Genomic DNA, 66296 nt, shown 5'->3' with positions numbered 1-66296 from the left:
TTATCGGGCAGACTCATTGTTCAGGGAGTTGCACTCCCTTTATACTGTGCAATTGTTGTTCTCTTTTATAATTGCTGATGATAATGAACGAGTATGGGTGTTCATTAGTATAAAGGATGGACATAATATTGCTTGGTTGTGAAACACAAACTAAGTAAGGAAAAAGTGTAATAGGCGTAGTTCACGAACATCAGTGTTGGTGAAAAGAAAGTGTTCGGTGGTGCCGCACCTCGCTATAAGCGGTTGGAAGACTACCGCAGGTGTAGGGGCATGACAGGTGGTATCAGAGCTTCGGTTTGAAGCTGGTGAGCAGGGTTGCTCGTGACAGTGGAAAGGGTACTTGCAGGTGAAGGAAGTCGTTTCACACAAGTGGAACAAGGGTTGGTTCAGGTTGCAGGTGACTTGGTGAAGCTGTTGAATGGTCGAAACTAGATTGCAGAAGAAGAAGAAGCTATTAGAGATGGCGGCTGAATCTCAGGCTGGGTCTAGTCATGGACAAGATGCTACTTTAACACTTATGGAAAAGATGTTGTTGAGGATGGAGGTTATGGAAACTTCCTGGGATAAGAAGATGGACTTGTTCGCTAAGGAGCAAGAGGCCAACTCGAAGATGAAGGAAGAGTTTGATGAACTCCGGACACAGCATGAGTACACTGATCTTATGTGTACACAACTTGAAATAATGGTCAAGGAGGTTGAAGAAGCAAGGGATCAGGGTCTTGCAGAGATCGTGAACTTGAAGAAATCTCTTAACGAACCCAAAGATGAGATCGCGGTGTTGAAGAAGGCCATGAGGCATAACTCAGGTGGGGGAGTGCCTCATGTGAAGGTCAAGGAACCGGAATCTTATGATGGCATAAGGAATGCAAAAACTCTTGGCAACTTTCTATGGGACATGGAGCAATACTTGGAATGGTTGGGTCTATCTGATGAGGAGACAAAGGTCAAGGTAGCTGCTCAGTTCTTAAACAAGGATGCTAAGATGTGGTGGCGAAGGAGGCTGGACCAGATTGCCAATGGCAGTGCTGATGACATTACTTCGTGGGATGAAATGAAGAAGGCTTTGCAGACCCATTTCAGTCCTCGGGATGAAACGTGGGGAGCAAGGACAAAGATTAAATACATAAAGCAGACCGGGAGCCTACAAGCATATCAGCGAGAGTTTGCAAGTGCAGTTCTGGAACTTCCTGACATGGCGGAGAGGGACAAGGTGTTCAACTTCATTATTGGGTTGAAGCCTTGGGCACGCAATGAAGTGAAGAGGCAGAAGATTAGGACACTTGAGGAAGCTTTTGCTGCTGTTGACAGGTTGGTGGAGCATTATGATGAGACTTCTGATGAGAAGAAGAAGTCCGATAAACCGAAAGAGAAGAAGAAGGATGATGCTTCAAAATCGGATGATAGTTCGAAGACGAAGAAAGCCTTGAAGTGTTGGATATGTGCAGGATCACACATGGTGAAGAATTGTCCTTCTAGACCAAAGGTGGTTGCTATTGCACAATCTGATGCGAAGAATGAAGATGCTTCTGTGGGGATGATGCAGATACTTGGTGCTTCTGCTACTACAGAGGTGGTCCCTAAGAGGAATCCTGAGAGAAACAAATTGGAGTATGTTCAAATGAAGGTTGGAGGTGCTGATGTACTCACTATGGTGGATAGTGGGGCTTCTCACAACTTCATGGGCGAGGATACTGCGAGAAGAATTGGGCTTAAATTTGTATCGGCAAAGGCACAAATGAAGACAGTGAATTCTCCTCCTATTGAAATTCTTGGTATAGCTGAAAGGGTGGACACTACACTTGGTGAATGGACAGGGAAGGTTGACTTCACTATAGTGCGGATTGATGACTATGAAGCTGTATTGGGGATGGAATTCATGAAACAATTTGATGCTATGATTGTTCCACATTTGAAGAAGCTCTACATTTATGATGGAAAGGAAGATGTACCCATTGGTGTGCCAACCATTGGTGTGACAAGGCCTGATTGTAAATTGGGAGTAATGCAAATGGAGGATGAGAAGAGAATGGGAGACATGAGTAAGCGGTTGTCTACTGTTGAGGCAAAGCTTACCGAGAAGTCATTAGTCATCAGGTCACTTTCAGATAACATCTTGGATTTGTCAAGAAGGCTAGAGTTGGTTGAGGATGATGATGATGAGGAGGTGTATGTGAGGCCGGATGCCCAGAAGGAAGACCGAGTTGCTTATCTACAAAGGATGGATATTGAGGATCCTGATAGATGGATCGAATTGATTAGTAAGGGAGAGCCTTCAGGCTCTACTCCCTCTACATCTTCTTAGATGAGCAAGAAGATGGGGCTCATTGTTAGCTGCTCATGGCAGTGAGTCCTTAAACATGTTGAGTAGGTATGATTGATGGTGCAGGGATGGCTTGGCATCAAGCATCATGACATGTTGCAGATGAGATGGATGGAGTTCCATGGACCTGAGCATGGATTGTAGAGATAGATTCTTGATGAGTCAAGAATGTGGCAGGATGTTTTGAGGAACAACTGATGATGACATGAGGATGTTCACTCTCATGGTTTGAGCGTGACAGTTGGATTAGCTACCCAACTAGTTCAGACATGGGGTCGCGAAGTGTGCAGAAATATGTTAGCATTGTGTTGGAGTATCATGACAGAGGTTCACATGGGGACACATGATGAGGTCGACACGAGATGTTGCAGTGAAGATTGTGGCAGAGGGGTCGATGATCATGGATCGAGATGATATCTGATGGAGGACATACCGTTGAAGTGCATACCTTGGTATGGTGAGCTTGGTGGCAGTTGGTCACTAAGTTGGAGACATGATGGAAATGGAGTTCTACATATGTTGTAGGGATGTTTGCCTTATGTGGAGGAGTTGACATCATGGATAGTGATGATCTTGGTGGATGGCTACCAAGATGGTATGTTGTCGAGGACGACAACGATTTCAGGTGGAGGAGGATGTAAGGTCCTCGGGTTGATGACTCGGTTGGGCGCCGGGTGGACCGGGCGCGGGCGGGCGCACGGGTGAGCGCACACGCGGGGCGCGGTGCGAGCGCACACGGCGGGCGCGCGGGTGACAACACACGGCGGGCGCGCGGGCAGGCGGACGCACACGGGAATGCGACGTTTCAGCGAGCTGAGTGCGACGAAAGACTGAACGACATTTTACGACACTTGGAAGTTTATACCCAAACGAAGCGTGGGTGAAGTAGATGGAGGCCGACTCATGTTGGAGGGCTGGCCGACATGACAAGACGCTTAAAGGGGTGTGTAAACTTGTATTTGGGGGTCGGCTGGGCAAGCCACCACCCACTCCAAACAGGCATATATATTGGAGCGTTTTGGAGCTCATTTGCATTCAACAAGTTCGATCAACACATCTTCTACGATCTTGGAGATAAGTGCGCAGTTTAGAAGGAGGCTTGAGCGCATAGCTCATGCGCACTCCTTGAGGATGCACTTGTGAAGATTGCTCACGGTGAGAGGTGAAGGTGTTGGGCAAGACGTGCCCGGGTTGGTTGTACGGTTGTGATATTGTGCCAGGACTTGGCGAGGGTGTCTTGGTGGCTCGGGTGAGCACCCGCCCATCGTGCAAGGTGTGCACAAGGTTGTAAAAGGCAGGTTTGCCTCTGATTGTAAAATTGGTTAAGTATGAGACTTGGTCTTGCCAAGACATACTTGTGAATTGATATTCTTAATATATTATCGGGCAGACTCATTGTTCAGGGAGTTGCCCCTCCCTTTATACTGTGCAATTGTTGTTCTCTTTTATAATTGCTGATGATAATGAATGAGTATGGGTGTTCATTAGTATAAAGGATAAACATAATATTGCTTGGTTGTGAAACACAAACTAAGTAAGGAAAAAGTGTAATAGGCGTAGTCCACGAACATCAGTATTGGTGAAAAGAAAGTGTTCGGTGGTGCCGCACCTCGCTATAAGCGGTTGGAAGACTACCGCAAGTGTAGGGGCGTGACAGGTGTGGTCTTGACAAAGTATGATCCCCAGGTGCAGAATGTGATCCCAGGTATATTTTTTATGAGAGTAGTTTATGTGTTTATGTTTTGGTTAGAAGGGAAAGGAAATTTAGATATTATAAGGAGGTGACCAACACAAATTTGGAGAATCAAAAGTATATATTTGTCTTAACTAGTGTAACGAAAAAAATAAACATGGTTAAAATAAGAATGAATTTTCATGAGCTTCATAGTGAAATTGGACAGTTGGTCAATTCCTAAATCCCTTAGGATGAAAAAGAATCCCTTAAGACGAAAAATTTTGTCCCCTCTGTAACATTAAGGGGTTGAAAATGCAAAACATTCTTTTGTTACATTGTCCATTATATACTCAAATTAATTCTAAATTTCAAAATATTTACCACACTACCAACTTCTTAACCTTCTAACGCAACTAAACTATAGTGATCTTGGAACACTTGTCTTACTGTTTTTGAAATATAAAAATAAAACTTCTTAAAATTCCAATAATTATTTTACCTTCTCCAAATTTCATAAACCATTTTTTTATATAAAAAATATTAATCATAATCATCATTATTACTAATTTATATATTATAATACTAAATCATTTATTCATCATTACTGTTTTTTTTAATTTTTATTTATTTTTATATTTATTTTATCACCCGTATCAATGAATATAAATTAATCTCATAATATATATTTTATTTATTTATTTATTATTTATCATGTGTTTTAATATTTCCTTAAAAATTACCGCAATTTTAAATTAATACATTAACTTCTTACATTTCCCATAGATTATTAAAAAACAGTTTTGCATCTCGTCACATTCAAAGGATATCCTAATACATTGAAAATTTTCTCTTAATTATTTGTGACCTTTTATTTTTTTTCTGCGTAAATACTAATTCTATTAAAAAAGAGAAAATTTATGTACAATGAGGTCAAGACCTCAGAGGAGGCCGATGCCATTCCTCAGCCAGATATTCAGAGATATTACATTTCATGCTTTCTGCTGATTTTACATTGCAGACTTCAAAAGATTTTGTTTGGACCATGACCCCCTGAGAAATTTTACTGAGACGCATACTGTCATGCCCGCCATTAATCAAAAGCCAAAAAGGTACCCATCAAACCCACAGTTGCAACAGTAAACAGAGAGCAGGTTGGCTAGTGCCACAAGCTTGAACAAGAACATAAACCAGACATAGGACCATAGACTTGGAAACGAAGACACGTAGTCAAAATTACACAGAGCAGAGGCAAGAATGCCACCCGTCGGTGAAGAGCCGGCTTTAGTCTGCATGCTGCGGAGAGTCAGGCGTGTCCCTATCCACCTCGCTGGAAGAATCTACCCAAGTGACGAAGCCATTGTCATCATTTCCTTCAATGCCGCCTTCAGGAGTAGTCACCAGATTGAGAATGCAACCTGCACGCTGAGACGGCCCACAGGCCAGAATCTCGTTCTGAGTTGGGTCGACCGGATGCTGAGGCTCTTCAGAAACAGGGGTGTCCTCCTGCATATTGTCCGCGTTAGACACCACCCCAGCCATTTCCCCTTGAAGGACGCTGTCTTCCTGAGATTGAGAGGAAGTGGCTTGAGCCGAGCTGATATGATTATTCTCTTCCTCAACGAGAATAATTGTGATGCTTGCCGTCAATACGGGCCTGTTGAGCCTACTGTGGAATGTGAACCTGGTAGTCTGAAAAGAATTGTGCGGAAGAGACCCAGCTTGACGAGGGCGGAGAAGAAGGGGACGCTGAGGCAATGGGAATGACGTTCTGTGGAGCAGGACGAGAGGTTCTGCCTCTATTTCCAGTGTTGCTTCCTCTACGCGGGATTCCTCGACGGCGAGGCATGCTTAGGATAACAGGCTGACTGAGAAAGGGGTTGAGGCGGAGCAGACGGGTGAGAATTTGAGCGCAGAGGAGCCCAATAACATCAAAAGACCAGGCGAGCTTCCAAATACGATGAACCAGGCAAGGGTGCGGGAAGAATTCCGCGCGGAGGTGAAATAAACCAGTGACAATGGCGTGAATTAAAAACGGAGCCATACATAAAATCTTACCTGAATGCTCTTGAACTAGGCGCTCATAAATGCCAAACTGTGAGACCATCATTCCGTTCTGCAGCGGAGTTACTTCGCGTGCCTTTGAAGGTGTCTGCCAGCCCAAGGCGCATGCAATGAGGGCCGTCCGCCAGCCAGGTGCAAGGCCAGCTGCCTGCTCTGTGCGGCTTCTCATTAATGTCATTGAATGCTACCCGCATCCGGATTATTTGTGACCTTTTATTACTTCAAGTTCTCCTATCATTTCCTTTTATATGATTTGAAATCACATTTTCAAATCACCTAATGACAATTATGGAAAACTGACTCGAAAAATATTTTACATTTTCTCTTTACATTTAAAGGATATTATACGCATTTTTCTCATAATTAATTGTGGCCTTTTATTACTTCACGTTCTCCTATCTCTTAGCATTTCATTTTTACATGATTTGAAATCAGAGTTTCAAACCACCCCATGGCAATTAGGGAAAACCTACTTTCACACCGCTTATGAGTGAATCGATTGTGGGTAATGCCCGACTTCTCCAACTGAGTTTGGAAATCTATGTGCACACTTTGGAGGTGGATGGTAAATTAGAAACAATATTAATAGGAAACTTTGTTTAATTTGGATGTGAGTGAGAAAAATTAAAGTGAATTGAATGTGCATTTTCATTGTAAAAAATTATAATAATATAATAACAAAGATTTTTAAAACTATTATAATTAAAATTAATATATTCTTAATGAAAATTATAATCATAAATAACAAAGATTTTAAAACTATTATAATTAAAATTAATATATATCTTAAAACTATGGTTTCTTATTATTCCAATTTTTCAATAAAATTTTAAAATAAAACATTTCAAATTTTCACTTTATTATTATATATCTTTTACTCTCATAAAAATAATTGAAATACTTTTTACTCCTTTAAAAATAATTAAAAAATAATTAATTGTTCAATATTTATTTAAGGCTTTGGATTTGTTGTTTTTGTTTTTGTTTTTTACCCATCATTAGGACTTTTCAGTGGGTCACCCAGATCCCTCTCGTTTAAGTACATTTAACTGTGGAGTTTTTTCCACAATCAAGTGCACTTAACTTGCTACCCCATTTGCAAAAGCTTAGCAAGTATTGTGCCTCATGAACAATTCTTAAAATACTTTTTACTCCTTTAAAAATAATTAAAAAATAATTAATTGTTCAATATTTATTTAAGGCTTTGGATTTGTTGTTTTTGTTTTTGTTTTTTACCTATCATTAGGACTTTTCAGTGGGTCACCCATATCCCAGATCCCTCTCGATTAAGTACATTTAACTGTGGAGTTTTTTCCACAATCAAGTGCACTTAACTTGCTACCCTATTTGCAAAAGCTTAGCAAGTATTGTGCCTCGTGAACAATTCAAGTAGAGCTCCCTTCACTCTTTTGTGTTTAAGTATCTAGGGGTTTTCACAATGCATTATATTAGATATTATTTTTTAGGAATCAAGTGTGTTAAGTAAATCATATTATATTTTAAATATTTACTTTATTTCATTTTGTTTTACTGAGCTATTAGCAATAGCTACAAGAAGGTTCTAGAGTATGTCTTAACTTTTTTTGCTTAGCAGCTCGTCCTTTTTTGGACATAAAGAATCAGGTTAATAGCCCAAGACTTAAAGACATATTGCAGGAGTGAAAGTCTAACAGATCATTACAAGTGGCATGGTCCATCTTAAATAACATACATTTACAAGTTACAAACAATAATAAAATTTGACAACTAAATTATAATAAATTTCCACCCCTCGGAACCAACCCAAACTGTAAACACTGGGATACTTTGTTTTAGCCTTTAAAAAATAAAAAAGCAAACCTCCTCTTCCCTGTTGTGAAACGGTTCAAGATATTCCCGGTTGTGAAACGATTCATGACACACGCCAATGTGAGATTCAATTTGATTCAAACATGCATAAAATTGGCAGTTGACAAGGCCATGTTGTAATTAATTGGCCTTCCCTGAAGTGCTGTGCCGTGTGTTAATAGGCCATGTTGTAATTAATTGGCCTTCCTTGAAGCGCTGTGCCGTGTGTTGTGAATTAACAAGGTGTATCTAGAACATTCAAATTGTAAAAGGAAAGGGGGTAGTTTACAGGGAATTAACCGTACCCAAAGCAGCCTTGTCAATCGGGAAGAGACAGGAGGGGTTTCTTTGTCAACCGAAAAAAAAGAAGCTGTATTTACATGCTCCAATCCATCGTTCTAACATCCTGTATAAACATCCTGATCAGGTTCACCAATCTACACCGCATTAAAATGGCACTTCCTGATCACCAATCTACACCGCATTAAAATGGCACTTCTTCTTTGGGAGCAGAAGTTATCTCTTGGAAAACTCTTAATCGATTCCGTTTGCGATGCACCTCAACTGCTGCCGCATCCCACTCTTCTTCTTGTGATCCTCCATGTTCACAACACCAAACCCACTCCAAATCTTCAAGACGCGAGGCCGCTGATTGACATTCTTCCCTAGTCCTTACCTCTCTCTTCGAATCCCCGATTTCCTTCAACAACGCTTCGACACGATCCAACGACTTCGATTTTCCTCCCTTGTTGTTGTTCAGCACCCCTGTAGAAGACCCAAGGCCTCCTCTACCTTCCCCTGCCTCATCACACAGACGCTTAGATTACAGGCCTTGTTGTCATCTTGCTCCAATGCCTGTGCTTTCCTGCTTGCAATTATTCATTTAACACACCACATTATTCCAGTTTCTAAACAGAAAGTTAATCATTAAACTTCAATTGAAATCCACCTGTAAACGATTTCTGCAGAACAGTAGTCATGTTGCATCATATACGCCCATCCCAAATTACCCTGCCAACAACCATTACATTCTCTTTCAACCACTGTTACACAGAAATACTAAAAGAACAGGAGAAGGTTATCAATGCTATGTACCAGAACCCGAGTGGTCTCTTGCTTTACGGAAGCCTGAAACTTCCTTCCATGTGACCGTGCAGTTTTGGTCGATTTGCCATTGAATGCAGCTCCTTGTTGAATTAAGCAGAGCTTATGCTTCAATAGACTAACCTGCTCAGCAAATCTCCCACATTTCTGCATTATAAACACAGGACGTAGAATGTTACAGAGCAGAGTACATGCTGTGTACTGCTTATAAATAAGGGATTTGTTTGAGATTATACCTTAAAGAGATCAATTAGCACATTATCAAGAGGCTCTTGTGCTTGCTTGGAGCAAAGGTGTCTAAAGGACTTTATGGCCTCGATGGCTTCCAATGGCTGGTTCTGCTGGTTCATCACGACGGCCATATCCTTCAATGCGCTGTCAACACGGTCTCCGGCATTAATAGCTTCCCTGAACCATAAGATGGCACCAGCGGGATCCTTTTCCCTAAGCTGTATCCCCAAAATTCCAATTACTTTGACTTTTCACACAGAAATCATGAATAAAATAGCTTGCAGTATCCCAAAATTCCAATTACTTCGATTTTTCACACAGAAATCATGAATAAAATAGCTTGTTATAAGAATATGGGACAAAATAGTTCACCTGAAGCTGCTTGGCTCTGCCGTAGGGGGTGTCTCCCAGCGGAACCCTGTACAAACGATGAAATGCATCCGTTTTTTCCTGTGTTTTCAAAAGGCCTATCGGCTTTTCCTGAGCAGAAGCAGGGAACGTGTTGTTCTGCTCATAGCACGAGATAGCACGAGTCTTTCTTAAAAAAAATGGCGAAGACTCGGCCCCGATTGTCATTTCCTTTGTTTTTACAGTCTATGTCACCGAAACGTGCAAAATGATTCCTGTGCTAGAAGTTCTATGCGCAGTAAACGCTGGTTCGCCTTACAATCTTTGTATCAGTCGGCCATTAGAAATCAAACACCTTATCCTCTGCGTTTCCAGGCCAGAGAACATCAATTCCCAACTAATTATTCAGGAAACCGTCTGATATTTGAAACACTAAAGAATATGAACTTAAACGCCTTAAGATTCCGGTATTTAAGAATTCTCTTACAGGCTTCAGCTCAGAAAGATTCATAGAATAAACAGAAATTTCGAACATACCTTCGACCGCTCGGTTCCTAGGCTGAAAACTTCGGAAATCTAGATCTGAGGCGAATTCTGCACTAGAAGCATTCCCAGCGAAGCGCAGAGAAGCAGCAGTCGTTCTTGTGAAGATTTGTGCGATCTCGAAGCGCAGAGAAGCGGCAGTCGTTCTTGTGAAGATTTGTGCGTCCTCGAGTGAAAGGATTTTCCTGAGGAAAAGACATTGCCCCAAAATGCAAAAAGGAAGAGGCGACTGAAGATGCAATGAACCTGGACCTAATTTCGTGCATATGCATTGCTTACCAAATGAATCTTCCTCTCGTCCACCTTTCAAACAGCACACATGGGCAAGCTTGCCATGTCATTTTCCATACTGGACAGTGCCAGGTCAACAGACTTGTGACAAAATCTTCTCAAATTGGTTAGCATAAACCAATCAAATAAAGCTCACACGATTTAAATCAATATAAATGAATATTAAATAATATTTTTTTTATTAATTTAGGTAAATGAGCATGATGGTATTTTTATATGGATTAATTTTGGCAAGTAGTTTTTAATTGTAACTTTTAGAATTTTTAGTGTATCTCGTGAAAAAAATTGTGGGTAAATCTTGATTCAACACCCTCAAAAAATTATGGAGCACTTTGATTTTGAAGAGTTCACGTGTCAAATTTGTGATTTCAATGAATCCCGAACAGATTTTAGACAAATTAAATAGGAAAATAAACCAAAAACTCTCCAAACACATTCGCACTTAAAGACTACTCTAATTAGGCCGATAGGCCTTCCCTTTGAAAGAGACTTTCGTCGTCCCTTTCAATTTCAGGTTGACACCTGGCATCCATATTCGGCGGGCTTCGTCGTCCCTTTCATTCGGTTGACCTGGCATCCATATTCGGCGGGCTGTTTATTCTCTGTGCCGAGAACTTCCGGGTTTTCGTTTATTCGGCGGGTTTCTGTTTATTCGCGCCGAGAACTTCTTGCTTTCTCTGAGGTTCGTTGCCGCAGCTCCTCTTTTCTTCCTCTCTTGATTTTCTTGTTTGCCGACATCGACATTTCTTGTTATTCTTCAGCAGAGATGGCCTTCTCGTCTGTCTCCGTGACGGTGTTGATGCTCTCTGTCGCCTTCCTGTTGATTAATCTCTTCGCACCTTCTGCCAATGCAGAGGCTCCCGCTCCTGCTCCCTCGTCCGACGGTAAGATCTCGGCCTTTTATTCTTTCTTTTTTTTTGCTTTTTCCGACATTAAAGTTCTGTTCGGTTCGGTTCATTAGGGGATTCGTCACGGGATTTATAACAGGATTGAAGGAATGTATCTTCATGTTGCAGGCACCGCCATCGACCAAGGGATAGCATAAGTGCTCATGTTCCTGGCGCTGGCTTTGACCTACCTCATCCATCCCCTGGACGCCTTCCCTTACAATCTTTTCTGAGCTGCTGGAGATCCGTTATCCGTTTCTTGACAGAGACTATCAGTTTCTTGACAGAGACGAAAGAAAGGGCCTGGATTTGTATAATAGATGGAATTTGAGCATCGGATTCTGTGTTAGATGATTGTTCCATTCTCGTACATCGCTAAGCTTTAAGTCACAGCAAAATCATTACATTTAGAATTTGCTATTTTCTGTACGAACACCTTCGAAGCTGGAGGCTCTATTCAAAATTGTGAGAGTTGCTATTGCCACGAGGAAAGGACTGAAAATTGAAATGGACTGATGAGCGAAGCCAAGTCGAAGTGAGGCCACTGGGATTCGACCCCTGCCATTGCTGTTCGCGCATCTGTTGATATTCATTCATTCATTGAGCCATGCTACCAACGGTCTCCAGGGGCCGCCCGCCCTCGACATTTCGGCACAGTCCCCTCTTTCCTCAGTACCTTCGCAGAATCATCAAGGTTAGTACAAATTCCCCATGTATACATTTTTTGGCTATTTCTATTTATTTCAATTCGCCGTTGCCCAAGAATTTGGATCCTACTTTTTTAGGTTATAGATCCGTTCAGGATTCACCAGGGATGATTCAGTCACTTGATGAATAATCTCTGTAAATATTTAGAGAAGGGGGTTTGAATTTTAACTCAACTGCACCGCCCAACCGAGCGATTTAATAGTGAGTAAACGCAGTGCGATGATGTTATGTTTTGTCCTGTGGGTTTCAGTCAGTTTATTCTGTAGCGCAGGTCGCTGGTTCAATTCCCACTACTTCTATTATATTGCTGGGTTTTTTAATTCCTCGATCCAACGGCGGAGGCCATAATTCTTTTCTCATTGCAGATGATTACTAAAGCCTGGGAAGAGTTAAAATCAAATCAAAATCAAAGCAGTTTTTGCTGTTTCATTTGGTTCCCATCTCGACAGCCATGCTCTGTGAGAGATCTGGGTCGCCTGTGGGTTGGGGACTTAAGACTGAAGACCCTCCTATTCTGTAGGTGTGAAGTTGCAAAATTCTCCGTGAAGGGGTCTTTTTTGTGCAATTTAGAAGTGGCAGGTGGAGAGGATGGATATGGCAGTTGGTGAATTTGAGGAAATGGTGCAGTAAGGGGTGTAATGGGCCCAATCTACCAACTCTCTCTCCCAGACTATGCACAGCCGTATGCAGTATACTTGTTAGAAAATAAATGATGTACCCTACCTTAGATGTTTATCGAACATTCAGACAGCGTGAGAACCAGATTACAGATGCAAGGGGGAATATGTATATTCATTTGTTTTCTTAATAAACATATTACATGAGTAGACTTCAGTCTGCACCTCAGCGCTTCACTAAACAGAATACATGCATAGGATTCATTCTTACGCCTCAGTGCTCTACTCTAGGCTCTACAATTGAATACAAACAACACTACTGACTTTCTAATAATTGGTGAACTTGAACCCGGTGGTTGCCATCGTATTTTATTTTAGACTAACTGACTATTCATATATTCTTCTATAACTCTTTACGTTGCTCAGATCCCTCCTCCAACTCCCTAGCTTCCTCTAGCACCTGATATCTGTGTAATATCCCTAGGGAATTTTTGCCCTTAGGGTTAGGAAAGAGCCGCTAAACAAGTTTGTATGCCAACAATGTACTTCAGTTTGACAATCAGATACAATATTGAAAAGCAATGAAGATGGATAAGCATATAATTATATTCAAGAATTCATACTCCTGAAATCAATTCAACAGTACAGTAAATAGTTTAGATCCACAATCCTTTCAAATGCAATTGAATTACACAACATGTGCTATCACATCAACCAAACCCTACTGCTTTAATACCCTAACTCTGACCTTCCCTCTATCTCCAGTCCTTTGTACCACCTACTGCTGCGTATCTGCACTGTTCCAACTGCCTGAGATTGTTTGAAGCCTTTGTTGTACCAATCTGGGTTTCTGCTACCTCCAATCCCTCACCACAGTATCCCACTACCAAGAGGAATCTTGTTGCAGACCTTCTTTGTTGCCACAAGAGTAAGCCGCTATCCAACAGGACCTTAGGATATAGTCGGTGGCTACCTTCAATGCCCTAAATCTGTCCACAGCTATAGTTGGAAGCTTGTAATCCTTGCTGCCACAGATCTGCTGTCCAAACTCTACCCTCAAATTCTTACGATGTCTTAGATCACTGGATGGAAGGGTGCTGCTGTCATAGATGTAGACATGAGGGGGTGTTTTACTGCTCCATGTGATTGGCCGCAACCCTAATTGGCCCTCAGGGCCCCTGCTATTACAGGCTGTTTACTGTCTTCAATGCTCTGCATTATCACAGCCAAGCCCTAGAGAGTGCCCCTGTCACAGGAGGTGACCTAGAAGTGCCTCACTTCTCCCAAAATTGCTTCTAAAGGGGGCCACTGCTTCAGACACAGCTCTAGAAGGACTCCACTAACTTAGATGGAGGTATGTTACTCCAAATAGCCTCCAAAACTGCCTCGCTGCCCAAGAAATTAGTCACCAAGATCAAGGATTGTTTCTTCAAGCCAAAAACCCAAGAAAGTCTCCCTTGCTTGCCAAAAACCAGATGAGAAGTGCCTCAGAAAATTATGCCAAACAGATGAGAGAAAAGAGGGGATTGACTAGGGTGGTATATGCGTGAATATAATTGTAATTTAGCCGTTCAAAGCTTTGACTAAGAAGAATTTGTTAAACACAATGGGCATTAATACTAAAAAAAAAATTCTATTATTCTTCATCCTACAGTATTAGATGAGAAACCCAGCTTGTGTTAGACTGAGGTGCCATAAATGGACAAGTTCCTCATTCTCATGTTATCCATGATGATGAACCAGCCCATAGATGGATAAATTTTACATTATCTTGGAGTTTCAAGTTACCAGCTGCTTGTGTGCAGTGTCTCAAGTATTGTAATTTCTTTTATTACACTAAAATATGGAATGTATTGTAATTTCTTTTATTACACTAAAATATGGACTGCTTTTGCTCCATTCTTGTTTAATATGATTGGGTGATTTTACTAATCCGCTAAATGTGGCGGTTATTTCATTTCCTTTTTCTTTTTCTCACTAAACTGGATCTGCTATGCTGAAGTGCACTTCTGTAATCTAATGTTTAATTGTTAGCGAAAGAGATTAGTAAGCTTAACACTGTGGTTCTGCAAAATTAACTGTAAATCAATTGAACTGGAGGGTTAGTAAAGGGTTATTGTTGCATCAGATACACTAACTAAACTGTGAGTTAAATGCATTAAGTTTTAAAGGTTTCAACTTACTTTCAAGTGTTTTCTAAATTAAATTTTGATTATTTTAAACTTGTCTAACCTCCCTGGAATGTTACCATGCTCATCTCTAAACACCCCTGCCCGCAAAGCCTATATTTCCCTTGGATCTCCTATCAAAACAGAATTTACTCAATGCAGAGCGACTCCAAGTCTGGATGTAGCCTGCCATTTATGCAAAAACTACTTTCCTGAATTGTAGAAGATTTTATAAGTAATTTTGAGATGATAATATATTAAGTTTGACTGAAGAAATGAAATAATTGACCTCGTTGACAATGTATAGTGTTTTACAAAGTGGGCATGTCAATTGCGAGGACTTTTGCTCGTGTACTGTTAATAATTATAAAATCTATAGTGTTTTACAAAGTGGGCATGTCAATTACGAGGACTTTTGCTCGCTGTACTATAATAATTATAAAATCATTCATAATGGTTTCTTTGACTGGAATTGTTGTGTAAAATTCTTCTCTGTTGTGGAATCAGGGATGGGTGCTACTTTGAACGCAGGCAAACCCAAGAAGGGTTCGATAGTAGCAGTATTTGGCCTGGGGGCTGTTGGGCTTGCTGTAAGTACTAATAACAAGTGCCCTCTTTATGTTCCACTGTATGCATATTAGTATATGTTGCAATTTTAAAGTCCTCAAACCTTTTTCTAGGGACTATTCTGTTCACTTCCCCTACCTGCATTTTCATTGGGACCAATATGATGGGGTAGAGTTTAATTATATGTTAGCCTTCTGACCCGAGTTTAACTACACAGGCTTGTGAAGGTGCAAGAATTGCAGGAGCTGCTCGAATAATTGGAATCGATTTCAATAATGAGAGATATGAACGAGGTAATTGTATATTTCCCACTCCCATTATTGGAAAATCTGTGTACATATGTTGATATGTTGACTTGTAGAATTGCCTTTTTAACCCTTTCTTGTAATCTTTCCTTTCTCAGCAAAACAATTTGGAGTAACGGAATTTATAAACCCTAAAGAGTACGAAAAACCTATTCAGCAGGTACGTTGAGCTGCCCAAAATGATCATCAAACTCTCTCCCAGATTTCGCATGGAGTGCACTCATTCACCATCCATTCAAAGCAGTGTAGACTCTTAATTTCCAAACACTTATAAAAAATGTTTACAGGTAATTGCGGAAAAAACTGATGGAGGGGTGGACTGAAGCGTCGAATGCACAGGGAGTATTGAGGCCATGGTTCAAGCTTTGGAATGCTGCCATGATGTACTAGCTCTTGGTTTCCTTTGGTTTAAGATACATCAATCATTTCAATTCTAAGCTGTAGCTTTAAAGTTTAAACTGATTGCTTCGATTTAATTAAGAAAATGCAGGCACTGCATATGTTTGATATCGAGTTCTGTTTTTGCAGGGTTGGGGTGTAGCCGTTTTAACAGGGGTCCCTCGTTCAGACGCAGTCTTTTAAAACGAATCCTGTAAACTTTCTGAGCGAGAGAAAACGTTGAAAGGAACCTTCTTTGGAAATTATAAGCCTCGTACTGATTTGCCAGGCCTTGTAGAGATGTATTTGAATGGGGTAAGACTTCATAACATAGTTGTAACAGCGTATTCAAACCATAATTGTAGATAATACTGTGTGGTCATATTTCCCAGTTGTTTTTTTTTGGTCCGTACCATGACGGGAGCAATCTATGCTTATCATATCTAATTAGAGTTATAATTACGGTTTTAACTTGCAGGAGCTTGAACTGGATAAATTTGTTACAGACAGGTTTCTTTTGCTGACATCAACAAGGCATTTGATCACATGCTTAAAGGAGAGGGTCTGAGAACTGTAATTAAAGTCATCCAGGATTAGTGACAAATATGAACACAGTTGGAATATCTCCAATGTTATGAAGCATGCTGAACTATTTCAAACTGTTATGTGATTAATGTCGTGGCTTTTATGTGTAACTATGGTATGCAATTAAAGTCCTGGAAAGCATGTAAACAGTTATAATAATTTTTAGGGTAAGTATGATGTTTAAGTTTTGACACTGCTTCCAAAACAGCCATCCAAAAGGTCATTACTATAATAGCTTGATTAGAAATAGATTGAATGAAAAGGTCCAGATGGGGTATTCAATCATCTCCATCCATTTGTTCTGCATCCTCAGTGCTTACTTGAACAATATATCAGCCTTCATATTTATCCCTTGCAGACATGCTGAAAAGATAATGACATGGAATTTTTCCTTGCTTCTCTGATTCCGTCTAATGATGGGCCAGCTGCAAATTTTCCTGATTGAAATTTCCATTTGACCTCTCTGCAATGTGTTTGGAATCTCTTATCACCTGTAGACAATTTAAACCTTTCTCTATTGCTATTTTCAGAATCTACCAAAAAGCATAAAGTTTTGCTCTGTTGTTTGATCCATCTCCTACAGCTCTGCTTTGAAACTGATCTCGTAATTGTCTCTTAAAGTAATGCCTCATGATCCACAATAGCTGGGATTACCTTGACAAGCCTTGTTGAAATAACTCCACACTATTGTTATATATATATCTGGGGATCTTAGTATTATTTGTTTCTTTTCCTTTAAAGGGGGCTGTGTCCCTTAATATGCATATCTATTCTTGTGTCAAACTTGATTAGGAATAACATCTTTGTTTTGAATTCTTTTCATTTCTTGCTAGCCAAATAGCTTAAGTCACTATACAAGGACAGTCTGATGCCCACATGTAGTTAATACAGAATGTATTTTGAAAACTAGGATTTAGCTTTGTAGTGCTTGAATCATCATTTCATGTTGGTTTTCATTTGTTAGTAGCCAGATCATTTCTCTTACAATATGATTGTAATATCTTTTGTTTCTCTTACAAAATGATTGTAATATCTTTTGTTTCTCTTCTGTGGGAAATTTTGTACAGGAGTTCAAACAATGTATATAAATAGAAAGATGCAGAAAATGACAGTCAAATTTTGTACTCAGAATTATGACAAGAAAGCCCCTGCTGGGTTTGTGAGGAAAGAGAGCTTCAACACCAGTTCTGTCTCCAACCGCCAAGATGATCAGTACGCTACTAACATGTTTAGTGAAGAATTTCTGCTATTCTCTTGTAATCTATAGGCCCCCAAAGCTCCTCATAGATGAAAATATTTGCAGGATGTTAATATTGTTGTAAGTTTGTAGTAGTTGTGGAATGACTTACTTTTGTGCTGCTTCTCATCTTCAACAACAAGAGTTTCTGTGGTGAATAAGCAGAATCCATGTCCTGCCTTGTGAAGCAGCTCTCCACTGTGATAGCGTTCTTTGTAATGTCTCTGATAAATCCTTTAGACTTCTATTTCATTCTGTAATATGATGGGATTCACTCTACAAGATTAGGGGATTCACTCTACAGAGTCCATGTCATACCTTCTGAAACAGCTCTCCACTTATGTTAATTTTCTCTGTAATGACCCTAATAAATCCTATATAATGAAATTTCATTTTGTAATATGATGGGATTTCACTCTACAAGATTGGTTTCAGTTTTACTTGTATTGTGGTATATGAAATTTCTCAGTTTTACTTGTAATAGGATGGGATTTCATTCTGTAATATCATGGAATTTCTCTCAGCAATATTTGCTACTAAATTTTACAATTCCAAATTAATAATCCTATCGGCCTCTCTTTGTACCTTTTGGGACAATTGCTAATATATATATATATAACTTGGTCAAGAGGATGAACCACATTAGAGGTTCTAAACATCTACCAGCAAATATGGATAATGTGATTAATCTAAAGGCCAATTTCAAAGAAACAATATGAATTACAAAATTTTGAAATTTTAATTCTATATTAAGAAAGATAAAGAAGAAATTTTGACTTTTTATTTAATTACTTTATTTAATATTAAAAATGATTAATTTAATTTAACATAATTTTTATTAATGTTATTTTTTCTCATTAATTAATAATATTATAATAGTTAATCATATTTACATAATTAATAAAAATAAATAAATATTTAAAAAAAATCTTACTTTTAAAAAATGTAGACATACTTTATAAGTGGGACTTTTCAAAATGTTTTCAAATTTATTTTCTAATCTAATTTATTCTTCATAATAAAAATGCCCCAAAATTTGTTGATAATACTAAAATCATATATACAATAAAAACAAATTTAAACCATACAAATTAAAATTTCACCATAAAATTTTCAATTCCCAAAAAATCAAAAAATAAAATAAAATAAATAAATAAATAATATTACATATAAACAACTCCAATTCTTATCTTAATAACTTTTAAAAAAATTCTTCATACCAATATGACAGTGATTCAAGCTAATTATTAAGGTTTGACCATAGAAAATACTCTAAACTAAAAACTCCATACACTTATGAGAGTGATTCAAGCTAATTATTAAGGTTTGACCATAGTAAATACTCTAAAACTAAAAACTCCATACACTTAAGTCTTGTGGCAAAGATCGTACAAATAATAATTATGTTTTTTTTTTTAAACGAGTGAAATGTTTATTTGTAATGTTGTGTTTTTCAAGGGTCAATGGATTATTAAATTAATAAATGAAAATTTTTGAGGTCAAAATTTAGTTATATTAGTTTAATGACATTTTCAAAAAAATCCATTTTAGGTTGGAAATTTACTGAAAGTGCAAATCATAATAGTCTAATGACATTTTCAAAAACTCTAGTTGATGTTGAAAATTTTTTAAACTACTAATTATGTTATTATTAATTTTAATTTTAATTCTTCATTCTCGTGAGTAATAGATGTTAAGAATAGATGTCAGGAATATCATTTAAATTTAGAATAATAGATGCTAAACATATTATTTAATTGGAAAGTAAAATTATTATTAGATATTAATTTGAGATGAGCCATAATGGATGACTTGGGATGATTTTTATATTTTTGTATGCTATAATGTTTTAGGTCACAAAATAGTATTTATAAAAATTTATATGTAAATGGAGAAAAAAAAGTTAAAGATAAGAATATTCATGTTCAAAATTTTAAAAATTATTAATAAATAATATCAATGTGAAACAAAATACAAACTCATAGATATATTCAAATTTAAGGATAAATTGTGGGATGATAAGGAGCTAGAGGGGAAAGGAAGCTAAGGTATTATAAGGAGGCGATCAATTCCATTCTAATTAACTAGAATTATCTCTGTGTCTTAACCAGTGCTAAGAAGAAAATGAACATTGAAAATATAAGAACTAATTCTCATGAGTTTCTAGGGTTTGGTCTACTCCCAACACACCTTGGGATGAAATAATTTGTCAACTATGTTATACTAAGAGGGTTGAAGATGAAAAGTGCTTCTCTTGGATTGCTCTTGCTCACATCCATTCTCATTTCCAAAATATTTGCCACACTATCAACCTTCTTGACTTGTTTAGTCACTAAAACTGTAGTGATTTCTCTAACTGGCATCCATTCTCATTTCCAAAACATTTGCCACACTGTCAACTTTCTTGGCTTCTTTAGTCAACAAAACTATAGCAATCTAGGAACCCTTCTTTCCCTCCTCTTTAATCATAAAAATAAAATATTAAAAACTCTCAATTAATCTCTTACTTTCTTAAGGTCTAGACTCGAAACGTCGACAAATAAGAATGATGAACACTGTGGAATATCCGAATTCAATCTCTCAGAAACCACTCCACAGAAATCTACAAACCAATAACTCTCAATTAATCTCTTACTTTCTTAAGGTCCGATCTCATTGGTCTCAATGGATGTTAACATTAATATTCTTCATTATTATAGAAAAATAATATATAATCTACATAAATAATAACAAACAAGGATGTATAACACCAATGCAAAACAAAATCTTTGGAAAACCGTGGAAATAAAATTTATGGAAATAGATGAAATCCCAAAAATTGGAAAATCCATTATAGTCAAAATAGAGTAGGTTAAACCCATTATACTCAAATAGAGTAGGTTAATAAGTGGAAAAATTCATCCATGTTATAATAAAAACAAAATTTTGTTAGAAATTTTGACTATGAAATTTTGCTTTAACATTTGTGTACATTTTAAGACAATTTAACTTATTACAATTTGCTATAAATAAATTTGTTGAAAAAATTTGTATTTTCCAACTTATTAGTTCATTCATAAGAAAATATCACATAGATAACGATCGTAAACCAAAAACAATGTTAAACTCATGAGACCAAAATCATTGATAATATTGAATAATATACTAAAAAAAGCATGTGATCCCCTCAATATTTAAATTAACAAATCCCAAAAGCAATGTTAAACACATGACACCAAAATCATTAATGATGTTGAATAATATACTAAGAAAGCATGTGATCACATCAATCTTAAAACTTACACCTAATCTTAATATTTAAATTAGCAAAACTTTTCGGGTAGATAAAACCTTGTAATTATCCAACACTTAGACTTATTTACCATCCTTAAAAAAATAAATTATTTGGATATTTAGATTAACCATGGTAGTTTTGTAAAGATGTCTATGTTGTAGGTCCATAATGTTATTAATTAAACAAATCTTAATTATATATTTTTTAAATGTTTTAACTATTTTTTATTTATTTAATTGAAAATAAATATTTAATTATTTTTTTAAAAAAATCAAATTAATTTTTAAAATAATAAAATTAAATAAAAAAAATTATATTTAAAATTTTGTTTTTTGTCAAATGTTATTAGCAAAACTTTTTGAGGATGGGTCTCTATTGCAAGGGGACTCAAGATCAAATCTCACAGGGGTGTTTGTGCCCTTTCTTAGGGGAGAAGACATGCTAAAAAATCCAGTCAATTAAGGGTTGATGTAGCCCAGGGCGGGTGCGATCCTGAGTGACTTTAACGAATTAGGAGACATGCTAAAAAATCCAATTAGTTAAGGGCTTGTGTGGCTTGGGCCGAGTGCGATCCCGAGTGACTTTAACGAATTAGATGCCCCTCTATGGCAGCTCCTCAAGTCACAAATCAAGCCTACAGAATCACAAATAACTTTAAAAATATATATTTTTTTTAAATCACAGGCCACTAACAACCATTTTTTTTTTTTTTTAACATTCCTATCCATAACTACTGCTTTAATCACTCCTTAGAATTATCTCGAACATTGCTCATACATCTATATTATTTTGCTAACCACTACCAAGCATTTATGAAAAATATCACCTCAAATTAGTTGTAAATAATCCCTTCTAATTGAATAATCCTTCCTTAATACAATGAGGAAGGCCACAAATAGAAGTTATATGAGATATGATCAAACTTATAAGGGATGTTGAGAGCGAGTGATGAAGAAGAACATTGACATGTTTATAAATGAAACGATCGCCTCAAGAGTATTCTGAGTAAGTCAAGCAACTCTTATGGAAGCCTTATGAATGATTTATCTAATTAATTAAATAATAATATAAAAATAATCTTAAAAGAGCACAGATTTATTTAATTAATTAAATAGTATAAAAATAATTTTAAAAATAGCATCAGATATGTCCACATTTGGTGAAGAAACTTAAAAGAGAGGGACTTGATAGTCTATGCAAGAAAATAAAAAGTATTAATATAGAAAGTAATACAAGGATATGGTAAAAATCAATTGATGAGTAAAAAAGATGTGTTTGTTAAGTTAACAAGGGTGCCACTGTCGTGGCGGTAGTCCCTGCCGGGATTGAGTTGAGAAGCTCGTGTAATTGCCCATACGCCCAGTTGTATTCGTTAATCTACAGTATGTAGTTATGGGCTACCATTATTCTTAGAATGCCAGTTGTATTCGTTAATCTACAGTATGTAGTTATGGGCTACCATTATTCTTAGAATGCCATCCGCTTTAAAAGGAAAAATAATTTCATATGCAGTCTCTTCTACACTGTCAGCGTCGACTTGTTACCCAAGAGACGCAGTCAGATTTGCCCTAGGGTTCCTTTCCGGTAACCAATCGATCCAACCCTGCCTACTTCGTTTGCACTGTATGTTTCGGTAATGGAGCGCTTGTAACTCTTACCATATTGATCTCCAAATGCGTTAAATGTCTGGCACAAAGAATTCAAAGCCACAAATGTTTAGTGTGGAGGGGCGTGTGGGGGTTGCATGCAACCCAACGTGGTCAACCACTCGATCCAACCCCGCCTTCCGCACTTCATTTGCACTGTATGTTTCGGTAATGGAGCGCTTGTAACCCTTACCATATTGATCTCCAAATGCGTTAAATGTCTGGCACAAAGAGTTCAAAGCCACAAATGTTTAGTGTAAGGCGCTTGTAGGAAATCCCAGTGAACAATTTGAGAGAGATTGCAAGTAATTCTCTCGCCATTGTTAAGGGCAGTTCTGCCGTGCTCAATTCACCCAAGTTCCGTGCTCTCAATATCTGTGCTTTCCCTAGTCAACGCCTATTGTTTGATCTTGAGGATGATTTGCAATCATTCGATGATGATTTTCCCAAATGGTTGTCTGCCAGCGATCAAAGGCATCTTCAAAAAACTAATGTAATGTTGAATGTGATTGTGTCCCGTGACCATACCGGACAATACAGGAAAGTTCAAGCAGCTATAGATGCAGCCCCTTGTCTAAAAAAATGTGGTAGTACCGTCAGATAAGGCGTTTATAACAATAATTGGAGATGGAATGGACAACACTATTATTCCGGGAGAAAAAGTGTGGTAGACAATTCGACAACCTTTGCAAGCACAACTTAGTATAAGATTTAAGTTTGAAATTTATTCTTCCACAAGTTTTCCTGTGAACGCTTGCCTTTGTCCTGGTTTCACAAAATTTCTCCTTTTTCTTTTAAATTCACTTTTGAGTTTATTTTAGAAGTGTTTTTAATATTTCAAAAGTATGATCTATATGTAAATCGAAGTAAATAAGTAAATTCATACAGAATGGCATAAATTCAAGTTCTTCTTATCAACCAAATGACCTCTTTCATGATGGCTGAATTGTAGAATAGTCTCCAGGAAAGGTACCTGTACTGAGGAACAATGCAATATCTGCAAGGTAGTTGGAAATAGCTTCAATTCTCAACAAGTAAGCATCCAGAAGTTTATCATCTACATATACTCCTGATTCTCCATATTCCAACCGAGATAAGTGATCAGGTCATACGTTGAGCTTTCTCGCCTTTACCACAACCTCAAAATCAAACTCCTGGAATAGGAGCAATTTTCCATAAATAATGGCCATCTTCTAGGACTCTGCCAGTTTCCTTCTGTAATATACGCCAAATCAAAGATTTTATTGTTTTGTGAGGAGAAGTCAGGAAATCATGAGCTTTTAAGGGCGGTTAAAAATTCTAATCAGAAAATTCTAATGACACAGGAGTTGCTCATTGCCATCGGAAAACAACACGAAATAAATTTAAAAAATTAATGAAAATTAATAAAATAAATAATAAACATAGAATTATAATGAATGACACGGTGTTGCAATTTTCCAGGCAGATAGGAACACAAATAAAATAAATAATAAACATAAAATTAAAAAGAATAAAAGAACGTGTAAGGACGGCACACAAGGGTCGCATGTAGCCCACGTGCCCCACCCCCACTTAGCCAAGCATCTAACCCGAGTTAGTAATTTATTCGCATGGAGTGCGTCATATTACTTTTGGACCTGGATCAATTTGGGACTGGGAAAGCGTTGGAAATGTAACCACAGAAATCAAACCTGTCTATGACATTTTGTTGGGTAGAACACAACACAAGATACAGAAACTACAGAAATCAAACCTGTCTGAGATTTTATTGGGAAGAACACACAAAATACAGAAACTATGAGCACAAAACTAAAGCTCATACCATGTTCTCGAACGAAGCCTTGTTGGCTTCTTCTGCAAAAACCAAAATTTTTCTGATCAATAATACAACACAATACAAAACTCATATAAAAAAATTATGTCCAACTCTTCCTCACCTTGCAAAACCAACTTGTAGGCATCTTGAGAGGCAGCATTCAGAGCACCAATCTGGGCAAAAACCACACACCCAAAACCAGCATCATAATCATCTACACAAACATCAGAAGGGGAGAAAAAAAATGAAAAAGGAAAATAAAGTGAAGCCTGTACTTACCCCATCCACTTTGATAAAACCATCAACCACCCTGTTGAGAAGAGGATGGCCCAAGTCCACCAGAACATCCACGTTTGGACCATCAAACCGAACACTACCTCTTGGCTTCTCCATTGCCATAACCTTTTTCTTCAAGTCTGTGGATTATTCTAATAGCCTGCAAACCATAACACAGTTACTGAACTCATAATTTTTTGATACCACAATACAAACAACTCACTGCATCAAAATAAAACCGTCAAGAAAATCATGGTAATCATGGTTGAAATTCATAGGGAATGATGAATATCACAGGGAATGATGAATATCAAGTAGCAGAATGTGTGTGTGAGGGCTAGATTGTAAGTGGAGCTTTCTGAGAGTGAACAAGAGATGAGAACGCGTATTAGTAACGTGGCAATCAGTTTGGGCCACACTGCACACGTGTAATGACCGACCTAAGTTTCGAAACGGGCCAAACCAGCAGAACTTTGCTTCAACCAGCCTACTTAGGATAAGATGATATTGCAAACTTTGCCTCCACAACCTACTTTGGATAAGATGATATTGCGTCAATCTTTTTGCATCGGGCAACGTGAAGGCTGTAATAAGACCTCAATTGTTTTCCGAACCAAAAACTTTGCTTAAAAGTTTGTTGAATGAAATTGGGAGCATTAAACTTAGGTTAAAATGCCAAAACACTGAAAAAAAAAATCGGTCAAAGTATAAACTAATGCTCGGTCAACGATCGAGTGATCGCTAATAGTCCCAGGCAGGGACTAATAAGAAAGTATTGTAATTACATATTATAATTAAAAATTTAAAATTATAAGAGATAAAATTTAAAATAATTATATTTGTGTTAATAGATTATCTTTATTTAATATTAGTCAAGAATAATTATGTTTATAAATTTTAATTAACTAATCTTAAATAAAAATATCTTGTTCTAGTAACCTAAAGATTTCAAGTTCATTTGAACCCAACTTATTTGGTTGGTAAGGAATTACATTGACCTTTTGTTCCTTTCCAATTGAATAATAATAATATCAAGAATCTAAGAAAGAAACCTAATAAGTAGATCTGGAGGTCCTAAGAAAGAATATAAGACAACTTCACAGTAAACACAAGGTGGAACCTGATATAGGATGGAAGGTTCAATTCAAAAGCATTCTCATCCAAAACATTCATAATAGTATAAGGACCATATTGAAGTGGTTTGATCTACTTATGGAGGGCCTATAAGTCATTATTTTCACAATAGTAACCATACCTTGTCACCAGCTTGGAGCTTTGTGGAACCTGAGGTTGATTATCTGTCACTTCTTCATGGAAAATTCACTTTTTACATATTGTGATGAACTTGTTGTCGGATCTACAAACAAATTTGGTTGTTTTGTCTAGCTTGTTCTAAACATGGGAGGACTCTTCCTACGCTAATGTATGGGCATAGCTACATTAATTGGGTCCAATCAATGGAACCCTAGGAATGCTTGAAATTGTATATGATTGATAGAACTATGAAGAATTTCACTATAGCCATGTTTAACATAAAGAAGGATTTCAATCCATGTACATGGATGTGTGGAGTTGTACCCATTGAGGATATGTACAATTATCATGTTGACTACCTCCTATTATCTATCAATTTGAGGATGGGAGGTTACAATGGACTTGGATTGCATGGTGTCAATTAAGGACCAAACATTATACTAAGAGATACACAAGAAATTTTTGTCCTTATAAGAGACAATGACCTTTAACAACCACGGAAAATTTTGTGGATCCATACATATCTTAGAGTATAGAAACTTTGGAAAATCTTATTAATTTTTAAAATTCCAACTATAAAATAAATGGCGATAACTATAAAATAAATTGAAATATTTTTTTTTTTGTAAAATAATCATATTTCTAAAGATTTTATATGAAATGGTTTTTATAAAAAAAAAATTGGCTCTATTTAAAGTAAAATAATATTGTCCCGTACAATTTGATGAATCATTTATAAATAAATAAATAAATAAATAAATAAATAAATAAATATATATATATATATATATATATATATATATATATATATATTGTGAAAATGGTGGATATTTTGTTGACAAAAGAGTGTAAATTAATTAAGGGTTTAACTTAGCTCCTATAATTTTCCTTGGTGGCATTGGAACATGAACCCAAACATGTTCCAAGAAGAGCTTGGTAGTAGCTTTAGTGCGACACTTTTCTTGTAAGGTACCAAATTTGGCATTTTAGCGAATTAGTCAACAACCACAAAAACACAATCATTATAAAGTCTCATAATTTTTTACATGATCAAACTCAAACAACACAATCATTACCAAACTTTGCTTTTAATGTCACACTTTTCTTGCAAGGTGCCAAAATTGACATCTTAGACAACTTGTCAAGAACCACAAAAACAAACTCAAACAAAACAATCATTATCAAACTTGATTGATGGGAGACACACATATAATTCAATATACACTCACTTATCATTACCAAACTTGGTTGATGAAAGACATATAATTCAAAGTACACAACTTTATTAGGGGCATTTTGGGGTTTAAAATTAGTCTTTAAGAAAAAAGGAAAAAATAATAGACAAAGTAATAAAATAGGAGTTATGAATTTAAGAAAAAAACTATTTTTAATGGTATTTTCATTTTATCTCATTACAAGTTTATTCAAATTTCAAGAATCATGACTAAACCTAATAAGTGCCTAGCGTGCATACTTTTGAATAAACACACATTAAGGAAAACTGAAAATACATGAAAAATAACTATTTTAATGTATTTTCAATTTCTTTTCATATAGGTCTACTAGATATATATATATATATATATATATATATATATATATATATATAGTAAATACTTTTTAAATTCAGAATCTAATTCTGTATTAAATGAATTTCTAGTCTTTAAATTTGAATAAATTTATAAGAAAATAAATAAAAATATAATTAAAAAAAAAAAAAATTCCTAAAAATATCTATCTCGAAATAAAATGTTTTTTTAAACCTTATTTATTATTTATTTGGTTTCTTGTTTTTTATTAATCTTATTTGTTCTTTAAAAATTGTTTTTCTTAATACACTTGTTATCAAAATTTTATATCGTCAAACTCTGCAAGAATGTCAATATTGTTCTAACCATTGTTAGATAATACTTTATGCACATGAATCAAAGGCTCTGTAGAGTGTAGCTGATTCAGTGTTAGGCAGTTACCACAACTCAGATTCTCTTATGATATAACTAGTCATGCTCCTCTCTGCATTTTGGATCCTAGGAGAATGATTGACCAGATCTTCCATCATTTTGCAATTACTGTTGTGGTTTTTCATGCCATAGGTGTCCTAGACATTTAATGCCACAGGTGTTCGGATGTCTACTACGTTAGCCTACATATATGACTGATTGGCACGGGTGACGTGTTCCTAGTGAAACACCTACTGTGGGAACACTGATTCAGGTCAGTGAGGATTTTTTCCACATAAGCATACTATCCAAGGTGTTTGGAAAGACAGTCGGTACCTATCAATGTGTCGACCACGTCAGAGTCCTCGTTGACTTGGATAATATTCAAACATGCATTTGAAGTGATATACCCACCAACAAGTTGGTTTTCTATCCGCAAAATCCAACTAAATAAACCAGAATGCTACATAAATAAGGTTATATAGCTAGCGTTCTATGTTCCTTAGTTTAATTATTGAACTTTCAAAAATATAAACCAACTACCACATCTAAAAAAAGGGTTACATTGTAGATATATTCTAATTTATTTAAATGCATTTTTTTTTAATATGGAACTTAATATCCTAATGTAGATTGTGGTAGAGGATTAATTCACCTATAGTTGTTGTTTTTATATGCTCTGTTGACATTGCATTTACAAATGTTACTCACCTGTCTTAGCAATTAAAGTATACATGGTACTTGGCACCTCCAAGCAATGGCGTGGGCCACCTGTCCAACGAACTTTCTTGATCCTGGAATGATTGTCGAGATGATTTGGACCATTGATCAGTTTAGGGTTGAATCCAATGATCAGAATTCCTTTGCCATTTTGATGGTAACCACTTGGTTACCTTGTGCCTTCGATTTGTCATTTCTTCGCTGCCGAGGACTAACGAGGATCTAGACCAACTCTGCATGTTGGAGGAATTCCACCATTTTTCACACAGGTAGACTCCATTTATTGCAGTGACTCAGTCTCAGGGTTTTTTTTTTCTATGTCCTTCACAGCTTGCATGAATCCCTCTCTACAGTTACTCTGGTCAAGGGGTTTTTAGATATTTCTCTTCATATTTTACCTTCAATATGCAAATTCTAGTATTTTACAATATACCCTCTTGACTAATAAGTCATTATCTAGATTATGTGCCCAACTTTCTCTCAATTATTATTTCTTTCTGTTTTGGTTCGCATTGTTAGGGTTTACTTGAGTGTGACACTGTGGCTTGACATCTACATTCCAGGTACTTCACTTGGTTTCCCAAGCCTAATGCTTCTAAGGTTTCTCTCTTTACTTCTATTGCAGAAAGAATTATTATATATATATATATATATATATATATATATATATATATATATATATATATATATATATATATATAGAAGCCCAAAGGATAACTTGGTTGGTCGATTTCCCATTGCTAAGTACCTTGCCAATTGAGAGGTCACGTGGTCAAATATCCTTGAGCCTGACATATTAGGTGAGAGGGTAGATCCCTTTAGGTGGATCTGCTCGGATTATTGCTTGAAAAAAGAAAAACAATATATATATATATATATATATATATATATATATATATGGCTTCCAGTGTAGAAACGAGATAAGGACCTCTTACCTATTGCAAATGAAACTTTGGGTATATATATTCATTTGTCCCTTCTTTTCTTCAATAGTTTAACCCAAAGTTTCAGTTGTAATAGGTGAGAGGTCATTATCCCGTTTCTATGCTGGAAGCCAATGATATGCCTTGCAGGGTTTTAGGCTTACAACCTTCTAATGATTACATGGTTTAATTCTAGGTTTTTCCCTCAGCTCACTTGGGTTATGATGCAAAGTTCCATTTGCTTCCAGTTATGATGGTTGAGTTGAATATACAACAAATTTAGGTTGAGCTATTTTGCTTCTCTACATTTGTTAAAGGCCCATTATGGGCATGAAGTCTTAAGACATGTTATTTTATTTTTCTGTTCTGAGACCTTAATTGAGGGTGTGAACAAACATATTTAGTTATTAAGATTCTATGTTATAGTAGAACACAAGTGCTTATTTTTTTTAAATGAATTGGATTTGTTATTTATTGGCACATGTCCAAGTCTGTAAGGTTTATTATTTTCTTCTAATTCACATATTTAATTTCCAGGCTTACGATGAGTATTACTTTCCCATGTTAAACTTTAATTCTCAATTCAGGGATTCTAGATTCGGTTCGACTTAAGAGTGACCTTGTGCACGACCCTTTGGGTTTTCTCTATTGTTCCTAACTTATCGATCTTTAATCACGGACTTTGCTTTTAATATATAACGTAATTGCTGAAATATGACAACATGTCTTGCATATAGTTATATCATATGATTTTCTCCAAGGGTTTAGGACTGGAATGATTTCGGGCTGCTGGATTGATCTGACTCGGCCTAGGAATAAACTAGTTCCATATCAATGGAAACCTTTTGGAAATATCTCAATTTTATTATTATGTTTGGTATGCTTAATTATACAACAATGTTATTACAAGTGCTTTGTTGTGATCTTCTCTTTTTAAGTAAAACACATTTCATTTCCTTGTGTTAGGAGTAGGCAGACAAGCCTTTTCCTAGGGTCACACTCGTTACGACATTTCATATGCATATTCCTTCTTTCTCTCCAACTCCGAGACATCGGTACCTAGTTTTCATCTCATGACAAACCTAACCCCACCGACCCTATGAGTTACAAGTCCTTTTATTGAAAACTACATATGTTCTTTTAAGACTGTTGTTTTCTATGCTTCTACATTTAGATGAGGAATGCATATAATTCATTTCCTCTTCCTATCACAACCTACCCACAGATATTAATGTTGACACATGAAGTGTTGTTTACTTTACACCCCAGATACCCTTCCAAGTGCACATGTCAAGGGGGTTTTCTTTATACTTAAGCAACTACTCCTAGAGAGTGGCATTCTTGAATGCATATTTTCAATATTGGTTTATTTTATTAAACATTAACTACTATTGTTTAATATTCCGTAGTACATAAATGCAAGAAAGTAACTGCTCACTTAACCAATAATAATCACAAATATGTAAGGAAAATTATTTGTTTACTTAGATAGTCACAAAATCCCATTGAGAGACCTCTCCTCCCAACCATGAGATCGGAAATTACGTCTGATTCTTGCCCTTATATTTCAGTCTCCAGAAAGAATTAGATAGTAGCCCCTTCTAGGACCAATATTTGGCATCAAGACCTCCTATCCAACAAATATTTTCCAATCAGTTTGAGGCCTCCACTGCTTCACAACCCAACTCAAAGAGTGCGTTCAACAACGTCCTGCCTGAACATTTGTTTCTCTCCATTTCTCTAGATACCTCCAGCTCTCATCTTGTTATCCTTGGTATATTTTTTCCCACTTAGATGTTTTATCTCTAGGACAGAGAGAGTAACTAATTGCCTCTGACTGTCTAGTATCTAACAATCTCTTTTGGGTCTCTTACCGAAAATTTTCAAGACTTGTTAATCCAAATTTTCTTTAAAACAAAATAAACTAAAATAAAACAACTTCTTGGTTTCATCAAGTTTATCTAAACCATTATCTACTAAGTTCACATAGTAAAAGTAACTTTGAATATTTATAATACCCTTGGGGGTGTTACATCTTCCCCCCTGAAGTTGAACATTGTCCCTGGTGTTCATTCTTGCTCTTAGAACAATTCCTGATATGCCTCTCTCATTAGAGTGGCTTCCCAAGTGGCTTCTTCTGGGCTGAAATGCCTCCACTACACCTTAACTTGGGTGATAACTCTCCTCTGTAACATTGTTTCTCTCTGCTCGAAAATACGCAGAGGCTCTACCAGAAACTCTCTGTTTGGTTTGGCCTGCACAAATTTGGCATTCAGTTATTTAATTTATCCAAGGTATATCAAAAATATGTAATGTATATTTACGTGTATATGCATACTCAATCAAACAATTGACTAAAAAGTTCATCTCCAATGTTACTTGCACCTCTTGACAGTTAATAACATGTATGGGATCATATACATACGTCTTTAATAATGAGATATGAAATACATTATGAACTCGAATGTGGCTAGGTAGAACGAGTTGTTATGCTACAGGCACAATCCTTTCCAATATTTGTAAAGGACTACAATATCGGGGTGTTAGCTTTACATAACCACCCCATCTTAAGGTACTCCTTCAGGGCTTAATTCACACATAAACATGATCTTCAACTTTAAACTCCCAATAAGTCCTCTTTTTATCGGCATAAACTTTTTGCCTATCTTGGGTAGTGTGAAAATTCATAATCCTCAAGGAACCCCTACTACAACAAATTTGAATCTACTTCACTTACTTGATTTTAATATTCATTCATCGGGTTATTCTATCAATATTGAAGCAAGTTACTTCTGCAACCTATACTACTTTAAATTTGATTTACATGAAACAAAAAACTGAGAAAAGAACAAGATACATATGACACAATTATTTTTGGACAAAATAGTCCCCGAAAAAACCCAATGCAGGAAAACTGGTATAACAATGTTGAGGGTTTTCTATTATGCAGGGGAAAATTCTAAATACAAATCGAGGATGCTCAACTAAGAATTCTTTATAGAGAAAATACCAGACAAAAGACTGGTGAAATATTCTCACCCTGTCACTGGAGAATGATTGACTAATCCTCAGCTCTATAGGCCTTGTGTCACCTTCTGATGGACTCTGCATCAAACTACGTCACCCTAGGAAGCTTCTACATCACCCCTCCTGGGTATTATGCTGCTTTTCTACTATGGATCCTCTGTTGGATGAGAAATCGAATTTCTTACCTCTAGTCTCATACCCTAGCTTTCAGTAACTAAACTTCGAATTCCCTCAGAAGAAGCTCGATTCCCCTCACTAACTGTGTTGCCTTTGCGTCTGCGCTACGTAGGCCAGTGTCAACACTCCTATGGACGTATTTTTATCCTCTCTCTGCCTTGTATTATACGAAAATTCCTTCTCTCAGATTCTCACTATCCCTTTGCTGCAAGATATCCCTAATCGATTTTCTTCCTGAGAACTTCTCATCTCATAAAATCGATTTCCTCAATTTCTCTGTGTGTTTCTAAATGAATCCTAAGCCTCCTTATACTTTTCTCGTTGAGACTTCAACGCTCGAGATTAAGTCTCTAATCAATGACTAAGATTAAAACTTGACTTGATCCGCCTTCTAGATCATTCTCACCCATATTTTGATTAATACCCATTAATATTTTAATTTTCCTAAGTTTAGACTTAGTAACTCCATTAAAAATATTAATTATTTTAATAAAATATAGTCTACGTGGAATTTCACCAAACAGTTTCTGGGTTCTTTCGAACTCATGTTCCTTAGCCTCTCCACCAATTTTCATGGCCAGATCACATCCGACACTACCAAAAACTAACACTCTCTCTTAGCGAGGAAAATGCTCTAGCAACAATGTCCAATTGCATGTTTCTTTGTCTCTGAAGCGCCTCCTTTCTGCACTATTGCTGCCACCAACACTATGCTGCTGCTACTACTGCACTGTTGTCCATGACACTGTCACTGTTGCATTTGTACTGCATCTCCCTCTCAAATGTTGCTTCTGATATGTTGCTAGCACTGCCACTGCTAACACTACATTTGTACTGCAACTCAGTTGCTAAGAGAAGCAGCTGAAAAACAATAAAAATTAACTGGACTTAATTGTGTTCATCATAATACCATGAATGTTGGAATCTTACTGCTCTAGTCTCTGACCCTCTGAATCTTCTGCATTGTTGCTGACTTCCGCATTGTGCCAACTGCACTGTTGTCAACCTCGCTCTGCGCTAATCAGTATCTAGTCTCTGGCTACTGCATCTATCTCTCCAAACAATACACTACATCATATGACACTAAATCCATCTCGCTACTACTGAACCTTGGGCTCCTGTAGCAAGGATTTGATCCAAGAGGTGGACTCCTCAAGGATCATGTGCACATGTTGTCCTCCTGTCTACAACTTGATAGCTCCCCATTTCCCTCCTGGAGATGTGTAGGCACTCATGGCAAACTCATCTTCGTCAATATTCATTAAAGAAACCTTAGGATCATGTTTCTCATCCTTATCCTTTTGCTTCATAGGACATTGGGATGCAAAGTGGCCCATCTCGCCACATTTGAAACATTTCACCTTCGAAATGTCCTTATTCCGCTTATTCTTTTGTTGTCCCTTTGATGCTAGAGATATGTTCTCCTCTTCCTCCTTTGTCTTCATGCCACTCCCATTGTTGCCATTGAGGTTGACCTTTACCAAGTCCCTCCTTAATTCCTCCTGTTGAAGAGCTACCCACAACTCCTCCCATGAAGGTAGTCTTTCCCTGCCTAATATACTTTGGACAAATACTTTTCATTCATTTGAGACTCCATTCAGGCTCGTCCTTACCATCGCGGTAGACTGAGGAGTAAACCCCACTACAGCAAGCTGGTCTCTGGTGTCATGAAGATGTTGTAGATAGGAGTTAAATCCTTCTCCCTTTTGCATAAATGTCCGCTGCAACTTCTGTTCTAGATACATCTTTTGTTGTTCGAAAGAACCTTCATATAGTGAAGACAAAGCTTCTCACATCTCTCGAGTTGTATCTTTGCCCTACAAGTGTGAGAACACATGATCTTGAACTTCATCAAGAATGAACCTCTTCGCCTTCCCCTGCTCAGCTTTGTACTTATTCCTTTGATCATTGTCAGCGAGAACAACCACAACACTCTTGACTTAGGCTTTGAGATTGTACTCCACAAAACAACCAAGATTCTGGTCTTCCATATGACATAGTTGGAAGCCCCTTCCAACCTGTCCTGATCTATGAGCCCATGCGATGCCATCTCACCCAAACTGTAGAACTGACTCCTCTAATCACTGCTCAGCTACCCAGCAAGTGAGAAATTCGAGCTTATTGGCAAAAAGTTATTTGAGGAGAAAATTCCCCTTCTATGTGTATTCGCTTTCTTCCGACGGATTTCTACCCCAAACAAAATTGCACCCTTCAAGAACTGCGCTAAGGCTCTGCGTCACTCCCTCTGCCTCTACAAGCTCACGATTTGGATATCATACCTCTATTGACTCTCTTAGAGAGAGATTTCCTTGGAATCTCTGCTTCTCGACAAGAACTGCACAATCCCTTCAAGGGGATTCGAATTGCTGCCAAGTGAAGCTTTTGTCCTCTCTGCTCAGCGCTATATCTACTCTTCCTGTTCCAAAATCAATGATATGATACCATGTGAAAATTCCTAATCCTCAAGGAACCCCTACTATAGCAAATCTAAATTTACTTCACTTACTTGATTTTAATATTCATTCATCAAGTTATTCTCTGAATATTGAAGCAAATTACTTATGTAGCCTACACTGCTTTAAATTTGATTTACATGAAACAGAAAACTGAGCAAAGAACAAGATACATAGGAAACAATTATTTTTGGACAAAATAGTCCCCAGAAAAACCAATGCGGGAAAACCACTGCAACAATTCTAAGGGTTTTCTATTATGCAAGAGAAAATTTTAAATATAAATCTAGGATGCTCAACTAACAATCCTTTACAGAGAAAATAATGGACATACTGGTGAAATAATCTCACCCTTTCACTGGAGAATCAATGACTGACACTCAGCTCTGGAGGCTTTGCGTCACCTTTTGATGGCCTCTGCATCAAACTGCGTCACCCTAGGCAACTTCTGCGTCACCATGGGCAACTTCTACGTCACTCCTCCTAAGTATTACACTGCCTCTTTGCTTTGGATCCTCTACTAGCTAATAAATTGACTTTCTTGCCTCTAGTCTCACACACTGGCTTCCGGCAATTGAACTTCGAATTCCCTTAGCAAAAACTCGACTTCCCCTCACTAACTGTGCTACCTCTGCATCAGAACTGTTGTAGTCCAGCGTCAGCGCTCTTATGGACGTCTTTCTGTCCTCTCTCTACCTTGCATTCTCCAGAAATTACTTCTCCTGGATTCTCACTACCCCTCTATTGTAAGATCTCCCCAATCAATTTTCCTCCTGAGAACTTCTCACCTTAGAAAATCGATTTCCTCAATCTCTTTTTGTGTTTCTAAATGAACCCCAAGCCTCCTTCTTATAATTTTCTCATTGAGACTTCAACGACCGAGATTAAGTCTCTAATTAATGACTAAGATTAAAACTTGACTTGATCTGCCTTCTAGATCATTCTCACTCATATTGATTAATGCCCATTAATATTTTAATTTTCCTAAGTTTAGACTTAGGAACCCCATTAAAAATATTAATTATTTTAATAAAATACAATCCGAGTGGAATTTCACCAAAAGGTTTCTGGGTTCTTTATAAGTCATGTTCCTTAGCCTCTCCACCAATTTTCATGGCTATATCACATCTGATGCTACCAAAAACTAACATGAAACTTGCAAATTATGACGAACCTTTATTATCGCTTGTTCCATCTCTGGTAGCATGTCAGGTCCTAGAATTAACTTGTTTTAAGAATTTCTCCAGTTAACATGAGTTCTACATATCCTTCCATATAGGACTTCTAAAGGGTTCATCTTTAATGACTTATGGTAACTGTTGTGTTGGCATTATGAGATAAGTGTTGTCCTTGATGGCAAACCTCACTGATGACAAATCATAGTACAGAAGGTCAGCAACAAGGAATTGATGATCAGACTATAAGAAGAAGAGAAAGTTCATACACGCAGGTTCGTTAAGCCCAAGTCGCGTGTACACGCAGGTTGGCTTCAGCAAAAGCGCGTGTATGTGGAAAAGTACCTTTGGTCCATGGCGGTTAGTCCTTGGAAGTTGTGCCTATGGTTTCGGACCATTGTGTCTCGACGGGCGTGTCGATCCCTAGTTTTGAAGTTGATGGTATTGTGTTACTATGGTTTTGGCTCTTGGTATTGAGCAAGGCCTAAGGCTATATAAGGAGAAGGAAATCATTAGGCAAGTGTATCTGAAATGTCTTGAATATCTGAAGAAGTATGAGATCCAGTATGCAGGTTATGGGTTGATGATGCATTGCTTGATCTGAGCTAAGGAGAGATCTCATCGGTTGATGGAGAACTAGATCTAAGGAGAGATCGGGATCAAATGGTTTGAAATGAACTATCTTTATGATGCTTATTCTAGATCTACATACTGACGCATGTATAGTTCTATAAGTGTTATGAGTATGACTGATGTCTGGCACAGCTGCAAGTTGATAGAAATTATTTTTAGATCTGTACGCGAGTTGGCTTTGATAAAAGAGCGTATACACGCGGGTTTGATTCATCGAAGTAGCGTATACATTGTAAATCTTAATATTTGAAGTTGCAGATGGATCTGATGGTTATTACAGAGTTCTGTGTCTGCTTTGTGTTCTGGTGACTGTTGTTAACAGGGTTTCAGTGATTCAGAGTTTGATGATTGTTTTGAGCTTCAATGATAGTTATGGGTCCAGTATGAAAATTGGATGAAAAGTGGCCTTACAGATTATGTGTTGTGCTTCAGTGTATCCAGTCTGAAAATTGATGAAACGTGGTACCTGGAGGTGAGAAGATTGTAGGCAAGCACCTACGTACTAGTATCTAAGCTAGTACAAAAGCTAAAGGAGATCTTTGGAGCATTGTAGCAGGTAGCAGCCTGCGTACTAGTAAATGGATCGGCTAGTACAAGAGCAAAGGGGGTTGTAGCTCCCGTACTGGTATAAGACTGCACCAGTACAAATATTGTAAAAGGATTTTCTTATTAAGAAGAAGATTGAGATGACTTGCAGCAGGTGGTTTTCACCCACATTGGGTTTCCACCTTATATCTTTGTGTTCATGTGTGTGGCTCTTGTGTGATGTTCTGTTCTGTTATTCTGCACCTGTTTACTGTTAATATGCTTAATAATGATCTGATGCATTTACTGAAGATTAAGCTAACTGAATTATAAGATCTCTGGATATACGCGAGTTTCATTAGATACAGTAGCGTGTACACGTGGGTTCACTAAATTGAAGTAGCGTATATGTTTCTGAGTATGAAATTGAAAAGTTTGATTGATCTGATAATACTGATTCACCCCCCCTCTCAGTATTATTTCCAACAATTGGTATCAGAGCAGGTCCTTTGGTAGAAGCTTGATCGCTTGAAGGAGATCCGTGGAACAATGGGAAAGAAGCTTAAGAAGAAAGCTCATAAGAAGAAGAAGACATCTCAGAAGATCTATGACAGTGGGAGAGTCGATTGGGGATTAGGTATAAGAAATTCTTCAGATTCAGAATCAGATTCAGATTCAGAATCATTATCAGGTATGAATGTGTTATCCTCTGATGTTCCTGATATATTTCCTTGTGAAAGTGATGGAAGTGATAGTGAAACTACTGAACATGCTTTTATGGGTGAGCAAGAAAAGTATCAAATAGAGGCAGTATTTAGAAGGCTGGCAGACAAAGTTAAAGATCAACAAGATCTATTGAACAAAAGGGAATGTGCTTTCAAAGAAGAAATTACCAAACTAAAGGCCCAACTAGAAGAAGGAAACAAGGTAAGAAAGCTACTCAAGGACAAGGAAGACCAATGTCAAAAATTGCAGCATGAAGTGACATCATTAAGAAAAGAAGTCAACGAAAGAAGCACAACCATCAAGAAACTCAAAGATAGATCCAGCTACTATGAAAATCTTGAAGCTACGATCCTCTCACTAAAGGAAGATCTTGAAGAATCCAAGAAGCAGAATGAAGATCTACACCAAGCAATTGAAAAACAAGACAACGAAGTCATCAGCTTAAAATCACAGTTGGAATGTGCCTTCAGAGTTCGTCAAATTCAGCAGGATCTGTATGAAAAGCGAGAAAAGGAGATACTCAATCTAAGGCAACAAATGGAAGAAGGAAGAAAAGATGGAGAAGACATGAAGAAGCAATGTCTAGAAAAGGAGGAACAACTTCAAGTTGAGGTAAATATCTTGAAAGGTAAATTAGAAGAAAAGGATAAACTTTTGAGATTTCAAGATAGTACTAAAGCCTTGGATGATATTCTTAGTAGTCAAAGGTCTCCTGCAATCAAGACTGGTCTTGGTTTTCATGAATCTGTTGAAGGTGAATCTAGCTCACAAGGTGAGGCAAGGAACTCTAAAGAGAAATCCAAAATGATCAACAAGGAGATGAAAGGTCAACCAAGGAAAGAAAGTCTTCAAAGAAAATCTTTTACTCCTCCTATGAATAATGTTGAATGTTATGTATGTCATAATCTTGGACATATTGCAGCTAGATGTAAAAGAAGAAGAGTTCAAGACCATTATGCAGACAAGTCATCTCAATCAAGGTACTTTAATGGATATTGCTTTGCTTGCAATATGTATGGTCACAAAGCTTCTGATTGCTACAGGAGAAATATGAAACATGTAAGATGTTATGCATGTAACAAGCTTGGACATATAGCAAAGGAATGCAGGAACAAAGGATGGACATCACATCAAAAGGAGAAAACCTCATCACACTTGAAGATATGGAGGAAGAAGGAAGTACAGTCAGCACAATGTACTGAGACACAGCACAGCACAGACATATCAGACTCAGGGGGAGCTGAAAGTGTAAAACTTCAGCGTTCTGAATCTCATACGCAAGTTCCTTAAAGGGAAGTCGCGTATATACGCGAGTTAGACACTGCAAAGTCGCGTATATGTCAGTCTGAAGAAAAGCAGTGGGAACAGGATCAGAAAAAGGATCTGATATGATTCAGTCCATTATTTGCTCTATTGGTTAATAGCTTCAGTCTGCTGAGGATGTGTGGAAATGTTTTGTTACTTGTATGATGTCTAGAAGTGTTTTAATCCTAACTTGAGGATGATGATGTTTTGATGCTTATGCATGATCAGATCTAACAGATGGCATTGGTTGAGGGGGAGCATATGCCTTTAGTAATTCATTGTTGGCATTATGGTTAATAATCCTTGGTGATGATTCTTATATGGCTAAATGATATATCTTGCTATGATGTGGTTGTGAGTTGTCTATGATAAAATCTCATATGATTCTTGGGGTTACATAGTTGATGTTCAGATCAGATTTATGGATGATTCTTTGATGATGCATATATGGTGCTTACATGGTGATCTTCATAAGGACAAGAAGAAGTACAAAGCTTGAATATACATCTTCCTCACTTGATGATGGGTCACTCATATACTGCTGTTGTCATATGCATAAAAATCATACAGTTATGATGCAGGCACTCTTGTGGATAAGGATTGTTGCTGTTGATGATATCAAGAAGTTTTGTCAAATGAGCTTGAGCTCAAGATACATAATGCTGATACATGGATGACTACTCAAAGTTGCTTTATTGGAGACATGGTGATGAGTTCTTATCTATATGATGATAGGTTTATACTTACATATGTTAATTGATGCAGATGTTCCCAAGTAAGGATACTTGGATCATGTAGAGCTTGATGAAATGGCTATGGTGGTTTCACACATGATACAATGTGAATGACTCTGAATTCTGTTCAAAGGGATGAATTGATGCAGACATACCTTGTTATAGGTTGATGACCTATTCTCTACTGGACATTTACAGGTTGCTGATATGGAAATTTGTGTACGCGTGTTGTTTAAAGGATATCCGCGTGCATACGCAGTTTTACAAGGGGATAGTCGCGTATATGGTGTACGCGTGTTGCGTAAGGGATATCTGCGTATATACGCTTGTTTATGTGTATACAGACGCGTATATGGAGATTTGAAGGAAATCAGCAGGGACAGATGTTGGTTGCAGAAACTCTGATATAGGTCTGACAGAGATCATCTGGCACAGGTTCAGGGGGAGCAGATAATCTTCCAATGATGCATTGTTGGCATTATCTTAAAGCTTTTGGTTCTAGTTCACATTTGGTGTTGATTTCAGGAGGAACAAAGGCGAAAGGAGAACAGAAGGATCTCTTGGTTGCTGATCTGAATGGTGATTATCAGATGCTGCTGGTGACTTTCATAAGTCTTGGTCTAGTTATTTCGTCTCTATGTCATATATCTCTTTTGTAGTATCTCTTTCTTGGTGTCAAGGTCATGTAACGGCCTATTTTGGTTTCCCCACTATGCCTGGGATGATTGATGCAATGTGATTGGTTGTCATATGTAAAATTTTGATGTATTCCCACTTGGTTGGGTGGATGAGTCAATTTTTGTATATCCTCACTTAGTTGAGAGATGGATGTATGTATGAGTCCTAAGTGATAGGAAGGTCCTTTATGATGTATAGAGTCATGTTCTTCTTGAAGAACATCTTTTGCAGATCTTGCCTACAGTCAGGAAGAGCATGTACAACACACTTCAGCGGTACAGAGATTCAGCATGTACTCAGGGGGAGCATGAACAGATTGGTACACCTTGGCATATACAAAGGGGGAGACTATTCAGAGATTTCAGCAGGTACTCAGGGGGAGTATGGACAGTGAAATGATTTAGCAAAGGAAGAGAATATCTTGGTCCACCCTTTGCCCTTGATGTCAAAGGGGGAGAGTGATTTGGTGTTGTTGCCATCAAGTCCAAAGGGGGAGATTGTTGGCATTATGATGCATGTGTTGTACTTGATGGCAACCCTCTCATAGAAGAATATCTCACTTATGTATAACTCGGTGAATCTTCAGAAGAGATATCAGATGTGACTGATGGAGGACAGCTCAAAGGAATCAGATGATGAATCTTCAGAAGAAATATCAGATGTGACTGATGGAGGACAGCTCAAAGGAATCAGATGATAGTTCTAAGTGTGACAAGTTAGCTTTGCCATCAAGTCCAAAGGGGGAGATTGTTGGCATTATGAGATAAGTGTTGTCCTTGATGGCAAACCTCACTGATGACAAATCATAGTACAGAAGGTCAGCAACAAGGAATTGATGATCAGACTATAAGAAGAAGAGAAAGTTCATACACGCAGGTTCGTTAAGCCCAAGTCGCGTGTACACGCAGGTTGGCTTCAGCAAAAGCGCGTGTATGTGGAAAAGTACCTTTGGTCCATGGCGGTTAGTCCTTGGAAGTTGTGCCTATGGTTTCGGACCATTGTGTCTCGACGGGCGTGTCGATCCCTAGTTTTGAAGTTGATGGTATTGTGTTACTATGGTTTTGGCTCTTGGTATTGAGCAAGGCCTAAGGCTATATAAGGAGAAGGAAATCATTAGGCAAGTGTATCTGAAATGTCTTGAATATCTGAAGAAGTATGAGATCCAGTATGCAGGTTATGGGTTGATGATGCATTGCTTGATCTGAGCTAAGGAGAGATCTCATCGGTTGATGGAGAACTAGATCTAAGGAGAGATCGGGATCAAATGGTTTGAAATGAACTATCTTTATGATGCTTATTCTAGATCTACATACTGACGCATGTATAGTTCTATAAGTGTTATGAGTATGACTGATGTCTGGCACAGCTGCAAGTTGATAGAAATTATTTTTAGATCTGTACGCGAGTTGGCTTTGATAAAAGAGCGTATACACGCGGGTTTGATTCATCGAAGTAGCGTATACATTGTAAATCTTAATATTTGAAGTTGCAGATGGATCTGATGGTTATTACAGAGTTCTGTGTCTGCTTTGTGTTCTGGTGACTGTTGTTAACAGGGTTTCAGTGATTCAGAGTTTGATGATTGTTTTGAGCTTCAATGATAGTTATGGGTCCAGTATGAAAATTGGATGAAAAGTGGCCTTACAGATTATGTGTTGTGCTTCAGTGTATCCAGTCTGAAAATTGATGAAACGTGGTACCTGGAGGTGAGAAGATTGTAGGCAAGCACCTACGTACTAGTATCTAAGCTAGTACAAAAGCTAAAGGAGATCTTTGGAGCATTGTAGCAGGTAGCAGCCTGCGTACTAGTAAATGGATCGGCTAGTACAAGAGCAAAGGGGGTTGTAGCTCCCGTACTGGTATAAGACTGCACCAGTACAAATATTGTAAAAGGATTTTCTTATTAAGAAGAAGATTGAGATGACTTGCAGCAGGTGGTTTTCACCCACATTGGGTTTCCACCTTATATCTTTGTGTTCATGTGTGTGGCTCTTGTGTGATGTTCTGTTCTGTTATTCTGCACCTGTTTACTGTTAATATGCTTAATAATGATCTGATGCATTTACTGAAGATTAAGCTAACTGAATTATAAGATCTCTGGATATACGCGAGTTTCATTAGATACAGTAGCGTGTACACGTGGGTTCACTAAATTGAAGTAGCGTATATGTTTCTGAGTATGAAATTGAAAAGTTTGATTGATCTGATAATACTGATTCACCCCCCCTCTCAGTATTATTTCCAACATGTTGTTGTACACAAATTCAACCAAATGAAGGTATTCTTCCCATTTAGTTGGTTGTTGCATAACATACATTCTCAACATATCCTCAAGCACCCAATTTACTATTTAAGTCTGCCCATCTATTTGGCGATGGTAAGCGGTGTTGAACTGCACTTGGGCACCCAACCCCGTAAAAAGATCCTTCCAAAATGTTGAGGTGAACTTCACATCTTTCTCTGAGATTACCACCCCAGGTATGCCATGTAACCGAAAGATCTCCCTCATAAATATATCAACAATTTGTATAGTATTATATGTGGATTGTAATGGAATGAAATGGGTTGTTTTGCTTAACTTATCTACCACTACCATAATGGAGTCATTATGACCTTTACACCTAGGTAATCCTGTTATAAAGTCCAATGTAACAACCTCCCACTTCCATTCTAGGATTGGTAAGGGATGTAGCAGTCCTACTAGGTGTTGGTGCTCAACTTTAACTTGTTGACACTCTAAACACTTTGCTAGATAATCTGCAATATCCCTTCTCGTTCCCGAACAAAAGTAATATTTCTTCATTGCAAAAAATAATTTTTGATACCCAAGATGCGCTGCATATTTGCTTCTATGAAGTTCGTCCAAAGTCAAATTTTTGATAACCAACTGATTAGGGACATACACTCTTCCTTTAAAGGTTAACGAATATTCTTTATTTATACCATATTCCGACCGACTTTCATATCTGATTTCCAGCTTTTCTTGTTGCCACAAAAATTCATATTCAAGATCTGATTTAAGGCAACCTCTTTAATCTGCTTAGAAAAACTAATTTCAGCTTGACTAGAATAAACTTCATACATACAATATGCTTTCCTACTTAAATAGTCATTTTCTTTGTTTTCCTTTCCTTTTAAGCATTTTATATCAAAATCAAATTCACACAAGAAGGCAGGTAATGTCGCAGGTATTAAAAAAGCTAGTTAAATTGTTGTGATCGATCATCAAAACAAACTTCTTGCCTGGCAGGTAATGTCGCCACATATTTACGGCATGTACTATTGCTTTCAATTCCATATCATAGGTAGACTACCTTTGCTCATGATCTTTTAGATTTTTGTGACTCATATGTTATTACCATATCCTCCTGCATCAAAACCTTTCCTACTCCCTCTAGGAAAACATCGGTACAAACTACAAATTATTTTGCAGGATCTTCAATTTTTAGCACAGGGGTTATGGTCAATAAATGCTTTAAGTGATCAAAGTTGTGTTGACAATCCGCTGTCCATTTAAAAAAAATTCCCTTCTTTTAGAAGGAAGTCATGGGGTTTCCTATCTTAGAGAATCCTTTAAAGAAACTAGAGTAGTATGCCGCCAATCCCATGAAGGACCGAATATCTACTACATTTTTAGGAACGGGCCATTCCATGATGGTCTTGATTTTCTCAAGGTCCACAGCTATACCCTAAATGAAATTATATGTCCCAAATATTGTATCTGGTTTTTATAAAAATCGCATTTGCTGAATTTAGCATACAACTGATGCTCCTGTAGAGTTTGAAGCACTATTTGCAGGTGTTTCTAATGCTCTTCCAAGTTTTTGGAACATAGCAAAATATCATTGATAAAAATTAGGAATAATTTATCCAGATAAGGGTGGAAAATACCGTTCATTAGGCTCATAAATGTTACAGGTGCATTAGTAAGCTCGAACGGTAATAAAACAAACTCATAATGTTTGTAATGAGTCTAAATGTTGTTTTGTAAATGTATTCTTCCTTAATTCTGATCTGATGATAACCAGACCGTAGGTCAATTTTGGAGAACATTATAGCTCCTCTAACTTGGTCAAATAGATCATATATTCTTGGCAACAAGTACTTATTTTTTATTGTTAATTTGTTTAGTTGCCTATAATCAATGCACATTTACAGGTTCCATCCTTCTTCCTCACAAACATACGAGGGCTCCCTAAGATGACACACTGGGTCGAATGTATCCTTTGTCGAGTAACTCTTGTAGTTGCATTTTTAGCTCTGTTAGCTCAGGAATGCTCATGCGATAGGGATCATTTGATACAAGAGCTCACATACATGATTCGAGTTAAAGCGATATAAGTGATTATTAAATTTTTATTTTTTATTTTTTATTAATTTCAGTAAATTAATAGCAGTCAAATAATGATAATAATTGTTATACATATTAGTTTTAGGAAATAATCGTCTAGAGAGATAAAAACTATACTCATTTATTTTAAAATTTTAATTTTATATTCATAAGATTACAAGGAATTTTTTGATTTTTATTAAATAATCTTATTTAATATTTTTTTTCTTTAATTTTAGTTAATTTTAATAAATATCAATTATTAATCTTAATTAATATAAAATAATAATATTTATATAATTAATGAATTAAATATTTATTTAAAAAATTAGTTTACCATAAATCATACTAGATGATTCAAGACTTATTGATAAAATTTTAATAATGTAAATTTTAATAATTTTTTTTCTTTTCATAATAAATTAAATAATTACTTGCAAATTCTTATCATAAATAATCAAAATTTAAATTAAAAATTAAAATCAAATACTCTATATACATATAAACATAACTAGGTCATCAATTACTAATGAAAGTTATAATCATGAAATTCCAGGTTCAAACTATAAATCAACCAAAAAAAGATACTAAATATTCCATATACTTAAAATCTTAAAAGGACACCTTCCAGGTGCTTGATATTATGAATGAAGCCACGATGCCCGTTAATTTTTTGCAAATAGGGTAATATAAGAGACCTGGTGTAGTAATGATTATCGTTCTATTGTTTTAATTTTTTTGTTTTATTAATTTAATTTTTTTTAGTTATATAAGAGTTTTGTTCTGATGATGAATTATATTAGTTAGTTGAAAACGTTTATTTAAAATTTTTTATTATAAATAATTTAAAAAAATTATTTTAAAAGATTATGAATTAAAAAAACTCAAATTATATATATATATATATATATATTTTTTTTTTTTGATATATATAAAATATTTTTTTTAAACAATCGTTTTTTTTAATTTTAAATACACTATATTAGGTAAATGATATTTTCAAATAACCTAATTTATATAACAAAAATTGGAAAATAATAATTATGTTATTATTAATTTAATTTTAATTTTAATGTTAATTTTTTATTTTTAGTAAAAAATAGATATTAGCATACTATTTAGGCTCATAGAAATATCATCATTAACAAATGATATTCATTAGAAATGAGCTATAATGGATAATTTGGGAATAATTTGGGATGACTTTATTTTAGAGATAAGTTATAGAGATGAGTTATAATGGATAACTTGAGATAACTTTATTTTACATGAATATTTGTGTTTATAAAATTACATCTATGAAATTAAACAAATAAATATGATGTTGATATTGAACACAATCTTAATATTCATTAAAGATGAGTTATGATAAACAACTCCGTTGTTTTACATTAATATTTGTGCTCGTAAAATATTTATGAAAATAGGCAAATAAATAATAATTAACATTGAACACAATGTTAATAAATGGATATCCTATTAGACTAAAAATCAAGCAACATAATAAGTGGATAAAAATTTCATTTGAATCATATTAAGTGGAAATAAATTTCATTTTCTTATGAAAATCAAACATAGTCTATTTTTCTCTTTCACTTTATTAATGGGAATTTTTCCTCAAAAGTTTGCATACATTTTAAGATAATCTAGGTGGTTAAAATTTGAAAAAAGATGAGTAGAGAGTTTTTATTGGGAAAAATATATTTGTCAAAAAAATTGAATTTGTCTAGTTAATATCCTACTCTTAACAAAGTATAACTTTTTCACAAGAATTAGATGTTTTTTATTTAGTAAAATTTTAATTTAGAAATGTTCCAAATCAGATTTTAAAAATAGAAATAGATTCAACACTTTCAATAACCCCACAACACCTAAAATTTTATAGTTTGACCAGTGTAATCTAGATTTCAAAAAAAAATTAATGAGATTTTTCCAAAAACATACTAGAAAAATCTATATTTTCAGAGCAAGATTGTACCTAATTAAACTACACTTTTGATAAAAACCACTAACCAAAAACAATGTTAAAAACGTAACATCAAAATCATTGAGGATGTTAAACACTATATTAAAAAAGTATTTCATTACATCAACTTGAAGTGTTGCACTTCATTCTTAATGTTTAAACTAATAATGCTTTTCATGTAAATGTTAGATAAAACCTTATGATTATTCAAATTTATAATTCTCAAGAATGCACCTTTAATTATATAATATATTAAATCAATTTTAATAATAAATTTCATTTTTAAAATATTCTTTTTATTATTTTTATTTTTAAATTATATAATTAAATCAATTTTAATAATAAATTTCTTTTTAAATGTTTTTTTTATTATTTTTATTTTTAAATTAATTAATAAAAATAAATATTTAACCAAATTATTATAACATTAAATTTATTTTAAAAATATTTATTTTTTAAATATAAAAATTAATTAAAAATCTTTTAAATTTTGAAATTTCAATTTTAAAAATATATAATAAAATTTACTTTATTATTATCCCTAGCATTACCATACATACATATATATATATGACTTGGTTGTTCAATACCACTGCTTTATGAAAAATATTACCTTAAGTTAATTGTAAATAATGCTTCGTCACTTCAATGAGCAAGGCCTAGCATTACCATACATACATATATATATATGACTTGGTTGTTCAATACCACTGCTTTATGAAAAATATTACCTTAAGTTAATTGTAAATAATGCTTCGTCACTTCAATGAGCAAGGCTGCATATAAAAGTCATGAGAAATGAAAATCAAACTTGCAGGGAATGTTGACAGCCCGCGATGGATAAACTCTATATATATATATAAACTTTCTATGTTTTATATATATATATATATATATATATATATTTTTTTTTTTTTAATTTGAAAATATTATTGATTTCAAAATTTATATAATGTTATATATATATATTAACTTTCTATGTTTTAAATATAAAAATACTTTTATTTATATTTTTAAATATATTTGATAGACATAAAATAATATAAGCTTTACTTTCTTGATAACAAGATATTTCTCTCCATACAAATTTTTATATCAAATGTTTATATTAAATCTATATTTTTTATGTAGTTGTTTATTTATATTTATATATAATTTGTTATAATTATTATAATTTTTTTACATTTACAAAATCTTTATTATTTTTATCTATTTGTAAAAATAAATTACATTTTCTAAGTATTTTAAACTTAATACAATGAAATAAATATAATTAGATATAATAAAACAAGTATAATTGACCATGCACCATTATCAAAGTGTATAAAGTATCAAAGTGTTCTTCTATGTGTAAAACAAAATTACACACATTATTTCTTGTAATTCCATTCTATATGGTAATGTAAACAATATCATTTTTTCTCATGTTTCCAATCATTTATATTTTTTGCAAATTATTATATACTATTTATAAAGTTCTGGTTATTTTCAAAGGTGTATTTCTTTTATTTATTAAAAGTTAGGTTTAAGTTTTATTTAGACGTTCTCGCCAAATTTGGGTAAAACTTATTTATATCTTCTCAAATTATTATATGTTATTTATAAACTTTTGGTTATTTTTAAAAATGTATTTATTTTATTTATTAAAAGTTAAATTTAGGAGTTATTTAGATGTTCTCACCAAATTTGTGTAAAACTCAATGAAATCTAAATACTTTTTGAAATAATTTAACCTTCACAATTATAAATACATTCCACAATTTAACATAGACTTAGTGTTAGTTTCAAATTTGAAATTAGTTTTTACAAATTTCCATAAATGTGTAACATTACTCTAATAAACATTAAATTAGATTTAAAAAATAAAAATGCGTAAAGTAACTCTAATAAACATTGAATTAAATTTAAAAAATAAAAATAAATACAAGTGATATACTAATATAAAATGTTATTTAAAAAAAATAGAAAATAGCTTATATTTTAATTTTAATTAGTTTTTAAATATAAAATAAATATATTTTTATATAAATTATTTATATAATTTTATTATTATTAATTTTATATAATTTCTCAATTTATATTAAATAATTTATAAAAATTATATATTTTATAAAAATTATTTACATAATTTTAATATTATATAATTTCTTAATTTTTCTATAAATTATTTATATAATTTATATTTGTATTTTTTAAATTATATTATAAAATATAAAGAAAATTATTAGTTTTAAATAGTGTTTACTTGGTTTTCAAAAAATTACATCTGTCTTTTGCTACTTTCAAATTGCATAATAATAATATCAACAATCCAAGCAACAAACCTAGTCAGTCATTCAATTGAATGAATTGATTTGGTCATATCATAAGATGCAAGAAAAGTGACTCTAATATGAAGTTAATAACAAATGTGCATTTTGTGCTAGACAAAGCTAAGTTGTTTGAAAAAAAGGACTTTGTCAAAGCCATAAATTTTCAAACATTTCTCCACTAAAGTTTTAATTAGTTTATTGGAAAAATAATGTGAAAAAATCATCAAATGATAGCCTATTAGTCATAAGAACCTTGAAAATTACATGGGAAGGACAAAAAAAATAAGATGGAAGCTAATGACTTAAAAACCAAGTGTTAAGCCCTTTTTGAGATGACCCTACACAACACCTCAAGTAGTAATGGTTTCCATTACATCGAGTTTTTGTTCCAAATGGGGGAACTTTAGTTGACTCTAGTTTTTGGTGAACTATTAGGCTTAGTGAAGAAGTTGTTTTGCTTTGACAACTCAAAATATCTTCAACTTGTTATCTATGACTTAATCCATTGTAGCTCCCTCAATATAGTCATAATCGAACTTTATAGTGATCAAGTGTTTTGGCACCTCCAAGGTTTCCAACAAATACAAAAAATATGCCTAGCAAAACTCCACATTAAAGACAAAATGGAACCCAATAAAATGGTAAAATTTTTAATTCGAAGACACTTATCCAAAACTTGCATGATACCATATTGAAGTGGTTTCATCTCCTTATTGAGGGCCCACGAGCCCTCCAGCCACACTTTTTACAAGATTTACCATACCGTGGTGTATGGAACATAGGTTGATTATGCTTCACTTTTACATGGCATTTACTTTTTACATATTATCAGGATGAACTTGTTTCTCTGTGCCTTGGATCTATTATCAAATTTGGTTTCTTTGTGTACCTTGTTTTAATCATGGGAGGACTCTTTTTATACTAATATATGGGCATAGCTACATTAATTGAGGCCCATCATTGGAACCCTAAGAACACTTGAAGTTGTATATATGGTTTCAATAGAATTATGAAAAGTTTCCTTGTAAGCATGTTGAGGATAAAGAAAGATTTCAATCCATTTTCAAGGGAGTTGTACCCATTGAGGATATGTACAATCAATCATCTTGTTGCTACCTCCATTTATCGATTAGTTTGAGGATGGGAAGTATTGGATTTAGAGGACACGGTGTCAATTGAGGACCAAACAGTAGACAAAGAGATACACAAAAATCTTTTGTACTTATAAGAGACAATAATTGTTAGCAACCAAGGAAAATTTTAAGGATCCATACTTATCTTAGTGTGTATAATTTTTAGCAACCTAGAAAAAATTTAAGGTTCCATACTTATCTTAGAGTGTATAAATCTTGGAAAAGCTTATTAATTCCTAAAATTTCAACTATAAAAGTACGGTAATCTTTTTGGTAAAATAATTGTATAAATTTTATAGATCCATACTTATTTTAGAGTATATAAAAATTGGAAAATCTTTTTAATTCTGAAAAAATCAACTATAAAATAAATGTCAATATTTTTGGTTTTATATGATATGGTTTCTATAAATTCAAGATAAATAATTTTTACCATACAATTGAATGAATAATTTATATAACTTTAAAAAAAACAAGAGAAATTGGTGGATTTTTGTTGAAAATAAAGGTAAATTAAGTAAAGATGAAATTTAGCTCGAAGAAATTTCCCTACAATATATCATGAACCTAAACATGTTCGAAGAAGAACTTGGCACTAGCTTTTAATGTGACACTTTTTTTTAGAATGGGGAAATTGGCATTTAGACAATTGGTTAACAACCAATTAACATACTAAATAATTGTTAACCACAATAACACAATGAATAAGAACTTTCCTATTGTTTTACTACCAAACTCAAACAACACAATCATTATTACCAAATTTGGTTGATGAAAGACATATATTTAATGTAGGGTGACCATGAGGGGAATTTTTGTTTAAAATGGACCTTTTAAATAATATAATGAAATAATAGTCAAAATAAGAATTATGAATTTTAAAGAAGAAAACATATTTTTTTATGGTATTATAGATTTATAATTTATTCAAATTTCAAGAGTGTACATTCCATCCAGTAAGTTGACACTCTGAATACTATTCACTACACCTATTTCTAGATAAATTGAAAATACATTAAATGTGTTTGTTTTATCTATTTTCGATTTTTCTTAATGGAACCCAAATCAAAAGTATATACTTGTAGAATATCCAGCCTTGAAATTTGAGTAAGAGATCAGTCAAAAATACTATTAAAAAATAGTTAACTATCACATGTTTTTACCTTTTTTATGTACTTGTTCAATATCCAGCCTTGAAATTTGAGTAAAAGATGAATCAAAAATACAATTAAAAAAATAGTTAATTATCACATGTTTTTATTTTTTTTTAGAATTTTGCCATAAAAATGTCCACTATTCACTGGATTTTCATTGTTTAAATTGTGTTTTTAATACATCAATGAATTAAACTCCATGAAAAACCTTTGACTATACAAACATAGAGTCAAAAATTTCTAACACAATGTACAAGAAAAATATAAAAGTGCATAGAGTTTAATTATTTCTAACAAATTCATAAGAAAACTAAAAAAGTCAAAGACATTATCTACACTAGCTAAAATATTTTAAAATAAAATCACTAATTTTCAAAATAATAAACTTTTCCCTCAAAATTCTACCTAAGGATGTGAATATTGTTGTCAATTTTTTTTAAAGGATGTCAAAGAGTGTTCTAACCATTTTTAGAAAATGCCTTTGCGTGGAAGCATGTAATTGTTTGGGAGTTCAGACCAATAGGATGTAGTTGTTTTTTTTAATTGAAGAAATTGTTGCTTGGAGTAGTTTTCAAGTGTATATAGTTTTTCTTAGGATTGGATTACAATATTTATGGAGACCAAACCTCCCCACCTAACTGTTGGACCATATTCTCGAAACTCAAAACAGAATACAACTACTTAACCCAAAAAAAACATGTAGTATTAAGCGATCTCCACAACTAAAATAGCTCTTCTGCTAAAATATCCTTACTCCTCTCTCCATTCCTGGATTCCAAACAAAAGTTAAGTTCTGTAAATAACTGAGGACGACTGGGACTGCAAGCATCTTGGCAAAATCTCAAATAGTCCTGCAAATTATTAACGAAAAGGCTATTTTCATTTGTCTTCATGGCAAAAATTGCTTTGCTTTGAATCTCCCGTCCTCATAGAGCTCCATGTACATAGGTTGAGAACTAATCAAACCCTCTTTGGATATAATATGTTCACGTTACAGGTACCTCAGCAGTTACTGGAGCTGGATACGAAATTTCCGCTGGATACGAAATTTCAATTAATGAGCGCACATGTCTGAAAATCTTGAGTTCGTTATTTTTCAATACCAAACGAAAGAAATGCATTACTGTTTGTCAATTGGGCTTTCGATTAAAGTTTAAACATTTAATTTTCGAAAAACAGAATACATTACTTTACAATCTATCACATATACTTGACATGTTTAGAGCCCACATATTCCGAATAATTGAAAACTGTAATCGAATATGGAGATATAGATATCCCGTTAAGTGGATTTAGATAGGTTTAAGGGTTATAATTTAGATAGTGATACGGTGATTTATTAAGGCATTTTGTGGTGTAAAGGTTATTGGTTTGAAATTTTATGATAAAAAATCTAGCTATGTTAAGGCTAGTTTGGTCTTGACAGAGTGTGATCCCCAGATACATTTTTTATGAGAGTAGTTTATCTGTTTATGTTTTGGTTAAAAGAGAAAGGAAATTTAGATATTATAAGGAGGTGATCAACACAAATTTGGAGAATCACAAATATCTATTTGTCTTAACTAGTGTAAAGAAAAAAATAAACATGGTTAAAATAAAAATGAATTTTCATGTACTTCATAGTGAAATTGGACGTTGGTCAATTCCTAAATCCCTTAGGATGAAAAAGTTTGTCCCCTTTGTAACATTAAGGGGATGAAGATGCATAACATTCTTCTGTTACATTGTCCATCATATACTCAAATTAATTCTAAATTTCAAATATTTACCACACTACCAACTTCTTGACCTTCTAACTCAACTAAACTATAGTGATTTTGGAACACTTGTCTTAATATTTTTCAAATATAAAAATAAACTTCTAAAATTCCAAATAATATTTTACCTTCTCAAAATTTCATAAACCATTTTTTATATAAAAAAACATTAATCATAATCATCATTATTACTAATTTATATATTATAATACTATGTAATTTATTAATATCATTACTATTTTTTAAAAATTTTATGTTTATTTTATCACAAGTATCAATGAAATAAATTAATCTCCTAATATATATTTTATTTATTTATTTATTATTTATCATGTATTTTAATATTTCCTTAAAAATTACCAGAAAATTCAATTTTAAATTAATACATTAACTTCTTACATTTGCCATAGATTATTAAAAAACAGTTTTGCATCTTGTCACATTCAAAAGATGTCCTGATACATTCAAAATTTTCTCCTAATTATTTGTGACTTTTTATTACTTCAGGTTCTCCTATCATTTCCTTTTAATAGGATTAAATCACATTTTCAAATCACCCCATGCCAATTATGGAAAACTGACTTTCACACCGCTTATGAGTGACTCGAAAAATGTTTTACATCTTCTCTTTACATTTAAAGGATGTCATAGTACGTACACAATTTTCTCATAATTATTTGTGGCCTCTTATTACTTCGCGTTCTCCTATCTCTTAGGATTTCATTTTTACATGATTTGAAATCAGACTTTCAGACCACCCCATGGCAATTATGGAACACTGACTTTGACACCGCTTATGAGTGAAAGCGATTGTGGCTAATGACCGTCTTCTCCAACTGAGTTTGGAAATCTATGTGCACACTTTGGAGGTGGACGGTAAATCAGAAATGATATTAATAGGAAACTTTGTTTAATTTGGATGGGAGTGAGAAAAGTTGAAGTAAATTGAATGTGCATTTTCATTTTTATGTAAAAAATTATAATTATAGATAACAAAGATTTTAAAACTATTAAAACTAAAATTAATATATATCTTAAAACTATTGCTTCTCGTCCTTCCAATTTTTCAATAAAATTTTAAAATAAAACATTTCAAATTTTCACTTTATCATAATATATTTTTTACTCTCATAAAAATAATTAAAATATTTTTTACTTCTTCATTGTGCCTCATGAACCATTCGAGTAGAGCTACCTTCACTCTTTTGTGTTTAAGTATCGAGAGGTTTTCACAGTGCATTATATTAGATATTATTTTTTGGGATTCAAGTGTGTTAAGTAAGTCATATTATATTTAAAATATTTACTTTATTTCATTTTGTTTCACTGAGCTATTAGGAATAGCTACAACAAGGTTCTAGAGTATGCCTTAACTGCTTTTGCTTGGCTAAGAGCTCGTCTTTTTTGGACATAAAAAATCAGGTTAATAGCCCTAGACATAAAGACATATTACAGGAGTAAAAGTCTAACAAATCATTACAGGTGGCATGGTCTACCTTAAATAACATTCATTTACAAGTTACAACCAACAATAAAATTTGACAACTAAACTGTAATAAATTTCCACTCTTTAAAAAAGCAATAGCAATAGCTGCAACACAACCTGTAAACGATGGCAAACTTTGTTGCAGCCTTTAAACAAATAAAAAAGCAAATCTCCTCTTCCCGGTTGTGAAACGGTTCATGATACACGCCAATGTGAGATTCAATTTGATTCAAACATGCATAAAATTGGCAGTTGACAAGGGCATGTTGTAATTAATTGGCCTTCCCTGAAGTGCTGTGCCGTGTGTTGTGAATTAACAAGGTGTATCTACAACAGTCAAATTGTAAAGGAATGGGGTGGTTTACAAGGAATTACAGGAATGGGGTGGTTTACAAGGAATTAACCGTACCTAAAGCAGCCTTGTCAATCTGGAAGAGACCGGAGGGGTTTCTTTGTCAACAAAAAAAAAGCTGTATTTACATGCTCCAATCCATCGTTCTAACATCCTAAAGCAGCCTTGTCAATCTGGAAGAGACCGGAGGGGTTTCTTTGTCAACAAAAAAAAAGCTGTATTTACATGCTCCAATCCATCGTTCTAACATCCTGTATAAACAACCTCCTGATCAGGTTCACCAATCTGCACCGCATTAAAATCACACTTCTTCTTTGGGAGCAGAAGTTATCTCTTGGAAAACTCTTAATCGATTCCGTTTGCGATGCACCTCAACTGCTGCCGCATCCCACTCTTCTTCTTGTGATCCTCCCCCTTCACAACACCAAACCCACTCCAAATCTTCAAGACGCGATGCCGCTGATTGACATTCTTCCCTAGTCCTTACCTCTCTCTTCGAATCCTCGATTTCCTTCAACAACGCTTCGACACGATCCAACGACTTCGATTTTCCTCCCTTGTTGTTGTTGTTCAGCACCCCATGTAGAAGACCCAAGGCCTCCTCCGCCTTCCCCTGCCTCATCACACAGACGCTTAGATTACAGGCTTTGTTGTCATCTGGCTCCAATGCCTGTGCTTTCCTGCTTGCAATTATTCATTTAACACACCACATTATTCCAGTTTCTAACATTGTGTTTGAAATTTGAATAACAGAAATTCAATCATTCAACTTCAATTGAAATCCACCTGTAAACGATTTCTGCAGAACAGTAGTCATGCTGCATCATATACGCCCATCCCAAATTACCCTGCCAACAACCATTACTTTCTCTTTCAACCACTGTTATACAGAAATCAACCACTGTTACACAGAAATACTAAAAGAACAGGAGAAAGTTATCAATGCTATGTACCAGAACCCGAGTGGTCTCTTGCTTTACGGAAGCCTGAAACTTCCTTCCATGTGACCTTGCAGTTTTGGTCGATTTGCCATTGAATGCAGCTCCTTGCTGAATTAAGCAGAGCTTATGCTTCAATAGACTAATCTGCTCAGAAAATCTCCCACATTTCTGCAATACAAACCCAGGACGTAGAATGTTACAGAGCAGAGTACATGTGTACTGCTTATAAATATGGGATTTGTTTGAGATTATACCTTAAAGAGATCAATTAGCACATTATCAAGAGGCTCTTGTGCTTGCTTGGAGCAAAGGTGTCTAAAGGACTTTATGGCCTCGATGGCTTCCAATGGCTGGTTCTGCTGGTTCATCACGACGGCCATATCCTTCAATGCGCTGTCAACACGGTCTCCGGCATTAATAGCTTCCCTGAACCATAAGATGGCACCAGCGGGATCCTTCTCCCTAAGCTGTATCCCCAAAATTCCAATTACTTTGACTTTTCACACAGAAATCATGAATAAAATAGCTTGTTATAAGAATATCAGACAAAATAGTTCACCTGAAGCTGCTTGGCTCTGCCGTAGGGCGTGTCTCCCAGCGGGACCTTGTACAAACGATGAAATGCATCCGTTTTTTCTTTGACTTTTCACACAGAAATCATGAATAAAATAGCTTGTTATAAGAATATCGGACAAAATAGTTCACCTGAAGCTGCTTGGCTCTGCCGTAGGGGTTGTCTCCCAGCGGGACCTTGTACAAACGATGAAATGTATCCGTTTTTTCGTGTGTTTTCAAAAGGCCGATCGGCTTTTCCTGAGCAGAAGCAGGGGACTCGGCCCCGGTTGTCATTTCCTTTGTTTTTACAGTATATTTCACCGAAACGTGCAAAATGATTACTGTGCTAGAAGTTCTATGCGCAGTAAACGCTGGTTCGCCTTACAATCTTTGTATCAGTCGGCCATTAGAAATCAAACACCTTACCCTCTGCGTTTTCAGGCCAGAGAACATCAATTCCCAACTAATTATTCAGGAACCCGTCTGATATTTGAAACACTAAAGAATATGAACTTAAACGCCTTAAGATTCCGGTATTTAAGGATACTCTTACAGGCTTTAGCTCAGAAAGATTCATAGAATAAACAGAAATTTCGAACATACCTTTGACCGAATTAAATTGAGGCTGAAAACTTCGGAAATCTGATCAGAGGCGAATTCTGTACTGGAAGCATTCCCAGCGAAGCCAAGCCAAGAGAAGAGAAGGGGCAGTCGTTCTTGTGAAGATTTGTGCGTCCTCGAGTGAAAGGATTTTACTGAGGAAAAGACATTGCTCCAAGATGCACAAAGGAAGAGACGACTGAAGATGCAATGAACCTGGACCTGATTTCGTGCATATGCATTGCTTACCAAATGAATCTTCCTCCCATCCACCTTTCAACCAGCACACCACATGGGTAAGATTGCCATGTCATCCACCTTTCAACCAGCACACCACATGGGTAAGATTGCCATGTCATTTTACATACTGGACAGTGCCCGGTCAACAGGCTTGTGACAAAATCTTCTCAAATTGGTTTCCATAAAACCAATCAAACAAGAGCTCACACGATTTAAATCAATATAGATGAATGTTAAATAATAGATTTTTATTAATTTATGTAAAACACTGGTCATGAAGGTGAATTTTTATAAGGATTAATTTTCGCGAGTAGTTTTTAAGTGTAATTGTTTAGAGTTTTTATTGTATTTCGTGGAAAAAATTGTAGCCAAATCTTGAAACAAATTGTGGCTAAATCTTGATTTGTGTTGTTTAAACTAATTTTTTTTATTATATATATGATTCAACACCTTCAAAAATCTATGGAGCACTTTGATCTTGAAGAGTTCACGTGTCAAATTTGTGATTACAATGAATCTCGGATAGATTTTAGACAAATTAAATTGGAAAATAAACCAAAAACTCTCCAAACAATCGCACTTAAAGATCTATGGAGCACTTTGATCTTGAAGAGTTCACGTGTCAAATTTGTGATTACAATGAATCTCGGATAGATTTTAGACAAATTAAATTGGAAAATAAACCAAAAACTCTCCAAACAATAGCACTTAAAGACTACTCTAATATATATATATATATAAGACTTGGTCAAAAGGATCAACCACATTAGAGGTTCGAAACATCTACCCACAGATATTGATAATGCGATTAATTCAAAAGTCAATTTCAAAGAAACAATATGAAATACAAGATTTTGAAATTTTAATTTTATATCAAGAAAAATTACGAATTTTTTTTTTAACTTTTTATTTCATTAATTAATTTAATATTAAAAATTATTAATTTAACTTAACATAATTAATATTAATATTAACTTTTCTCATTAATTAATAATATTATAATATTTAATCATATTTACATCATTAATGAAAATAAATAAATATTTAACAAAAAACTTATTTTTAAAAAATTAGGCATGAGATTTTTCCAAATGTTTTCCAATTTATTTTCTAATTTAATTTGTTCTTCACAATAGAAGTGTCCCATAAATTTTTGACGATACTAAATCATATATACAATCAAAATCCAATTTAAACAACACAAACTAAAATTTCACCATAAAATTTTCAATACCCTAAAAACTCAAAAAAAAAAAAAAAATAAATAAATAAAAAATTAAAATCCTACATATAAACAACTCCAAAATCTTGCTTTAATAACTTTTAAAAACATTCTTCACAATAATTAAGGTTTGACCATAGTAAATACTCAAGCTCAATTATTAAGGTTTGACCATAGTAAATACTCTAAAACTAAAGGCTCCATGCAAAGATCGTATAAATAATAATTATGTTTTTTTTAACCGAGTGAAATGTTTACTTGAAATGTTGTTTTTTTTGGGGTCAATTTCTGGTAAAGCAAATTTTCACAATGATTATATTACTTATTTTATTAATTTTTTTATAATATAAATTATTAAAAAATATTTAAATTTTTTATTAAATTAATAAATAATATGAAATATTTAAATAATAATTATATTATTTATTTATTAATTTTAATTTTAATTTTTAAATTTTTTATAAAATATCATTGTTAATAAATAAAAATAATAATTACATTATTTATTTTAATTATAATTCTAAAAAAAAATTAAAAATGTCATTGTTAATAACTGAAAATAATAACTATATTTTTTATTTTAATAATTTTAATTATAGTTTTTAAAATGTTTATAAAATATCATTGTTAATAAATGAAAATTTTTGGGGTCAAAATTTAGTTATATTGGTTTAATGACATTTCCCAAAAAAAATTGTTTTTAGGTTGGAAATTTTTTAAAAGTGCAAATTATAACAGTCTAATGACATTTTCAAAAATCTCGTTTATGTTGGAAATTTTTTAAACCGCTAATTATGTTATTATAAGTTTCAATTTTAATCCTTCACTCTTGTGAGTAATAGATGTTAAGAATATTATTTAATTTCAAAGTAATAGATGCTAATTGTATTATTTAATTTGAGAGTAAAATTATTATTAAATATTTGCTTGAGATGAGTTATAATAGGTGATTTGGTAATGATTCTTATATTTTTGTATGCTATAATGTTTTAGGTTACAAAATAGTATTTATAAAAATCTAGATATAAATGGAGAAAAAAAAAGTTAAAGTTAAGAATATTCATGTTCAAAATTTTGAAAATTATTAATAAATAGTATCAATGTGAAACAAAATACAAATGTATAGATCGATCTAAATTTAAGGATAAATTGCGGGATGATAAGGAGCTATAGGGGAAAAGGAAGCTAAGGTATTATAAGGAGGTGATTAACCCCATTCTAGTTAACTAGAATTATCTCTCAATCTTAATCAGTGCTAAGAAGAAAATGAACATTGAAAAGATAAGAACTAATTCTCATGAGCTTCTAAGTGAAACTAGGGGTTGGTCTTGTTAGCTATGCTACAAAATGAAGATTTTCTAAAATCAGAACAGGCTTGGCCATGTGTTATGATCAAAAGCGAGCCCGTAGCAGTCCATTTCCTCCTCATCCTTCATTTTCCTATACTCCCCTAACCTTCGTTATCCCTGCTTTACTCTAAAATTCAACGTAAACCTGTGTTTCCTCAGCTCCCCGGGCGCTAAGTTTCAATCGTCATATAACCACAATCACCCGATCGTGTGCTTTTCCCCGCCACCACAGCCTTTTGCCGCGCGCTAAACCTCGTTCCTTTCCCCGCCGTCAGATCGTTTGTCACCGTAATCCAACGGCAGTGGCTCCCACTTACCCTGCGAACTGCCCGCGCGTTAACTCACGGGGAAAGTGGTTTCTCGCCCGTTGCATCCGCTACGCATCGTGCGCTCGTTGCATTGCTCCCCTGGCGTACGAATTCTGCCCTCCCCCATAAGCGGTGTAGGGAATACCGCTTACCGCCCATTGTACCTTGCCCTGCACGTTATCTCCCATGCATCTTTCGCGCCGATCGTTGTCGGATCTGTCTGTCCACGATCCGACGACTCACGATCGTCTGCCCCGATTCCGCCCGATTCCTCCCACCAATTGATCTCCGCCGTCCATTCAAGATCCGATGGCCTGCGACCGTCTTCCGCCTTGCCTTCCCAATAGCCCCTATCATGCTGTCTCCACCGTTGATCTGTGAAAACTGACGGTCTGCGTTGTTCCTCTATTCAGTGTGTTCAGCCGCCATGAAGTCTACGCCACCTTTTGACTGAGCTGTGCTTCCGAAGGATAATGGTGAGCAACTACCTGTACCCGGTGCAGTTATTCTTCAACAACTGCGTTTAAGAGCAGCATGGCCAAGTGAGAAAGGACAATCCTCGGGCAGTTAAACGCCTTCAGCAGTTATGGAAATTTATTTATACAACACTCAACCTGCTCAAGGAGTATAACAAAGTACCGGAAAAGGTCAATTTGTTCATTAAAGCAGCAGATTGTAGCAGAGACCCATATCAGACAGTAAATGTGGTTGATGGTCCATTATGACCCCTCCACGCATAGGATAGCAGAGCATTTTTGTAATCAACCTCTATTTATGCCCAGAACACAGATGTAATGAGGGATGATGGTTGTTATTTTGATGTAAGGTTCAACTTCTGGAGACTATAACTACTGTGATACCTGCAGCGTTTGGTCTTCATTTTCAGCTAATACAAGCTTCTTTTGCTGTTAATTGCTCACTTTCCAATTCTTCTTTATTTAAGGTTGTGCCTGTTATGCATTTGTTCATGTGCTTTGAATATTTACATAAGAGGAGCTGTCATCCCACCTCTGTGTTGAAGTCTTGTATGTATTATTGAATTTGTATGCAGGTTTCTGTTATTTTAGTGCCAAAGAGTTGTCATCTTGTCTGTGCATTAGGAAATAGATTTGTAAACCTCTTTACTGGTTGTAGCCGGCCATCACATGGTCTTGTGCATCTGCTGGTGTGGTCAGTATTCTCCATGTTCACCTAATCCTCTAACTGTGAGTAATTAGTGGTCTAAAGCCTTGTAGTCTAGGGGTGTTCACCCATGTCTGCGGTTAAGCATAGTAGAAGTGTTATCTAGCTTGAATATGCATTATTCCTTCCATTCATCCATTTCCAACATTTCGTTGAGTTCGTAATGTTCCCGAGCATCTCTGAGATACAACCTAGGAGAGTTTCTTGGGGTTCTAACATTAATTGGTTCCGTTGCCGAGGAGAGGAGATTGAAGCTTAGCTTCCTTGGGAGACGACACAGTTCCAGATTTTGATGATAGAGAAGGTCTGGACACATTCTGGTTGTAATCATCTATCTAGCGACTCTACTGGAGGAAGACCAACCTTTGGCGACTCCACGTTACAATCTTGGCTCAGTTTATGAGGCATACTCCAAGAAATCCTCAGAAATCACCAGCTGTTCCAGTGCCTGACCCTGAGAAGATTGCTAAGCAGAAGAAAACATCACAGAAAGGAGCATCAGGATCAGGTAAGCCTAAGAAATCTTATGTATCTCTGCAAGAGAAGATTGTAGTTGAGAATATACAATTTGAAGATATTGAGCCTAGTGTTGCTAGTGAGAAAGTTCCTTTAGAGATTCATACAACTCCTTGTTCAGTTAGTTCCCCTTTGAATCTCAGTCCAAAGAAATTTTCCCATACAGTCCATAACATCCCTTTGTCTCTGTCATCCATTTCATTATTTCATACTGCTCAATCTGCCAGTGTTCTTCCACAAACCCCAGTCATGGCAGGCCAACAAGCACCTACGAAGATAGAAAGAATTGTAGCTGCCAGGTATGGACCTCTGGTCTTTCCCATTCCTTTGAACGCTATGCCTGCTGGAGAATATCAGAAGTATATGCCCAAGTTCACTGGCACAGAGGGAGTAACAGCTGAAGAACACCTTGAGGCTTTCTATAGTTATGCTGATAACTTAGATATAAGTGAAAATGATGTTTGGATGAGAGTTTTTGTCCAGAGCCTTGATGGAGAGGCCAAAAAGTGGTTCAGAGAGCTAGCCCCTAGATCTATTGCTGATATTGAAGCCTTAGATGAAGCATTTTTGAAGCACTGGGGAGATAAAAAGGACTTGCTATATTACCATACTGAGTTTGGTAACCTAAAAAGGGAAAATGGGGAATCATTGCCTGATTTTAATAAAAGATTCAATCGTATGTATAGTAAGATACCAGCTGAGGTAAAGCCTACCCCCACCTCTACCATGTAGAAATTTTGAATAATTTAACACATATTCAATGGAGATTATCCTGATCATGTACTATTGCGGAATACATACACAATACATAAGCTCCTCTACGTTGATCATCAATTTAGCAGCATCAATAACAATAAAACATCAAGAGCATGCACACATTAACACAATATGTAACCCGGGGAAAGCTTACAGCTGAAAACCCCACACTATTTGTATATTAATGATTGAGAACATGTAACATTACAATAGTCAATACTTCTCACAATTATCCAACACTATCTCCACCTGTTACACACAATTACAGCTCAGATCCGATCTCCAAATCTATTCCACTGCTTGCCTGCCTCCATTGCTCAATACCTGCTCAAGAATGAATGAGAATGGATTAACCAAACTCGTATTTACCTCCAAAGAATCAATCACACTGGGAAAGACGTGAGCAGAGGCTATAATACTGGGCAATTACTGGGCAATACTCATTGGCATACTCAATCCCTTGATTGTGCAAACCCTCACACATAACTATAGTCACAACTGATAGCAATCTGATCCTCTAACACCTGTCCCTGCTGAACTGAACATGCATTGACATGCAACTGAGTTAACTGATGTATTCTATAGTTTCATTATGAGTTAATAATTAGTTTAACAACTCATCATTAGTCTATTTGCAGTTAGACTAATTACAACTAGTTTAACCAAGTCAAACTGAACACAACTCCATCAACTCCACAATCAACTCCACCAAACTCAACTGATTGAGTTCTAATTGAAGTCATGCATGTAACAACTCAACTAAGCCACAAAGAAAGCGTACTTCCTTCTGACAGCTGCATGTGCCACATCTGTAGCTCAAACTGAAGTGCTCCAAGAGAATAAGATCAAGTCTATAGTCCAAATATTATTATGAGACAATAATATTTGACTTTTCTATTTTTGACAGCCAGTCTAAAAATAGACTTTGATCACTCCTGCTGTGATCCAAAAATAGAACTTGCGCCATAATTTGCCTGCGGGCCCACTTAGTGAAGGCGACTCTTTTCACTAAGCTCCATCATCTTGTTGCAATCTCAACATGCCAAACTCACTTATGCTAATGCTTTTGACTTTGATTTCTGCCTGTTATTGAGAGAAAGAAGATGTGCCACTCTAGCTGACATGCAGGATGTAGCACTAGAGGTAGAATCTAATATTATGGCTACAGAAAAGTTAAAAAGTCATATTGACAGAAGGAGGCAGAGAGGTGAGGCTTCTTCTTCCTTTGCTTCATCTTCAGAGCCTAAATTAGATAAAATGACTAAGATGATAGAGTCATTGGCTGCTGAAATATCTAAGCTGAAGGTTGAGTAGAATTCAGGAAAGACAAGACAGCAGAACACATTTGTTCCAAGAAATCCAAATCCATTCAGAAGAGCAAATGAACAGTTACAAATAATTTAGAGGGGAAAAGAACCAAATGAAAAACAGAAAGTTAAAGCTCCCTTCCAAAATGTAGTCATGGAGGAGGAACAATTTGAAGACGAGGATGAAATTCACTGCATGGAAGATAAAGGCAGTGCTGCATTTTTGACATTCACTGCGTATGAAAAATCACTGCAGCAGGACCAGATCAATCAAGAATGGGACAGAGAGGCTGTTCTGCAAACTAGTGAACAACAAAGATATAATTAGAGGTCAAATGAAAAAAATGTCAAGGGAAATCCTGCCCAAAGAGTTGTTGTCCAAACAGAGTCACAGAATATTAGGTAGAGAAGACCAGCAGCTCATCCAGTCATCCTCAAAGCACCAGTTCAAGAGGTAAGAGGTTCTGATAAGCTATCTCCCTCTTTCAGCTTAGAGTCAGAAGTCCAGAAGTTAAAAATATATGTGCCTCTGGAAGAGTTGGTAAAGAGTGAAGCATTTAGAAAGCCTATCCTTGAAGCTCTTGAGCTGGAAACCACACAAACCTCCACTGATTCTGTCAACTTGCAAGATGATAAGCTTGCAGTTGTGCTTAGCCCTATTATTGAACCTGCTGATAATAATTCTCCATCTTTTTATGTCTCCTTGACCATTCATGACAAAATCCTCCACAATTACCTGCTAGACATAGGGGCCAGCCACAATTTGATGCCTAAAGCTGTCATGGAAGAGTTAGGACTTGATATCCCTAGACCATATCATGATTTATTCTCTTTTGATTCAAGGAAAGTGAAATGCCTAGGATTAATCAAAGACCTGGCCATTACCCTGACTCAGCTGCCCATGAAGAGTATGATGATGGATATTGTGGTAGCAAATGTCCCCCCCAAGTTTGGCATGCTGTTGTCTAGAGGATGAATTAAGAGGATAGGTGGGACATTACAGAATGATTTATCTTATGCCACTGTCCCAGTCTTTGGAGGAGAGAGCATGAGATTATACAGAGAAGCACAGTTGGCATATATCATCAGTGATGAGAAGAATCCTACTAATCATCCCATATACGCTGTGGACACTGATTTTGGAGCATGTATCCTCCAAATTGGAGAATCTCAGAAGGCCTCAATACAGATCAGGAAACCAATAAATCAGGCCGAGAAAGAGCAAGGAAGTTAGGTTTGGGAGATGTTCTTTGATGGAACATGTTCCAGGGAGACTGCAGGAGCAGGGGTGGTGCTGATATCTCCAAATCAAAACAGCACACAACTGTCTTTTAAGCTGGCTTTTCAAGTCACAAACAACATAGCAGAGTATGAGGCTTTTTTGTTGGGCCTTAACGCAGCAAAAGACAGAGGAATCAATAACATAAAGGTGTTTGGAGATGCTGATTTGATCATTCAGCAAGTAAATAGAACATTTCAAGCAAAGCACCCAAGGCTGAAAGCATACAGAGATGAGGTATGGAGACTCAAAGATTCCTTTGATTATTTCTGTATTTCATATATCCCTAGAGCCAAAAATCAGCTTGCTGATTCCCTTGCTGTGTCTGCTAGTCTATTTATCCCTCCCATGCCTCCCAGACTAGTTTATGAAGTCCAAATGAAGTATAGGCCATCCTTGCCTGATAATGTCCACCATTGGAAAGTCTTTGAAGAT

At 35.4% G+C, this 66296-nt stretch overlaps 2 protein-coding genes, 1 long non-coding RNA gene and 2 pseudogenes across 6 annotated transcripts; 3 read left to right on the top strand and 2 right to left on the bottom strand.

Moving 5' to 3' along the window:
• Nucleotides 1-7790: 7790 nt before the first annotated feature.
• Nucleotides 7791-10357, bottom strand: LOC149248649 (protein SULFUR DEFICIENCY-INDUCED 1-like; annotated as a pseudogene). Its single transcript, XR_016266680.1, has 6 exons — nt 10104-10357; nt 9591-9929; nt 9224-9436; nt 8979-9134; nt 8833-8894; nt 7791-8748 (listed from the first exon to the last, which is right to left on the bottom strand). The product of XR_016266680.1 is annotated as a protein SULFUR DEFICIENCY-INDUCED 1-like (transcript).
• A 1040-nt stretch (nt 10358-11397) lies between these two features.
• Nucleotides 11398-11981, top strand: LOC149248648 (arabinogalactan protein 16 pseudogene; annotated as a pseudogene).
• Nucleotides 11851-16325, top strand: LOC149248647 (alcohol dehydrogenase 1-like). Its single transcript, XM_089456089.1, has 6 exons — nt 11851-11981; nt 15288-15370; nt 15565-15640; nt 15751-15812; nt 15940-16035; nt 16181-16325. Exons 2-5 carry the CDS (start codon nt 15290-15292, stop codon nt 15973-15975), a joined length of 255 nt encoding a protein of 84 aa, XP_089312215.1. The 5' UTR covers nt 11851-11981; nt 15288-15289; the 3' UTR covers nt 15976-16035; nt 16181-16325.
• A 221-nt stretch (nt 16326-16546) lies between these two features.
• On the top strand, nt 16547-17903 carry LOC149248646 (uncharacterized). Its single transcript, XR_016265745.1, has 2 exons — nt 16547-16730; nt 17683-17903. It is a non-coding gene; the product is annotated as an uncharacterized LOC149248646 (long non-coding RNA).
• Nucleotides 17904-55319: 37416 nt separating this feature from the next.
• LOC149248645 (protein SULFUR DEFICIENCY-INDUCED 2-like) lies at nt 55320-57942 on the bottom strand. 3 transcript variants are annotated; one of them, XR_016265744.1, is made up of 8 exons: nt 57706-57845; nt 57253-57531; nt 57107-57151; nt 56802-57014; nt 56560-56715; nt 56393-56454; nt 55771-56286; nt 55320-55673 (listed from the first exon to the last, which is right to left on the bottom strand). XR_016265744.1 is itself a non-coding variant. In XM_089456088.1 (7 exons), exons 4-7 carry the CDS (start codon nt 56925-56927, stop codon nt 55908-55910), a joined length of 723 nt encoding a protein of 240 aa, XP_089312214.1. In that variant the 5' UTR covers nt 56928-57014; nt 57107-57151; nt 57253-57360; nt 57706-57942; the 3' UTR covers nt 55320-55907. The 3 variants fall into 3 exon arrangements, 2 of the variants coding, with proteins under 2 accessions (XP_089312214.1, XP_089312213.1); XM_089456088.1 differs by having other exon boundaries at nt 55320-56286; nt 57253-57360; nt 57706-57942; XM_089456087.1 differs by having other exon boundaries at nt 55320-56286.
• Nucleotides 57943-66296: the final 8354 nt, after the last annotated feature.

This window comes from Pinus tabuliformis, chromosome 7 (genome assembly GCF_031772625.1).
Source record: "Pinus tabuliformis cultivar Carrire ecotype Pingquan chromosome 7, CPIR1, whole genome shotgun sequence".
NCBI lineage: Eukaryota > Viridiplantae > Streptophyta > Pinopsida > Pinales > Pinaceae > Pinus > Pinus tabuliformis.
The sequence above is the reverse complement of the archived record's forward strand: the minus strand, read 5'-3'. Positions and strand labels throughout refer to the sequence as shown.

Coding starts and splice junctions, on each gene's coding strand:
- LOC149248645 (XM_089456087.1), bottom strand. CDS start 57,396: ATGACAACCGGGGCCGAGTCCCCTGCTTCTGCTCAGGAAAAGCCGATC. Junction 57,152..57,252: donor GCAGAGCCAAGCAGCTTCAG/GTGAACTATTTT, acceptor CGTTTGTACAAG/GTCCCGCTGGGAGACACGCC. Junction 56,287..56,392: donor TCTGCAGAAATCGTTTACAG/GTGGATTTCAAT, acceptor AATTGCAAGCAG/GAAAGCACAGGCATTGGAGC.
- LOC149248647 (XM_089456089.1), top strand. CDS start 15,290: ATGGGTGCTACTTTGAACGCAGGCAAACCCAAGAAGGGTTCGATAGTA. Junction 15,371..15,564: donor TGGGGGCTGTTGGGCTTGCT/GTAAGTACTAAT, acceptor TTAACTACACAG/GCTTGTGAAGGTGCAAGAAT. Junction 15,813..15,939: donor ACGAAAAACCTATTCAGCAG/GTACGTTGAGCT, acceptor AAATGTTTACAG/GTAATTGCGGAAAAAACTGA.